The sequence below is a fragment of the Orbicella franksi genome, chromosome 1, assembly GCF_964199315.1.
Source record: "Orbicella franksi chromosome 1, jaOrbFran1.1, whole genome shotgun sequence".
NCBI lineage: Eukaryota > Metazoa > Cnidaria > Anthozoa > Scleractinia > Merulinidae > Orbicella > Orbicella franksi.
In genome coordinates, this window is record NC_138145.1 from 18,317,360 (window position 1) to 18,378,307 (window position 60,948).

The following is a 60,948-nucleotide window of genomic DNA, read 5'->3' on the forward strand; positions in this document are numbered from 1 at the left end:
TCATAGTAATCAAGGGCTTGCATGATTATCTTCAGGAAAAATGTTCAACATATTTTTGAAACATTTTCGTCCAAGGCAGTGACAAAACTCTCAAGTGTTTTACTGAAGGCCTAAAATTATGCAGACTACCAACCTAAGAAGATCCAAAACTGGTAGATTAACGATTTGCCTTGATCACCAATTTGCCACAAATTATGGTGACACAAATGATTCAGCTGTTACAGTAATTTGGACACAATGAGACACTATGTTACAATTTTTGTAATATATTGAGAATGGTCTAAATTGATAGATCTTGACTGGCAGTGGAGATACTACCTGTGCATTATGGGATGTTGAATCAGGACAGCTGCTGCAAAGTTTTCATGGTCATGCATCTGATGTGATGAGGTACTGACTAGCTACATGTATAATAATTATTTCATAATTAATTATTAATAATTATTAGTTTATGTGCTCATGTCCTCTTCTGGGATCAGTGCACTGTGCTCTTGTGGTTAATGATGCCTTGGATCTTGGAGTATGAGTTCTTTATTTAAACCCTGGCCTGGGTAATTGTATTATGCTGTGTTGTTGGAAGGCAAGTTAATCTCATTGTGCACTCTTCATTCAGAGGTATTAATAGCTACCAACTGACATATTGTTTGTCAGACAACCTGATAAAATGTTGGGGTCTTGTAATCAGATAACCAGTGTATTTATATGAACTAGCATCCTGTAAAAGGGAAACGTATGGTTACCTTAGCTTCCTTTCAGTCTTGAAAACCCTCTTGTACATTTATATGTTGTCACTGCAACTTACACTAAATAATACTGCTTTTGTCCTTTTTCCTGAACAGCGTTGATCTTGCACCATCTGAAGGAAGGAATATATTTGTGTCTGGGGTAAGTGTGATCAATCAGTCAGTTCTTTTAATTATGAAGCAGTAATAATAATGTTATCAAAAGCAAGTGGTCTTCACTAGCTTATTAAAGCACTGTCTAAACAGTATAAATATTTTTCAATTTCTTTTCTATCTAGTAAAAAAAATTTATATAAATGCAAATATTTATTATGTTTTTTAACATTGCCAGTCATTATCTAGCTTATGTTTGTCATTACTAACATGAATAACATTTAATTATGTTATTAATTATGTTATGTTATTATGTATGAATATAACTTATTTTGCCTTGTTAGGGATGCGATAAAACAGCCCTTGTATGGGATGTCAGGACTGGTCATGCAGTGAACTCTTTTCAGACACATGAGTCTGATATCAATGGAGTTAGGTATTCACCAGTGAAAGATAATTCAATGATTACCGGTATTATTTTCTCTGTAGGTAATGTTATAATTCCATTTCAGTGTTCACAAATTACAAATTTTTTCACAAATTGTTAGAACTCCCAACTTGGGAAAAATTAAGAGTCAAGCACCATAGAAAAAGAACCATTCAGTAGCATTTGTTTGTATAGTATTTTTTTGTATGACATAGCTTGTGAGCACGCTCTCATAGGCACTGCAGTCAGTAAGTGGTGAAGCCAAGGGAGACAAGCCAGCAGGCAACGTGAGCAGCCTGACACATAAAATTTCCCTCTGGCTTGCTTTGCTTCCCAGCTCATCTTTTGCTGCTTCACCACTTGTGCCACATCCAGCACTATGAGAGCTTGCTCACAGACTATGACAACAGTTTTAACTTTGACTTAGAAGAAAAGGGTTTTATAGATACAACTGTAGGTCAGAATTAATAGGCAACTTTATGTGGCAGGGCTAAAAAAAAATAACTTAAATTCCAGCTTGTCCTCCAGACAAGCACCCCTGGCATGTCTTAGTTTACTCTGGGCCTAGGCAGATGACTTGCCTGGGTCCTTGCCCATCGGGCAAGTTAGAATTAAAAGTCACTTGTCCTGTACGAAAATCTACTTGTCCCAGATGACCAGACAGCACCTTTTTTTGAGTCCTATGTGAGTGGCTTTTCTCATTTAAAATCAGCTTCCTCTATCTAAATTAATTAATATGCAGTCAATATTAACTAAAGATTATCCAATATGCAGTGGTCACTGTTGCATTCTTGTTAGGTTTTATCCAAGTGGAGAAGCATTTGGCACTGCCTCTGATGATGCTACTGTAAGTGATAGCAATACTGTTCAAATAAAATATTACACAACTGTAGACTTGAGGCAATGACTGATAGTCTCTTACTTTCAATGGGACACCATTGTTTAACCTTTCACCTGGTGATCTTAAGTCATGGAAAATTCATAGATTCATCAAAATATAAAATTTATAGTATCACCAAGCTTGATGTAGAGTTTGAGGTATCTGATGATTACCTTGCATTTTATTTCTGCAGTGTCGTCTGTATGATTTAAGAGCAGATCATGAACTAGCAGTATACTCTAAAGAACACATAATTTTTGGAGCAGCTTCTCTGGACTTTTCATTCAGTGGTGAGTAAGTTGCCTAGGAAGAAAATTTTCTTCAAAAGTGCTGACAAGTGTTGGCTTTTGATTCTTCAAAAATTCTTCTCTACCACCTTCAGCTAATCTAAACATTTCTATTCAGAGAATATCATGATCACTTCAACTCTCCAAGGTAGAAATATATTCCCCCTGTCAACTCATGTGGCTATTGAAAAATCTTCCAGGTTCCCGGCTGTGAGGATGTCTTATAGTATCTTTTAAGACCTACTAAAGATCCTTAAAGATAAGAATTTGTCAATAATCCTTACATGTAAAAGAATTAGATCATTGAAATTTCTCACAAAGATCCTCAAATGAAAAGTCTTGTAAAGATCTTTACAACAATCATACAGGATTGTAAAGGATCTTCACCATTAGGACGTGCAGAACATTAACACATCACCCTAACATTGAAACATCCATTTTTATTGTTTATTTTTGCTTGCCTATGTATTTTGACATCATTACTGATGAGAATCAAAGACTACTTCCTGTATCACTAAACATGGTAAACCTGTTTTTGTTTTTGTTTTTTGTTTTTTTCATCAGGGAGACTATTGTTTGCTGGCTACCACGACTACACCATGAATGTCTGGGATACACTGAAGGTGGGTCAATTAAAATTTCATGTTTGGTATTTTCATACTTGTTAATTTTAGTGTTGACAGTGTGTAAAGTAATAATTATTGCAAATGATTTAGGATCTAGTTGATGAAAGAAAATCTACTGATGTTGATTCACTTTTGGTTGATATACATGTAACTCAGTCCTCCCATTCAAACATTAAAGACAATGTGTGGCACATCAAGGAATTTACCTAGGGATAACTTATACTGCTTGGAGGAGAAAGGCAGACTGAACAGGTTTTAGCTATTATATAGCACAGGTTTATATTTCCAAATGTTATTGTTCACAGGCTGAGCAACTATCCGTGTACTATGCACATGATAACAGGATCAGCTGTCTGGAAGTATCCCCAGATGGGACAGCAGTTGGGACTGGAAGCTGGGACAATACACTGAGAGTAAGTCATTCAAAAAGCGTGGGCAACAAAAATATCAGACTGAAAACAGTGTGTATTTTATTGTGAATTCATTTGGCTATGTGCTGCATCTTTAGCTTAAAAGGATCAGAAATGATAATTTTAATAGACGGATTTGGCTAACATGTTTATATCCTTGTTGTCACCCAATTCAGATCATGTGATGATTCATTGGGGAGGTTACAATTGTTCTGTTTGTACGTACTCCCATGCGATCAGTTGCAGGTGACCGATTGCACAGTTGTAACCTCCCAAGTGAATCATCACATGATGTGAAAAGGATGTAAACACATTAATTGAATCCATCTATTGTGAAAATTTCAGGACGACTTTGGTAAAGATCAAATTGATTTTGAGCCAAAAAGAACTACTAACACTGTGTTGCAGTCTAGCTAGCCCAGTATATGAGGTAGTTAAAGGGAGGGTTTCACGGTTCAGCCCATATCTCTAAATCAAAATACTTTTGTTCGCTTCAAATCAATGTTAGCGCTTTAAACACCCCACTCGGGTGTAGTTCAGTAATCACATGCTAAATTGTATGGTTATTCCTGGCAGAATGACGGATGACCAAAATTTTCATTAGATTTCAGTGGATTTTACCAATGCTTTTGACCGCTGAATATAGTGTTGACCCATATGATTTATTCTATGGTAGATGATTTTACAGCTATTTGCATGCGACATTACGTAACTTGCTCACGATTGGTTCATAAACAATGAAAAACTGGGCCTGTGCCAAAAAGCATGCACAGAGGAATAAATAAATAATACAGACATGTACCACACCATGAAACTCTCCCTTCAAAGTTTTGCAAAAATGTTCCATCCTTCCACACCCTGCCCACTACAACAAAGAAGAACACAGCTGTGCAAGGACCCCTTTCAGTGCTTGATACCAGACTATTTGCAGTAGATTCCAGCATTATGTTACCAACAAGTATATGCATGTAAGAGATTCATGCTTTCAGTAACAATTTATTCAGTATGTGGTTCTTGTTGGTTTCAGGTTTGGGCTTAAATAGACACCTCTCTGGTTACAGATGTTTATTTTCCTGATGCAGTCCCTTGCTTACAAAGTTCTTCATCATTGCTTTCATTAAATTACTCAATTTCCTTTTTCTAAACAGAAAACATAAACCATTTTGTAACTAAGTGTGCAGTTTGTGGCATTTTTGCTTAATGTATCCGTTGAGTTTTGTGAATTGTTTTTATTTAATATCTAAATTATACATCAAATGTAATATTTTTTAAGTGTTATTTAAATTTTCAAAGAAATATGATCTTTACTATTTGAATTTATGAATCAAAATTTGATTTTGAGAATATTTCTAAATAAAATGACTTAATGCAAATGTAAATACCAGTGCAAAAAGTAGTGTGATTTTTGCCTAGATATATATTGAGATTTAGTTTATTGTATGGTGATTATTTTAATGAAAGGTAGAGTTTGAAAAGTGTAATTTCACAATGAAAAATAAATATTCACTTTTAAATCTTGTTATTACTCAGTCTGTTTTGAGCTTTCTGTTGTGCCCACTTCATATGAAAACTAGACACATTCAAATTCTTCTTCCTCCACCCAATCCACCCCCCTTCCCTTCCCTTCCTACCCCCAGTAGCCTGGCCTACCCCCTGGATCTACTTCTGGTTTGTAATGTGGGGCAGATTGTATAGTAAAGGGTGCTAATAACATGCATGGATTACATAAGGAATGCAAGAACCACACAGCTGAGTAGTAGGGACTGAAATAGCAGACAACAATGATTACATGGCTACCACCTATAAAGTGAATAAAACTACCTACTTTTTGCTGACCAGAAAATAATTTGCAAGGTTTACCATTGCCAGACTAACCATATCAGCAAATTAGCAAATTATTATTAGCTTCAATTTCATTGAGAAAAAAAAGCAGTTTTCATCGACATGAGACGGTCAACATCAACAGAATTAGAATTTTCCTGAATGGATACCTAATTTCCTGATTTTTCCTAGACCATGAAAAGTAAATTGTTTCCCCTAGCATTTTTCTGCCCTGTGGCAACCCTGGAGAAGGCACCCATTACAGCTTACCCTCAAAGGAAGCTGCAGCAATGCAAGACAAACAATGCTTAGTATTTTTTGGGTCAGATGTCCATATTCTGTGCCTTAAAATGATTTTTTTGGAAGTTCAGAGTTCAAAGAGAAAAGAACTAAAGTAATTATTACACAATGCAGCTTATCTCTGCATGCACAGTGCTTGATTCTCTTTCTCCCTGCACATATTGTGGAGCTATGATAAACTTTGCATGCATAACAGCACTAAGATGCTGGAGCATCAGTTCCTCTGCATGCATTACAGGGCAAAAAGGCTAGATTGTGGTCACAGCTTTCCCTCAAAAGAAACTACAAGGTTCCAAGTTAATGTGGCTAAACCATATTCTTTACCTTAAAAATTGAATTTTGGAAGTTGATAGTTCATAGAGAAAAGAACTGAGAGTAATGGTCATGCAATGTGGCTCATCTCAGCATGCACAGCGTTCGATTCTCTTTCCACATATTGCAGAGCTATGATGAACTCTACATGCATAACAGCACTTAGATGCTGGAGCAACAGTTCCTCTGCAGTTCCTCTGCTAAAATGCCAGATTAGATATCACTACATGCATGGGGACCTGTAATACTAAATTGTGTATCTTTCTGCACTAGTGATACTAAGGTATCAATTTGTGCAGAAATTGCAGACTCACATTGCTGGATGAATTATTTTCTGCATGGATGTTAAATTATCGATCTCTACACAGATTGTAGACCAACAGTAGTGTGTCATTTTTCTTTCTACATACAATATGGCCATTTTTAGCTTTGTGTGCGTGGCATAAACAATTCAGCATTATTTCATTGAAGAATTGATCATCTTTTTCTTAAAGATGGGAAAGCTTGTTGAACCAGTGTTCAACACTGGCAAAGAATTCCAAATTCTATCTTTCTACTGCCATTGTGGGCCTATGATACTCGATTTTCTTTCTGTACCCAATGTAGACCTACAATGACACCTTACAAATATCTCTGCATGCATTACAGAACTTTGTTGCTTACTAAATTAATCTCTTGTACCACATTATGGAACAACACTAAATCCAATAGAAAGCAAACTTTATTACAGACAACACACTAGTATGGCAAAAGCCCATTTATTATCTCATTCTCACAATATTAATTTGCTTGTAAATAATTTTAGTTGAACAGTACTGCACCTCCTTGCTTGCCCATGCGAGTGACAAAGGTGTCAGGCAAGTAGAAATAACTGATCTCTAACCCATTTGAAAAGGTTTTCATCCAAGTAATATTATTATTCAAATTACCCTGTGTTTTACTCTCAACTTGTTACCAAGAAACTTCCAAACACAGACTTCTATTTTACATGTTCTTACTTCTGAACGTATGGTTTAAGTCTACATTTCAAACTATATCACACCGCGGGGCTGTCAATAAGGGCCATAACCTGTAATGCTTGCTACGACTGAATATGTTTGATGGGCTCTTGATGTTACAAGTGAACATTCCTATAGTTGATACCATTCACTCTAAAGGTTTGTTACAGCTGTGAAGATCAAGGTTACAGGTTACTCAAAACTTTATGACAGCCCTACACACTCAGTTGTGTCGAGACCCCTGCTATCTGGAACTCAAGTTCTTTTCACTCGGACATTCTTTTTGGTCATTTACTATTGGCTTTTGAGCCCCCACCATCTCAAACTACTTTTTGTCCCAGGAGGGGGGGGGGGGGGGGGGACTCCCATATAAAAAAGGGGTGCTCATTGGAAATTTTGAAAAGAACCCCAAAGAGGTACCAAGATCCTGTTTTATGGGCACAGCTTGAAATTTTTTCATCCCTAAAAGGTGCCAATTCTAAAACAGCACGTTGTCTCGACTCTTATATTTTGTTTGGCTCAATACCCTAAAAGGTCTCGCAAAAGCTTCCGCTATGGACCTTTTAAGGCTAACTTTTCTAACCCGTAAAAGGTGCAACAAGCACCCCCATCCCTTTTGTATGGCAGTCCCACAGGCTTTTCATTCCATCTAGAGGCTATTTAAACTGCAGTCAGTACGAAACTACCTTGCATTTTTTAACACTCCTCACTAAAAGTATCAGCCTGCACAACATAAGTGTGTTCCACTTAACCTATAAATTGCCATTGACAATCTAATCCTACCCAGTTATTCCATAACCTTGTCTAAAAGTTGTTTAAGGGAAACTATAAAAGGTGTAAAGCCGTACGTAAAGCAAACTTTACAATGAAAAGCTTAAGTTTTTCAAGCTGGATTTAATTGGATTCTGGTGATTGAATAAAATTTGGTTTTGGGTATAATAATATAACATTGCAGTCATTGGAGTTACCTTTGGGGATGATATTGTGCATTGTTATTGTTATTGAGTTCCTTTTATTTATTTATTTTTCCATACTCTTGTGCAGTTTACAAATTAACTGTTTAGACAAACCCTTCAGCCAGGATCAGACTAACTGCAACTCTTTACAAATTAGTTGACCAAGACTAGCAGACCCATTATTTTTACTGGAGAACCACACAACCTTTAGGAGATCTACATTGTAATTTTAAGATACAAAAATAGAAATCTATTAATAATTCCATACTGATATTTTAAAACTTTGCGTGTACATGTAATATCAAAATAATTTCCATTGATGCTGATCAGACATTTTCAGTAGAAGTCTACTTATTACTGAATAACACAAGTTCTAGACTGAACACTTTGCCCGTCTCGCTCATCTGTTCTGTTTGGCTCTGGCCTGTTTCCAGCAGAAGCCTGTACTGATGCTAGGTATGCTTCTCTATGTGCTCTTGGCATCTCATCAGAATGATCACTCCTTGCAGGAGAAGCCACTCTATCATCAACTACCGGCTCATAGTGGTTCTCTACTTGTGTTGCTTTGAGTGGTTCTTTGAAAGATGTATTTCTTGGTTTTTGAGAATGCCGTGGTTTTCTATCTTTCCTTTCCCTATCCTTCACAACCTGTTCCTCTTCAGTAGAATCTGTGAATGTCAATTTTCTTCCACTTTTTTGACTTGAAGGCTTCTGTTCATGATGAACTTGAACTTCAGTGGTTACTGTACTCTGCCTGCGTTGTCTATCCCTTAATGTTTGTTCCTTCTGCTTTATCTCCTCCTCGCTAGATGATTCTGTCGAACCTGATTCCCCTGATTCTTCTGTAGATGTCTGGTCCCCATCAATTCCTCTTGCAATCAGCTGGTGGTGTTCCTGTCTGGAACGAGTCTTTCCTACTCGTTTGCTCTTTCTGACCCTCTCTTTTGTGACTGTAGCATCACTCTTAACACTGTTACCTCTTAAGGGTGGAAGCCTTCCATTTAATTTTTTGGTCAAAACCAACTGGCACTCTAAGGCATTGGCAAGTTTGCTGACAATTCTGTTGTTGTGTTCAACTTCCACTTCTCCTGTAGTTGACAGAACTGATAATGCTAACTTGTAATACTCAACAGCCTTGTCATAATCCTGTCCAAGAAAGCTCACTGCTGCTAAACCCTCATAAGCTTGCCACAAGCCTCTTTTGTCATTAGAGTCCTTTGCTGCTTGGATTGCATGTGTGAAACTCTCTCCAGCCTTGTTGAATTCTCCAAGCTGACTTTGAGCAAAACCCATATTACAGAAGGCCTGCCCTTGTGCTGCTCTGTTGGACAGTTCACCTACCACAAGAAAAATGAAAAGTAATGTTTTAAATTTATTTATAATTATCAATTTTAAAGTTTACAGTGAGAATGGCAGTTTGGATTCTCCACTTAAAGTTAAAAATTCAAAATGAGTAATTATAAGTCATACATAAGTCATACATACATTTACAATTTTGCTAAATGATATTTGTACCCTTAAATGACCGGTCTGAACCATTCCTGACTGGGAAAACATAAAAGTCATGTAATTTGTGGGTTTAAATTAAGAGACCGACTATAAAATATTATATTAAATTACACATTCAGAAATCCTAAACCATATAAAATGTCTTTTATACCATGTAGGGAGATTGCCTGCCTGTGGCACTCCATTGCTTTGTTGAATTGTTTAAGTTGATTGTACACAGCTCCTAGATTTTGTTGAAGTACAGCTTCCAGTTTCCTGTCAGGATTCTCTGTTCGCATGAGAGGAATTGCCAGTTCGAAACACTCTGCAGCATTCTCATACGACTTTAATCCATTGTAAAGTAGACCAATGTCATTGTAGACTTTACCTATAAAGGTAAAAAACATCACTTGAAAAGTTTGGACAGCAAAAAAAAAAAAAAAAATACAAAAAAAAGCATGAGACAAAACAATAATCACTATCAGTATAATCTCCTCAAGGTAAATAATAATGTTAACATTTTAAATTAGTATCAATTTAATTACAGAAAGGGAGAATGAAGCCTCCTCATCGCTTCTTTTGTCAGCTATGTATTCTTTAACCTGCAAGAATTATTGGGTGATAATGTGTTCTTTTCATCCACTGCTTATAATTTTAACTTAAATTCACATAATTACAAGTGGATTACCCTTTAAACTAGCCTGTAAATACAGACGTATTTCCGGCTGTCGCTTGTCTCCACCAAAAATAACGTCTGCGAACTCGAGCCAGGAAATGATTTCTGTGACGTAATGACTTTTGTTTCTCCTTGGTCAATCAGATTCCATGATAGAATGAAACTCGAGTGCTCCTCGCAGCAAATACCTCGCACAGTAGTTCTGGGGCTACTTGAGCTAAACTGTGATTGGCTTAAAATTCCTATGTCACAGAAATCGTTTCCTGGCTCGGGTTCACAGTCGTTATTTTCAGCGGAGACAAGAGACAGCCAGAAATACATCTGCGTTCGCAGGCTACCTTTAAACAAATTGCTTGTTAGCTACCTGTAGAAATATGCATGGTGCTATTGATTTCAGGTCAGTCCTTAATTTAAAAAAATTACATTTCCGTCTTTCTCACTAAGTTCGTACCAAGGAAAATTCTCCAGTATGCTAATGCATAAACATACTACAACAATTTATAAAGCCATACACTTGCCTACTGATTTCAGCTCAGTCCTTAATTTCAAAAAATATGGTATTGCAAATATCCTGGACTAAAACAGACTAAATGTAATACCTTACATTGAGCAGAACAGGACGCAAAACTAGGTGAAATAGCAACATATAGTGTTGTAGCAAAAACTGAATATTTTTTCTGTTGTCTGCAAGGTGGGGTTGCTACACAGTTGCCATAAACATAAAACAACCGTTGCATGACCACGTTATGTATTCTGAATCTGCCATCTCAGTTAGCAACATTTTGCACATAAATTTTTAAACAGATAAATGCTTGTTATTAAATTACAATAGCTTTAAAGTTGATTATTTATACATTTACTGCTTTGAAACTTGACAACACCATATCATGATGAAATTTATATAAGGATTCACTTAGTGTTGTCCAAACATTAGGTACATGTACATTTTTATTATGAGCAGAATATTTACAGTGGAATTTAAATAAACAAAATTTTTCCATATCCCCGGGTGCAAATTAAATAATAGTTTTAATCTGAGCACCTGCAGTTAGACAGACAAGTGCAGGTATGTTAAATAGATATTATAATTTTAATTACTACTACATTGTTAACAAAGATCTAACTTTCAGTTTTAATACCCCTGCAGATTTCTTTAAAACAAATTTGCAACACTACTGAAGTAAAAATTTAAAAAATAAACATCTACTTTGACAGTAAAAGAAATGTGATCTAAGCAGTCCAAAAAAGGCAAAAAAAAGCCTATACATGCAGTTCGGTTAATGGAAAAATGCAGGGTGCAGCTGGCATGTTTGAGGATAAGCAAATCTCTTCTTGAACTCATGTCAATGAAAATATAGAAAAATGTTTATCTACCAATTTATTATTATTAATTCGTTATGATCATCAGTTATAATACTCTCTTTAGTTATTCCCTAGAGTATGTTCTCTGAATTGCAAGCTAGAATAATAATCAATAATCACTTTACCAATAAATTTAATTTTAATCAATCTTGCTGGACCAAATTTCAAATCATTTTCTGCATTCTGAGATGTTTTTATTTTGAAGAGATTCCTACCCCAAAACTTTGCTATGCTGGGATTTTTAGTGCTTTTAATAAGAAATCTGGAGCTCTGGCCATTATTCTGTTGAGGATCACCACCTACAGATTGCTTTCATGTGACGTCATTACATTCCAAAATCCTAAACTAAAGAGCCACAAAAGTTTTTATCCTTATCAGAAATAAGGGGATCTAAATTTATCTCTGTTTACAACCTTTCAGCTCAGTAGTGTACTTGGTTTGGAAACCAGTGCATTTTGAATTTCAGAGTTATGGCTGTGCATGATACAAAGTTAAGATCACGTTTGTCTAAAAGCGTACACTTATCTTGTGATTTCTAGCCATTTTAGGAATTAAAGTACTAGGAAAGGTGTTTGTGTAAGTGTTTTTTGGTTCAGTTCACATAATCAGTCGACTAGAGAGCCAAAGTAAGTTCCAGATGTTTACACTATCTTCTAGCCGCCATAATGGTGGAGCAAGGAGCTCCACCAACATGGCAGCTCCATACTGGGCTCTGCAAATTTGTAAAGGAAATCATTTCTCTTTAATTATAACATGGCCAGAAAAAACCTATAGAGTGATCATGCATCCATAAATCAAAAGATTCACACCTGCTTCATAAATGATGTGTAAATTGCCACACTAACACACTAACATCACCTCATAACACAAAGTTCAAATTTGTGCAAAACATTGTTGCGTGACCAATCATCATTTGCAAGTTGTCCCTTGTAACACTGCTTTTAAATATAAGTAACAGCATAATAACTTAAGCTTGAATAACTATTATTCAAGCTTAAGTATCTTCATAACCTAGTTAGCTGTTAGTTAGTTTCTTCGAGATGAAAAGAACCCTGAAAAGGTTTATTGATTGTCTTTCATATACATTCAAAAGACCCCTTAAACTAAATCTTAGCTTATTGCAACAGCTCTGGCTACAGTGAGCATTGCAACAAACCTCTATTGCTAGTTTTGCTTTGGTATCCAAGGAGCGATGATGGAATTCTGAACACTTCAATAGGATGTTTGTTGATGCGTAATTAATTATAATCAGATTATAACTACACTCTTGATAACTACAGGACTATATAAACTACTTCACAAATTTATTGTAAGCAGACTGTAGAGTATTGTACTCACCTTTCAAAGCATTGTCTTCAACTTCTAGACAAAGTTCAATAACTTGAGTAAGAATTTTACCGCAACTCGCAATGTCACGCAGGTCAGCCAACAAGCTAGCAAGGTTGTTGAGGATTAGTAATTGAGTGTTTTTATCACCCATTTCTTGGAAAATTTGGGCGCATTGCTCGTAAATTTCTGCGGCTTTTTTCAATTCACCGATACTCGTCCAGTCTTTCCCTAGCCTTAGAAGTGTTTCCCCTCTCATCTCCTGGTTCTCCTGAGTTCTGTATTCCTCGGCTGCAGTCTCGTAGCATTCAACAGCCTTGTGTAGGTCTCCTAGAGCGTCATAAGCTGTTCCCAAATTGTATTGTAAATCAGCGTAATTTGTTCTGCCGTCTGATTCCTTGTCGGGTGGAAAAGCTTTTAGTAAGAATTCTACACCACGTTTAGGATCTCCTCGAGCAACATAACAAGCTCCCAGATTGAAATAGCACGCTCTCGCTGTAAAGCCTTCCTTCAGGTCCTCTGCAAGCTGAACGGCCTTTTCGAAAGAGCTGCAAGCATCATCAATGTTTCCGTTGGCAAGTTGTTCATGGCCAAGCCTTGTAGTTCCGTCTATTTGCTCTGAAGTTAATTTATTGTTCATCTTCGCACTAGCGTCTTAAAACTAAAATAGTTTCTCAGTCAACGAACACCTCTCAACGAGGACAACACATGGAGATAGGTTGATACTTGCTGGAGGAAAGGGACAGAAGTCACGCTAACTGCTCCGAACAACTGCTCCCAAATAACCTCAAAGATGTAAATGCTAGGAGTAAGAAAGCTTTAATCCTTACATAGCTCTACCGTAACCACCGTAGCCTTAGCCGGGCTATAAACTTTGCTTTATCTTTGTTTCGTCTGTTTCGTCTTTGATTGTCTCACCGTTGTGAAGGTGAAGTGACGTCACGTCGACAACTGTGGGCTCGTCTAGACACCCATGAAGTCATGCGCGTGGAAGTGCCTCGGTTTCGAACACGTCATCTCGTCTCTTTCTTTCTTTTCTTCCTTTCAAATCCGCGAGACGGTCGGACTGGTGTAGCAGAAATGAAACAAGTAGGTTTGGAGTTTGTTATGTAGCCGTTAACTGTGGGTTACACGATCCATCATAGTCTTATCAAGATAAAAGTTCTAATCAAAGATTCAAACAGCGCTTCGATTTTTCTGGTCCGATTGTATGTAGATGGTTTACTATCACGTGTTGCTTTGTTTATCAGTTAAAATCTGCAAGGGACACGCAAATTATCAATTTTCCTCTATTTGAATAAGCGTCCATTGAAATTGTGCATAGATTTATTTTGCCTTTTTTGTAATATATTTGTACGGCGAAAGTGTTCAATTATCTTGATTTCAATGTGTGTTTAAAGCAACTATTTAAAAACATTTTTAATTAGCAAAAACTGGAGTGAAGAGTGGAACCTTTATATGAGCTTGTATGTAATCACTCTTGCGATCTACGCTCAGGAACTATTTGTCTAACGTTTAAATCATGCTCAATACTTCCATTTCAGAGATATACAAATAGTAATAAAAGGCTCTGAACGTAAATAAAAAGCTAGTCAATTTAAATGGAACCATGTGTATTCTACAAAAAAGTCATGCTTTAAATCACCTATTTAAATAAATGTCAAGTGTCTTCCTTTTTTCCCAGCTCTTTTTGTGTCTCCTTGTTGGAGCTTGTGTGAGTTGTGCTCTTAGTGCTGAAGGAGAGACAAGTGCCAGACTGCTCATCTCAAAAAATATCCTAAACCAGTATGTTGTTGAAGGAAAGGAGTTAACAGTTCACTATAGCATCTACAATGTTGGAAGCGGGTAAGGTCACACATTCGCATTCACACATGGAAATTGCCCTTAAAATCTCATGGATTCAAAGGATACAACAAAACTCTGATGCAGGGTGGAAAGCTATACCAGAACACTTGCTTGGTGACCTCGGTGGCCTTGCCTTTTTATCTCACTGCCGTTAGGATATAAATTTAATTCAGTTACACAACCTACCTCCTTTTTATCGTTCTGTGCTGAAATACTGGCAAGACTACAGATCAGATTTCACTGATGACAATATACAGATTCAGAATGAAATAATTTGGAATAACAGTAACATATTAATAAACAAGAACACAATTTTCTTCAAACAGTGGTACCAAAATGGAATCATATGCTTGCAAGACCTGCTTGATGTTGATTGCACCTTTCTATCCCTCCAAAAATTCCAACAAAAATTGCGGCTACATGATCCCTTTACCACATATTATGAACTGATAAATTCTATCCCTGCTAGTTGGAGACGAAAACTCAAATTCACAGATTCCCCCAGCCTTAATCAGATCAGTTCATCAGATTCCCCGAACATGAACATCACTACTCGTTCTGCTTATGCGGCCATCCTTGATCATTTCTTTCAACCACCCGCATCTGAAACTAAAATCTTACATTATGGCTTTTCTAAAGAAAGTTTGACAAATGTCTATATGATGCCTTTCATCCTCTTTTTCTTTTAATCCATACAATGTAAATCAACACATATTATCAACGTAATTGTAACACACTTTTGTATCTTAGCTTTACACTTTGCTATTATATTGCTTTGCTGTAAAAAAAAAAAAAAAGATCACACATTCATGTCAACTTGAAAAAATGACTATTAAATCAGAACCAAAATGTTATTTCTCTTTAGAGTTTTAATATGTTGTGAAGCAATCAAGTATTGAGAATATATAGAATCATCTAGCCGAGATTGTGCACTGCCAAATTCTCACAACTACCATAGGTTTCCAGATATGTGTTTCATAGTTGTACATTGTGTGTTCCTGTACGTGGTCTTCTGTTGTTAGAATGAAAAATATATGTTGTTTGTACCATGCAAAGAGTACACTATCTCAACCTGCTTATTCCTGTTTCTATGGCATTAAGTATGTAGAAATATTGCTCCTCACCATAGATGGGATGCTAGTCGATTGTAGGTTATTCCACTCTTCTTGAGCATCTTACAGGGCTGTACAGCCAGTATGAGGCAAACCGAGGCACTTGCCTCACTCATTTTTGTTTTGTTTTGTTTTGTTTTGTTTTGTTTTGTTTTGTTTTGTTTTGTTTTGTTTTGTTTTTTTTTTTGGGGGGGGGGGGGTTTCTGTTGTTTCTTTTTTGAAGGGAAATGTAAAACACTGGAAAATACCTAGGAAGAGAATTTAACCGTGGGTATTGCCTCAGTCGTAATATTTTTCTGGCTACAGCCCTGTCTTGTCAGGTTCTTCATAACAACTTACCAATACCCATGAATCTACTCTCTTGGGTGGACAGAAGTACTGTAAGAGTGAAGTGTCTTACACACAACACAGTGACCACTCAATTTGGAGTCTATGGTGCTAACCATTGCATTTAGGCCACTTGTACTTTACACCACAATAGTGATCAGTAGTCAGAACAGAGAATATTGATGTCATAATTTTACTGGATTTAAAGTTGATTTCCAGTCTGTACTGTCCACTCTCAAGAGTTTGTTTACGTTTTTTGTTTTGTTTCATGTAAAATACGACAAAATGTTAACACTTTTGCAACTACTTACATGAAGTAAATTCAAAGTTTCATGTCAACCACCATTACGGATGCGAAGCTTGATGCTTCGTTCTTTCTCATATCACTTGATGAAACAACTTCACAGCTGTAAAAATCGATGAGGCTGTAGGAAAAAGAATTTGAAAGGCCTCAAAGATAAGGTTTGTGGTTCGTAATGAATAACATTGATACACATTCCATCGAGTGACACTTATAATGTTTATAAACATTAGGGTGCTGAGACTGTGCAGTATGGACTGAAAATCGTTTTTAAATGTGGCCCCAAAGTTATGGGTAGTGTGTGATATAGTTAATTACCTGGCCAATGGGGGTAGAGATACTGTAGGGAATGAAGTATAACAATAGAGCTTTATGTTTCTTTTCCTACAAGGCCAGCACACCAGACCATATCTAAGTGTAACATTTGCTAATTAATATATCATGGCCTTTGAATCTTCAGCCCTGCAACATCAGTGTCCCTGATAGACAATTCCTTTCCAGCAGATCATTTTAAGGTTCTTCATGGATTGTTGTCAGTCAAGTGGAAAACTATTGCTCCGTATCCTATAAATATAATAATTAACTTTATATAGGAATTGATATAAGTGATACTTTGAGATTCTCTCTAGCAGGTTTTTAGAATCTTTTACTTATATGTAGTGGAGACTAACAAGCAGCACAATTTATTCCAGGTTGTAAGCCAGTGATTCAAAATGCTCAATTGTTATAAAGTTGTTGACATGACAGATTTCTTCAACCATTCTATTCCATCAAAACTATCCTCAGTCCTCAGGATAAGTGATTCTTTTTATGGTATGTGGCAGCCTTCCTGTGGCCATCTTGATATTTTGTGGTGTGAAAACTTGGATTTTTAAACTCCTGAACTTTCAGACCAAAGGATGCTATTGAGCAGAAAAGCTGGCAAGAACATTTAGAAAAGTCAGGGGGCCTTAAAATGTCCAATTTAGAATTTGATGAATTTGGCGAAAAAGCCCTGTGTGGCTAGCGAACTTTATCCTTGTCAGGAAACTAGTAGATTGTAACCCTCTTTTCTACTGTTGGGCAGGTAAAAAGTTTTATTGGCTAGTTCACCCATTTCCAACTCCTTATACCAGAAAATAAACTTTTTTTGTACTTTGATGACATTAATATGTATTGTATTACATGACAAGCTTTTCCTTGATTGACTTTCAGTGGTACTAATGTATCACATAGTATAATTCTTGAACCTATGAGGTCTGGAGTGTTTAACTTCACAGCTGCTCAAGTCTCATATAAGGCTTCAGAAGATGCCACAGATCCTCAGGTAAACTAAGTTTACAGTAGTTACTATGACAGGTGAATTTCCCTTAGCATGCTTTTTACACCTTGAGTAAGAACTGAGAGTCCATGTTGTGTTGACAGTAAAGCTTGCAGTAAGACAAGTTGATGGCCTTTTTCTTTTTCTAAATGCTGTTAGGCTCTATATACTAATCCCACTTTCTCAAACAGGAAGAAAAAAGTATTTTATCTATTTCTTGGATATTGTTGTACTTGTAATGTTGTCTCTTTTGTTTTTTACCTTTCTAGATTGCATTTTCCACAAGCCCAGGGGAGGGAGGAGTTATGGCTCAGCAAGAATATGACCGTAAACACTCTCCACATTTAGTAAGTCTCCACATTAAGTTTTTGTAATAAAGAGTCTATAAAGAGTATATAAACAATTAAAGTTTTGCCCTCTATTTAACTATTGGTACCCCCTGGTAGCCAGTTCAAAGGTGTTACCTTGCAAAAGGCACTTTTTGAAAAAATTGTCCAACTTTTTCAAGTTGTTTATAATGCATATAAATCTTTTTTGGTGAGGGTGAGGGGGGAAGTGAAAATGACTAATTGGGGAAGTACATCCTAGTTAGAGCTTAACCAGAGCAAGCCGGAAACTTGATATTCTTTGCACACTGACTTAAAATATTGTGACATTGCCCCTTTAACATTCAAGTCGTTGATTGGGTGCTTCATGGTAAACCCTATTATGGTCAGCGTTTTAGTTTTTGGACATTTTGGTCCAACCTAAGTGTGTAAAGATGGGAGAGCTAATGATCAACTGGTTAGGAATATCAGCTCAAGATTGAAAGTTTTGAGAGTTCAAGCCTCATACCATGTCCCTAAAAACAATACTCTAATCTTGGACACATCTGGGCAGCCAGATGTGTTACAAAAGGGGATAGTCTAAATGCGAGAGAGGGGTTTGAGGGGGTGGGGGGAGGGTATGAGTAACTTGTTGTAGACTGGCACAGAGGCAGATATCATCCAGTGAAGGCAGAGTCATTTATTTCATTTCATTTTTCTGTTAAATATTATTCATTCCCTACATTAAAGGACCAATTTCATCCTGCATTCTTTGTGGCAGTTCACTTCTTGGTTTAACCACGAAACAATTCTCTTTACAGGTCGACTGGGGTCTGTTCAGCTTGATGTCTCTACCCACCATTCTGATACCGTTTCTTGTCTGGTTTCGAAGTCACTCAAAGTATGAAAATTTCAAGGCGAAGAAGAACTAGAGCCGAGTAGAATCGTACCTGTTAGAGCACTGGGGACGAGTTTCATCGACAGTTCCCGTGGAGCACATAGAGAATGTGAAAGAAAATGTGCCAATTCCTAAAATAATTTTAAAATAAAACGTTTTTTTACGTATTTGGTTTTGTTTGGTATGTATACGGACTTAAGGCCTTTCTATTCATCCCCACTTGCAAGATATCAACGAACTGTTTAAAAGTAGCTGTAAATAACTTTACTTTCCACAAAGCGTGCTATTCATCGGAACGGAAAAACTACATAAATTAAACACGGTGAGGGTTAAAGCTACAAGCTCGTGGGGCCGTGTAGAAAATAGAATTTAAAGAGATAAGTAGAAGATCAGTTGAGATATTCTGTAAAATTACAATACAAGTACAAATTACAATTCATAATCACGCCTGCTGATTGGGAACTGACCAATGAAACTATCAAAGCAGACAATCTCAAATCACAGGTCTGTAAACAGAGACTTTCTTTTCCCAATGTCAGTTGTGGTGTACGCTGGCGATTCCGGTGTTGCACTATGTAACAATTGTAACACCCTCGCACAGCACGCACAACCATGTAATCAGCATAAAGCACCACCACCGCACATTTGTATAAATTAGGCAGTCATTCAAATTAACCGAGCAGTTTTCATATTGCAAACTGAGCAAACAACACCGGTAGCAAAAACACCTTTTGTGTACTGGGTATTATCTTCCCCCTTCATGCTTAAATTAGGACTATGACTCCCACCCAATAAAGAACTCTAGTTGCTACGTTTAAACTGTGACGATACTTCCCTGTTTGAGGGTTTTATATATACATATTTAAACAACATTGTACTTTTCCGTGTTTATATAGCCTCATCTAAACACGAGGAGGGTTGGGACAATTTGGGACAGTTACGCAAACCCGAGACTTTCGAGAATTCTCCCAACTCCCCCCCCCTCCCCCCTCTCCCCTCCCCCCTCTCCCCTAGGCCTCCTGCAAGTGTTTAGATGAGAGTATGTAAACACAAAAAAATTATTCTATTGCTTTTATAGAATGTTTCAAAAGAATACGCGCAAATCTAAAATGTCTCACAACCGTGTTTACATACTCCCATCTAAACGCACCTAACGACCAATGAGCGCGCACGTAGTATCTCAGTTATTTTATAAAAGCGTTAATCATAAAAATTACAATTTCCTCGATTGTAATTGGTTTAAAAAAAACTCCTATTTTCCGTTAATTCACTTGCCAAGTTGTTATCGGACAGTTTGTTACTGGACCGTTGTTATTGGACAGTTTGTTATCGGACAGTTCAATAAGCCAATCACATTCAAAGTTGTATCAACCAATCACATTTAAAGTTGTAGTTACGTGCGTGCGTGCGCGCGCGCGCGCGCGCGCTTACTTTTGTGTTTTTGGCGCCTAATTGCCGGTAGGAGGCGCGGTGGCCTTAGAATGTTTACATCTCCTTTGTAGGTATTTTAATGCAAATTTTCCCTTTCTTTCACAACTTGGCTATTCTTCTTTTCTCGGAAATTGTAATTTTTATGATTAATTGGTAATAAGACTTCGTGTCGTCCAATTCGGTCTGTAATCATACTCGTGATAAACAAATCGGACTCCCGCTGCGCGGTCGTCCGAATTTGTTATCACTCTTATGATAACAGACCGAATTGGACTCCACTCTGTCCTATTACCATTACATGTCAGTATACAACCTCAGTATTACGGACGAGATCGCTCAGTTTGACAGATAACTAATCGTCATGTTAACGTATCTTTTATGAAACGCAAAGAACCTCTCGGGTGTTAAACTGTGTCCCAGTGCGAAGAATTTAGTTAACTTGCTATCTTCCCATACATGCTCCGCTTTCAATCTAAAATTGAATAAAATGATTACACCGCCCTTCCGCAGATTAGTAGGCACAATACCGAGTTTTTTAGCTAACACCCCCAGATAGGCGTCTTCTAACGGAAATGTCCGGGTATAGTTGGACGCGGCAAGAAATTCAAGAACAACGCTTTTAGACAAGATGTAGAATGGACCACTGCAGTACACGGGAAAGACAGCGGTCTCGTTGTAATCTTGATAACTGACGTACCACTTGTTCTGTTTCCTCCTGATTATTTTTCCGCGACGAATTAAGTTGCCAGCGTACAACCTTTCAGGCAAAGAAGCCAACCAAAGAAGAAACCAAACCATTCTGGGAACATCCAAATACACGTCGTCGTCTATTTCGACAACAAATTTAACGCTCATTGTCGATGCAAACTTCAAAGAAGTCAACGTCTTGTTAACTAACAGTGAGTATTTCTCCGTGTACTTCAGCCTTAAAATGTCTCCGTAGACTTCTGTCTCATTCGCCACAGCGGATTCGACTCTCGGATAGAAGTGGCCGTAAACAAAGGAATATTGAATAAGTAAGGCGTTGGAGGAATTCGTAGGATCCTTCATATCTCTGATGTTTGGACGACCCAGTGCTACCGAATTGTCTGCTAAGATAGAGAGCCACGTTTGTCGAATGGCTAATCTTTGAATCGTGTTAAACGGTGCGCTTATTATAAGAATTACAACAAACCTTTCCTCTTGTCCGAGTACGGATTCACCGAGTGGATTTTCCCATTCCCTGTATTCCTATTGAACCGGATCTCCTAAGGAGATCGGCGAACTCTTTCGCGCTGCCTCTTGCGCCAACTTGTCATTTGTGATCTCGCTAAATGACAGGCATTTTGGTAGAAAATTCAATTCTGAGCATTTCATATGTTCGGAAGTTATGATATAAAGTACAATAACACCTACGACCAAAGCAAAAGAAAAAACCAGTCTCTTTCGAGTCACAAGCCTCATCTGTGTCGGATTTCTCAAATCGAGTATAAGAGCACACACGGACCAGTTTAATTCAGAATAACAATTCCTTCTATTTGAATAACAAAAGAACAAACTTCGCCAAAATAGAGCTAATATACCCCGAGTAATATACCCCGTGTTAGAATTTACCAGGACCATTGTTTTACTTCCTAGAAACCTAGAGAACCAAAGGATATGCAAAATACATTCCAGCCTGGGATGTTTGGTTGGCACAGTAACTACTGCAGTTACTAAGCGAAAGTGTTGAATAAAAGATTGCATGGAATTAGAGCAGTTTTCAATCGAGTGTTGTAAAACCAAAACCACACCAATATACTTACCAATTAGACTACTCAGCCAGTCTCAAACCGTAGCAAAACCAAGACCAAAGTAATTGCCTGATTACTCTCAAACAGACTTGACGAGCGTTGTTTTGCCATCTCTGGTAAATAATTGCCCTTCCTAGCCCAATTTGTTAGATCCTAACAAATTACCCTATCAATCGTATTCCTCCCTCGTTGGTTGTTACTGTTTCCACGGCCAATCAATTTACCAATCAGTTAAAGGGGCTCAATCAAAGTATTTTGAGTTATTTTGGCCACATACAAAATTACCTTTAAATGGTAGGAAACCTGAAAATAACAGTTTATTAAGATAGAAAAACACCAAAGAGATACTACGATTATCAGTTGAGTAAGGCACGAGGGAAGTTTGGTTACGAAGTTTTGGCCTTAAAATTATGGTGTTGTCACGGGCAACTTACCTCGTTTCCGTTGGTAACAATATCAACAGCCGTGCGTCGCCTGTCGCGTCGCCTACAATTTCGCGCGCTTTGCTGCCGATGACGTCAAAAGCCGACAAGTTGCCAATGGATACAGAGCCAGTTGCTCGTGACAACAACACGATTTTTACGTTAAAACTTGGTGACCAAACTTTTGTCCCGCCTTACTCAATTGATAATCGTAGTAATGATAAACCATAAAGGAACAAGTATGGCTAAGCATGGAGAAGATTAATACGGATTACAAACGACGAATTTGAAAAATTGAGGCTAAACTTTTCAATATGCGCAAACCGTGACAGGGCTCCTTTAAGTATGAAAGGAAAAATAATACCCAGCACATAAAAGGTGTTTTTGCCAATCGCCAGCGTACACAAACACTGACATCGGGAGAAGAACATCTCTGTATACTGTTGCTTTAATCAGGTTGGTTTACAGACCTTGTCTGCTTTGATAGTTTTATTGGGCAGTTCCGATCAAAAACAAGTTTTGTGGACAGTGCAGTTTTTCATGTCTTCTCTCATTTTGGATTCCGGTTACGAGATTTACTTATTTTGATTTGAGGACGTACATTGACGACTTATTTTGTCTCTCTTCCGGGGTTGACGTATCTCCTTGACGTCGTTTTTTGGCTTCTCTGAGTGAATTTTTGTTTCTTATCAAATCCTCAGCAAGCACCAATGTTTCAACACGGTTTTTTGGGCAGTGGGGTGGAAATAAGCGTTGTTTTTTACTGAAGCAGAACCAGGTTTTTCTGTTTATTTCTGAAAAGACCGTTTTTTATTCCCATAATTGGCCAGTCAAGAAGAAACATGAACTTTAGTAAAGTTCAGAAAAAGGATGGAAAAAGTGCAAACTTGAGTTTATCTTGAAAGTACTTCTTGCTACTGGTAATGGGATGTGATTAATTAAAAAAGATTGATTGATCCTGGGAAGATCCAGACAAATGTAACCTGACTTGTGCCACTTAATGACAAAACCCTCTTTCGGGTATCTTGTATATTCACAGGATAAAAACGAGCCAAGGTATTTGTCATATTTTAAGTGGGGTATTTTTTTTTTTTCTGTTAACAGTGTTCGGACAATAAAATTTTAGGCCTACCTGGATTTAGGGCTAGCAGCCTTCCTGGAAATTAATTTCATGTAGCAAGACTTTCAATGTAAAGAGCATCCACCTCTCGTAACAAAATTTCTCATTGGTCGATAGGCGTGTTTAGATGAGAGTACGGTATGTAAACAAGGTTGTTGAATTAATTTTAGCAATATTTTATTAAGAACAATAGAGTACTTTTTCCCTGTTTACACAGCCTCATCTAAACATTTGGGGGTTAGCAGAATTCTCGAAAGTTATGCAAACTCCCGCCTACGTCTCGGGTTTGCATAACTGCCTCGAATTCTCCCAACCCGCCTCCTTTTAGTGCAGAGTGCACTATTGGGATGGTTATGGGAGCTGCCTGCCGCTAAGGCACTATGGCGCTATGGCCCTATGGCCCTATGGCCCTATGGCGTTATTGCCCTATGGCGCTAAGGTGTAAACTTTAATATTGGTTTAAGTAATTAATTTCAATTAATTAATTAGTCTAGAGGCAAAGAAGTGATGGGGGTGGGGTGGGAAAGGTACATGTGTATTCTACGCAAAACACCTTTCATCGCCGTCGGTTAGGTAGGAACATCGCGAAGCTATATATTTGTTTCAGGTAACCCCTTGCTCTCCTTGTGGTACCATTCTCTTTAGAACAAAACTAATTTGCTCTAAACGCATGCGTAGGTTAGTTGGAGTTCGTGGCTTCTATATTAGGTGGAGGATACATTGCATACGGAATCACGCACAAATGTTGAGTGGTTTTCCTTATGGTAGAACTCAACAGGTAAGACGCATGCGTTCTAGCATCGTTACTGTTATACACTATCTTTCCACGCGGTATTTTAAATGTCATGTCATGTGACCAAGGATGGCAGTTATTTTTCAGGTAGCGCCAATTGTCCCTTTTTATTGCAAAAGTGAAACGTTACTGTGGCTGCGTAGCTTTTAGAACTGAATTACACACAGGTCGGTTCAACAAATATCATCTGCTGTTTTCAATCTACAATAGTGTGCTTCGCAGAGTTCATTGCTTCTCCTTAGCGGCTTGTTTATTTCTTGCCTTAATTGTGTCTGTTAGAGAGACAAGAAAGTTCCCAAGTTAGTGGCTTTAATACTCCGCAAATTGTAAATTTGTGACAAAAGAAACCAGGAAAGTGCTCAAATATTGCTGCAGACTCCGCGGCACCTAATGAAAAGCGCAAATTGATTTAAAGCGCTGTTTATTTTCAATACTTTTCGTTGAAACGCTTCTCAGCCATCAATATCGTTGTGTGTTAATTTTGAATTGTTTTATTGTTAACAACAAAGGTGGCAACAGAAAAAGAAAGTGGTATTTCGTGACTATCTGATAATTAAATTAGTTCTTGTTCATCGGTAAAAATTTGCATTTTTAGTAAAACAACATCGTTTCTGTTCCGTTTCTTCGACAGTACATCAGATGTTTAAAGTTCTTTCATTTATCTCCAAAAAACAAGCACATCTTCCGTGTGTTGGAGAAAACAAGGGTTTCATGTTACATACCTTTGCGAGGAAAACAAAGTATCAAGTTACAAAGTTGGCGTGAAGAGCTAAATTGTCAAGTTTGCTGCTTAAACGTATTATTGAATTTAAAATGAACGAAAATCGACGTAAAACACCAGTAGTAATTAATTTGTACGTAATTTTTGGACCTTGAATGAAAATACAACCTTGAAACATACACACTGCAAAGGAGAAAAGCCCTAGCAGACTACCAAGGTAGACAAAAACCGGAAGTGAACCGAACAGGGGCGAGTAGTTATGGGACTACCATGCCAGAGCTATCAATTGCGCTCTGCACTATCCGAGATTGTCTCACTAGTTTAACTGAGGCAAACTAAACATGGAAAAAAGTCCTCTATTGCTCACACACTAGTTTTGGAAATAAAAGGAACTCATCAAAAGAAAACCCGTCAGACACAAGACTCCGTGACAGCCAGGCTGCCAGCATCCAAATTAAAATTGCACAAAGGTCGAACAAACTTCTGATTTTTTTTACAATCATTCCCGCCTTTGACACCAGTTACTGGTTTTACTTCGAGTTGTTTGCCTCGACTCTGATTAGTTCATGTTTCTAAAACTTCTCTCTACTGAGGCGTTTCTGAAACTGCTCTGCATATGAAATTTCTGCTTCATACTGAATCGAAATCACACGCATAAAAACCGACATGTAAATTGTAAGCCACCGTACGATGATGTGACACAAGAAAATTACATAGTTTGTCAAGAAATCTTTCACAAGTGCCATGATTCCAATAACTTATTTTATTCATATCTATTCTATAAGAATGTCCACTTCTAGAGTTTCAAAACTAAAACAACTGTACAGAAGGCAATCTAGGGAAGAAACAACATAATTTACGTTCACGCGGAACAGTTCAAGAGAAATCCAAAGAGCTACTCAAGATTTATCAAACAATTTGTACATGATATAATAACTTCAATATCCTGATATCTTCAGGTAATCAACTTCTTATATTATTATCATTATTCTCGTTGTATTATGAAAATTATACTTTTATACACAAGACACTGGACAACAGATGTCGGCCCATTAAAATGATTCGGTCAAAACTGTACAACTGAACAACTGAGCTACCTAACATTCAACAAGTGTGTACAAGAGTTTTACAAATTAAAATTGTCTTGCTTTGTAAATATTTTCTACAAGGCTCTTGGTGAAAATGCTCAAAGATTTTTTCGGACCAGTTTCGTTTCATTCGGTCTGAGATGTTCAAACATACATTACAGGCGGCGTCTGCAAACGCAACAATTTCACAAACCAAAGAACTGCCTTCGACGAGGGAGATGTTTCTATTTACACCTGCCTCGCAATTAGTTTTCGTTAGAGTACAATTCCTTTCATGGCAGGTGATCGCCTTTGTCGCCATAGCAACTGTATATGGGTCGTCACAAAGCTTCCTTCCTCTAGGTGGTGTTATTGAGAGGGGCGGGGAGGGGGCAACTTTACGTTATATCTCAGAGATTCCTCAAACGTCATCATTTTCACCAAGCGCCGCGCACTTTTTTTTTTTCCAAGATGTCACATTGACATAGAAATTAACCTCTTATCTCATTCTTTTTACACCAAGAGAGGAACTGTAAATAACTGACGCCTGATAATCTTATGTGAACATCCCTTTACCGTATTAGAACTTAAGTTGGGGAAGGGCAGACTAAATGGCCTGAAGAGGGATACAGTAGGTACTAAGAAATTGAACTATCTTTGAACACCTCGAGGCCAAATTATAAATAACAGGGCTTAAGGCAGTTAGAAATATGTTTGCAAAAATTCACAGGCTAAACAGCGGTGAAATAAGTGCGAAAGTTAGTTTTTCATACAATTTGCTCTCAATTTTTCTACCACGTTTGTTCCATAGCTAATAGATGATCATAAAAAAACAAAGATCTTGTTAAAGCCCTTTTAGGAAAAAAAATTGACCGACAAGAACTCGTTCCGCAACATAATGCTACGGCAGATTAAAGCGAGAGATTCACAGATTGAGCCAAAGGCCCTTTCAAGTGGTTATGTATTCTCGAGTAGGTCCGAAGCAACCTTTAAAAGAAAGACATGAAAAATTATAATACGAAAAGTTTCATCTCAGTGAACTAAACAAATATTTCCTGAGTTTCGTCCGACAGGCAGGCCATTTACAAATCCCCAGTCATTAGATTTAGAAAAAAGAATTTAATCCCCAGTAAATGAGTTTCACCAAAAGCCTTTCTATAAAACACATTGACAGCGAGAATAAATTAAGAATAATTTGTTTTGAGCTGTATGAGCACTACGCAACGAAGACGAAGGACTATTTTGAGAAAACAAGATAAAAAGGACAAGCCATGAATACCCTTTTCCCATAAAAACGACAACATTAAAGAATTTTTTTCCGTTTTTAACTAGAAAACATTCGTCTTGTTTTTATAGCTCAGTGCGCAAACTAAGTGCTCCGTTTTGACCACCAAACTAAGTGTAAGGAATAAACATAGCATTTCTGAATTACCGTCATTTACAAATTCAAATCAGTGCCAAGTCAAAGGAACAGGAACCTACTCCGGTATGTCGTCGTTAAATGTCCCAGAGTTTACGATTCTTGCCGGGAGGTAATCGTAAATAGTCTTCACATTTGGAAAGTCGTCAAGTCAGCTTGTCGGAATCAAGTTACGTCACGTTTCTAAGCTAAGGGCCGAAGAACGCGGGATCAGTCATTCAGTCAGCACTTGTTCCCCTGACTTTGAACAAGAATCAACACTAGATTCCAACCTCACTCGCCACTCGAACGTAAAGCGCCAGTAGCTCGTGGGTCTGAATCTTTTAACTAAGCTACTTCTTTTCAATAACTGCGAGTGTCGTCGAGGAATGTTGGGAACGCTCTCCACTATCTGCCACCGAATTCATGACATTTTACTTTGACTGAAAACTTAAATATCTGTTTGCCATACACTTTGGACGCTTGGGAGAGCTTCGCCTTGTTAGTTTTTCCAACCATGCACTAAACAATTTGAAACTTCATGAAATCAAACGTAACTTCCTCCAAAGAAAAACATTGTGAACAAGTGGCGCGACTTCGCAGTTAATGAAAAGAAGCGTCACACCTTAATCTACTTAATAGCGAGCTTGAAAGCAATCAGCCAATGAGCTCGCAATTCTAATCTCAATATTGCTCCCGAAGCCACAGACCTATAGAAGTGCAGCTTCGGGAACGCCATTGTCATTTATGTTTTGTTCTACCAAAACTAATACATCATTTCATAAGAACAGATTTAGGTATGGGTTGGTCAACGGAAATAAATATAATACTTTATAATTTTCTAGGGATTTTTCCTCGCTGGGAAAAAACGCTATGTACAATTTGTCTTTTTTTCTTATATATGTAGAAGGTACTCTTTTCTCTCTTGTAATTAAATAGTTATGTAAGGTGCCCCGACTATGGCCTACTTTAACTAACTTAAAGAAAGAAGAGCTTTTACAGTCAACACAAGGTCGCAGATGAAAAATACACTTGACTAAGAAAATCCAGTGTGACGCAAGTTACGCTCTTTGTATGAACCGTTCTTAAAGAAACCTTGCAAAATAAATGGAACGACGAAAAAGGTGCAAATTTAGCGGTGCGTTACAAAATCTTACAGCACCTCATGGTTAAACTAACTTGCGTTACCAGAGTCACGCAATGTGTTGGTCACGCACAAAGTCACTCGATACACAAAGAGGGTAAGGAGATGACTCGCAAAGAAACATACTGATTGCAGTGGCGTTAAAACATTCTATACTGCGTGCGAATGCTACAGTTTTGCAGATAATGCCGACACGTGTTGGACGGCGAAGCGTTTGATCGTATAAAACAAGTGTACAATATTTATAATACGCACATTAGGAGAACGAAGACATCAGGGAGAGCTTACTACCGTGACAACATACTATGATGAGGTGAGAGACGTGCTGGACGAAGAAGGAGGTTCGGACGAAGTGGTAGACGTGGACGCGGGATTTTTCGTTGAAGCGCTGGTAGTTGTGTTACCGGAAGTAGTGTTACCGGAAGTACTGGCGCCCCCGGAGGGAGAACGAGCTGCGGCATCCTGGGAATCAACAAAGGGACTACATGTCAGATTAGGAATGAACCAAGCGCCAATTCCTGCTGGCAGTCTTATCACAAGGCCCAGAGAGGATGGAAAAATTCTACTGTGCAGTATATTTACTTGGAGGATAAAGAGAAGAGTTGAGTTGAGACCGAAGCCAGGAGATTGCGTATACGTGACAGAGGAGTATACAACATTTGTGAAACCAAACCGAGAGTTACTCACAGTGGCTGAGGAAGAAAAGACGACAAGTCATCAACACTGGAAAGGAAACTCAATAGAGCAGAGACAGTAATCACTGGAGGGAAGAGGTGTACATAACGCTACTCCAAAACCCGCCAAAAAGTTACTACCATCTACGTACAACCAAAGTGCTTAACAACCACATTCTGAGGAAGAAGTGTGTCATCTTGAGTTATAACAAAAGGAACGCAATGCTAGTCAGAAACATAGACCCTTACCCAGTCTTCCGCTGCTTTTTTCCAGTATTCGTGATTATCTGTAAGATGTCTGATGGTCTCCGGTACAAAAGCGAAAGCTGTAAAAAAACAAGAGAATCGTATCAACCCTTTCGTTTCCAGAGATACAACACGTGTCAATTAAGGTGATTCTGCTAAAACTATCAACTACGGGACCTTGTGTGTTGAAAGCTACTGAGCAGTACCCCCCTGTGCTACTATTTACAAAATGCGCCAGAGCTGGTTTAAAAGTACATCCTGTAATTTGCTCTAACCAATCCGAGAAAACATCGTGTCTACTCAACCAATCAGAGCGCATCCTAAACAAAACGTAACTTAACTTACGCGCGTTTTCCCGCGCTTGGCGCTGAGGGAAACTTCTAGCTTTGAATTCGGATTGGTTCATTATGTTGCTTCTGATTGGCCAGAGGTAAATGCTTCAGTTTTGATTTTACAACAGTAATTACAAAACAAATAAACAAACAAAAAAACAAAACAAAACAAAACACTTACCATCCCAGGCGTCGTAAAGATCGCTTACAAAGTAATCTATGAACCAAACCTAAGAAAGATAACACACACGACAATTAATTCTTCGTAGCAACAAAATAATGACGCCAAGTCATAGAGGTATTTCCTAGTCAGCGGGGGGATGCCGACACGTGTTGACTTGATACCATTAGGTGGTTGAAGAATAGGGCAATTCTTTGATTTGTTTCAACTGATCATAAATTTTTCAACAAAATCTCATACCTGTGACCTTGGAACATTACACGTCTGTTTGTCAAACACAGGCATAACAACCGGTAGACCACGCCTCTTTTCCTCGTCCGTCTGTCAAAAGTAAACACTATTGTAACGCAAAAAGCAACATGAAGTGGAACAAACTACGCCATGATGACGTAACACTCGAGTACGTTTTGATTGGTTACTTAAAGAAGTCATGGGAGACCTAAACTACGTGTAAACTCTAGGAGTGTAATTAACAATTATTCCACAAGAGCTCGTTGGATAGGAGAATCGGAGATATTAGGTAGCCGACGAGGCGCGTAGCGCCGAGTTGACCATAATCATCTCATATCCAACAAGCGCGAGTGTCTGAATAACTGTTTTATTAAAAACGCCCCCAAAACTACGCGTACGCTTAACATATTTGTAGAGCATGGTATAATGGCTCATACACCATGATGGTTAAGCCAATGAAAACTCTTGAATAGTATTATCCAATGATCCAGTTTTCACTTAAGTAACATACCTGTGAAAAGTACTCGTCTGCTATCCTGTAGGCCCACTCCTTACACAGATACCGTGGCCGTGCGGGATTGGCGATATCTGCACATTTGATTAACATCCTTTTAATCAGCGTACGGTTTTCTGGTGTGTTAAGGGCTACAGCCGAAGACGCCGTGGAATCTGGTGTACCACGTCCACTATGCTGTTAAAATTAATATTAAAAGTATCACTACTGGGTGTTGGGACAAATATAAACTATACTTAGTGAATAATTATCTGTAGTTAACCCCTTGTCTTCCAGAGTTTAACCCACGTCACCTACACAGGTCCTAGTTTCACGTTTTCAGACAAAACCTCTGCGTGTCATGATTCATTTGTGAGCCGAAAAGCACTATTTAATGTCCACGAACTAAACCCTAGTGACTACTCACCTGAAAGCTATAAAACAGTATGTAACGGCGTTCAGATTTCTACAGTTTATATGCTTTACGTTTCTTACTTTCAGTTTCTTATTATTCCACAAAAAAGACCGCGCGTTCAATAATGGAAGAAAAATATCAGAAAATAAAGGACCGTGAACAATCTTATGAAAATTGAAAAATTCAAATAAAAGGCACTGAACAGTAAGTACTTTCAAGTGATATTGCTTGTTTTACATATTTTGCAAAATAGTACTTGAATATCGTGCCTTTTTAAATACTTTAAAAAGAACCCAAACATATAGAAGCAGTTGAAAACTCTTACCACTGAGTGGACCTCGTCCATACTTGAAGAGCGCCGTTTATTGATAGAGTTGACGAACTTTGAAAGATGCTCAAAGTGTCTCGTCATTTCTGTTGCCATCACCATGTCGATGATCGCTTGACGAATCGTACGAAACTCATCCCTGCCAAATAAATCAACGTATTTTAACGTTTGGTTCAGAAACGAGTGAAGCGAGGGCGAAGAACTGCTTTCACTACAATTTTGCCTTTATCAATCTCCTTAACAGAGAGATTAGTAGTCCAAACTCACTCCTACAATGAACTCATGTTCCTACCAATCAGTGCAAAGATGTTGCTTTCCCAACCAATCAGGTTGTGACTCGACTGGTAGACGCGCGCTTTTGCCGCGCTTTTGCCGCGCTTTTCCTCGCACTTTCTCCCGCAGTTGGCACTAAGTGTTTTGCAGTCCGTCCCAGTCCTTCCAAGTTTTAATAATACTGGTTCCTCCTTGGTTTGTTATCTACTCTTTGTTGTTTTTACCTTGTTGATATACTATTTTTGAGTTGGATTTTTAAAATTAATTTACAGGTAATTTTGTGTACCGTAAAAGATGACTCGTCATAAACTCACATATCAAGTCCTTTGAAGATGTTGGACCTTTCATCACGTGCGGTAAGTTTGAAGGCCAGTGCAGCGTGATGACTCTCCAGAACTGCAATGTCGTTGTAGAGAATGGCAAGCTCATTGCCTGCGTTACAAAGAAACGAGTTCGTGTACCCAGGATGGTCTACGTCGTGTACAACAGCTGCTATTAACGAGGCTATTTCATCCAGGGGCTCAAGGACAGCCTAAGCGATAAAGAAACACCAAAATACACTTGTTACAAAGCATCACGAGTAGCGTTCAACGTTAAACCGACTCGCAGATTTCCTCCTAAAACCTGCTCCTAACCGCCAGAAACGAAATCCTTGCCCAGTCTACCGCTGCACGTTAAAAATTAAAGTAAATGTTTGGGAAATGTAGAGAACCTTATGTCCAACAATGCACAGATGTGTGCTTCATAATTGATCAATAAAATCTTTTGCTGTTTATCTTCACTTTGATACTAAAAAAAATGTAGATTGTTAATCAACCTCATATTATTAGGCATCGAACTTCCTGCGTTTCCCTAATAATTTTTTTTAATTTACTGGAATTTTTACCGTGTTCGTCCCCCAGCCAAGATGGCGGCAGAAACCGTGGAATGGTCTATAAAATACGTCAGAAACTACGCGCGCGCTCACTGGTCGATGTAGGTGTGTTTGGATGAGAGTATGTAAACATGGTTGTGACGTTTTAGATTCGCGTATATTTTTGGGAAATATTTTATTAATGTAATAGAGTACTTTTTCCATGTCTACATAGTCTCATCTAAACACTTGGTAGGTTGGGAAAATTCTCCAAACTTATGCAAACCCGAGACGCACATAACTGTCTCGAATTCTCCGAGTCCCCCTTGTGTTTAGATGAGGCTATGTAAACATGGAAAAAGTACGCTGTTCTGTAGCTAATAATACACATGAAAAAATCACTCGATTCTGATTGGCTAACAGCAGTGCAGTTCAAGTGTAACATCAGTGCAAAAAGTTTAACACCAGTGCAAATTACACATCGAAATTCTGGATTATGATTGACTGAAAGACAATACGAACTTTTCTAAGAAAATGGTATCACGTAAAATGATGACGAAAATTTTGTGCTGAAACTTTGAAAAAATTTTTCTCAAATGAGAAAAAATGGCTTCAATAAAGATCTTCCGGCACTTCCTCCGCTCGAATTTTTTTATGTTTATATTATTAATAAGTAATCATACGGTTTTTCTCGTTCAATTTGGAGTTAATTTGCACTTGTGAGTTCTTCAAAAAGCTGAAATTACACTCGCCGAAGCGGCTCGTGCAATTTCAGCTTTTTGAAAAACTCACTCGTGCAAATTAATTCCACACTGAACTCGAAACCGTATGATAACCTATACAAAACCTACCTTGACTCTTTCTTTGGCCAAGAACACAGCTGTGGCGTGAAGCACATCTGCCGCGTGCGTGGAGTTGTGATAAGCGTTCTTTGAGTGATAATTTAATTCTATTAACTGAAACAAGACCAACATGAACAGACATTAGAAGACTGATTGAATTAAGTATGGGTATGTCCTGTTTCCGCACAGAGGAACTCCATGATAAAATCTATAGCTCTTGAGAATGCACTGTCATCAGAAAAGAAAACACTGCAAGTTAAAACCGAGTGAAGTCTAAAGAAAAATGAAAGATCGGGGCTCTCATTTGTAATGTTGTATACCGCTAAGGAAGCGTCAAACGGGGACAGCGAAAAAAGACCTCAACGTTTTCAGTAAGAGGGCAAGTGGTTTTCACAGGCGGGCAAAACATTTTGTACTGAGCTTGTTTATAAGAAAAACTTCTCTCTAGGTGGTCAAACAAGGCGGGCAAAAATCATCCTCACAGCCAGTCAGTTTGCCGGTGACTAACCCTTAATGAAACCCCTGGAAAGATGGAATAGTAACTTTTAAAAAAATCGTTCTTTACTGCGTTCTTTGTGAGAAAAAAAAAAACCATACAACCTGAACAAGCATAGATTAGCATGTCGGACGTGAAACTGTGAAGTGAAGAGTATAAGCCCAGGTTGTTACTATATATAACCATAGAACGACATGCAGACTTACTTGTAACCAGTTTTTAAGAACATCCTCTGAAATGTTGAGCGCTTCACAGGCCCTGAACCTGTTGAGTATCTTTGTTCCCAAAAAGTACAAGGGCCTAAAACGGTGTAAAGAAACAGAAGGTACTGTTACATTATGGGGGGCTGAAGTGGCTTATGTGTGAATTCCAGATCTACCCAGGTATACATAAGTTGCATCTGGTGTTAATCAAACGAAACCAAAATGACGTACACAAACTATGTGAATTACCGTAAGTAGATATCAGAAAACAAAATAATGACATTAGTCTGACCAGGAAGTAACTGTTCTCACTTTAAAGTGTGATGGGTGGCAATCAAGCCTCTAACCTGTTATAACCATGGTACAGGGTAAGAGGCCGTACAGTTGCCTTTTCTTATCCAGTCAGTCTACAGTGAAAGAGGCCGTAAGAGGCCGTACAGTTGCCTTTTCTTATCCAGTCAGTCTACAGTGAAACCCACCTGTGATTGGAGGCTTTTTCCAACTTGAGAATATCAAAGTCCCAGTCTGCCTCGTCAACCATAGCAGCGATAACTTCTGGGGGTGCCTCCTGCAGGTGTGAGATCGGAGTCCGTACATTGCTTTGGGTGGATTCCTTATGGCCTGTCAAGACAACAAAGATGCAGACTGCGTAAGATGTAGACAGATTACAACTGTAATATCTCCAGTACTTGAACCTCTCCCTGGCACCTCACTGCAAACGTTACCTTCAATGTTTTCTACGGCATTAAGGGGCTTGACGTACAATGCTTTAAGAGCTAACGGTGTTCCTCGAGAGGTAGTAGCCCAGTCCAGAAATGACCACACAAGCGGCCTTGTGCAGCAGAGGGTCAAGTGACCTTCCTTTCATTCTTTCTTTAAATTTCATGTTTTAAAGAACATTTCTTGGTTATTTAACCATGGTCTTTGAACACGCTCTTTTCTGGTACTCAATAATTTTCAGCTCATGTTATAAAATGTTTTTTGTCTGAAGTACATCATGCGATCACCAGCTGCAAAGGGTCTTATGCAATGTGTCATCCCGTTAGTACCTCAGGATCAAAATCAAAATTACTGAGTGCGTGAAATCTCTGACCAGGAAAAAATAACAATTTACATTTACGTTCTTTCAAAGTTCGTTACATTTTAAACAATCAATTCACGTCCTAACATCTAAAATGTAAATAAACAATGCTACGTATACTACACTATTCCTTAGATAAAAGATAAAGAATGTCCCAAGTGGCATTTAATTTCTTCCATTTTCTTTTTCCTGAGAATTTACTGCATTTTGGCATACTGGTCAAAACATCCTTTACAAAGATCTCAAATCCTTCATCTTTAGCATGAGTATACTTGAACCATGAACACTTGACATCTTTTCGTGCATTTTTGGGTGACTATAGAATGAGGATCTTCATATCAACAAATGTATTTACTGTTTTACACTGTGATAATTGCTTATCTTTTACCTTACATCAAGAGCCTTCATTCGTTAGTCACCAAAAAATGCACAAATAATATCAGGTGCTCATGGTTTGAGTGTGCTTACTACAACTATTTATTTTGTCCACACATTAATTTTATTAGTGACAGTAGGCAATCAGGGAAACACACCCCAGGAACAGTAGGGAAAGGGTTTACAATGTCAGCGCATGTTAATTTCCACTCAAAAATTCTGTTGAGAATCACGTGTCAGTAATTAAGCTTGTTTAAAGTGGAGGAAGCTATTAACATGATTAAATAACTCATTATTAAACCATTAAATTATTAAGAACAGTTATTATGAAAGTTAGAAAAGAGTGTAAGCATTAGCCTCGGACCTCGGCCAAATGTGTAGAATAAGTTCATACTTGGTTTAGGTACGTCACAGGATGGTCTCCTTCGGCCCTGAAAAAAAAACAAATAACAGTGGATCATTATTTAATTCAGTTGAAATTGGTACTGAATTACAAGATGGAACAGAATTCCCAAAACCAAAATCTGGCTTTCTTATTTCCTCTTGCCTGCTTTCCCAAACAGTTTTTTGTTGTTGTTTTCCTAAGTTTGAGATAATAGATAGATTCTAGTATACATAGTAATAATTAATTTCAAATTGCTTAGTTCCCTTGAAATCATGTTCCTGCAAGACATACCTAATCACAAGTAGTGGGACACCAGAATTACATCTTTCCCTACCCTCATAAATCATCTTAAACTCATCTCAAAGATCATTTACTGACGAGTTTTAAGGCAGTCCTTATGGGGGGGGGGGGGGGGAGGGGGGGAGGAGTGTGTGTGCAGTCGCTTATCATGCAAAAGGAAGATTTGATCATTACAATAAAGTACACTTACATTGCTCATGAGACCTCCCACAAGTTCATTATTCATTGGGTCTTCCTCTGTTGTGGTGAATGGTGAATATAATTCAGCTGTCCGTAATATTTCCTGAGAAAATAAAATCACTGGTTACTCTTCTGGCAAAAACACAAACTGCACTAGCTCCAGCAGTCAGGTGACTTCTCCCCCCGGCAGGGGGGGAGGAGGAGGAGGAAGCTTCTCTGGAAAGTTTTAGGGGAGGCTCTGCCCCAAGGTTCAACCCCATACCCTTTTGTACCATCTTGACAGAAAAGCTACCCTTTTCATACACCCTTTATTGAAAAAGCTACCTCTTTCACATACCTACTTTAGAATACTGCATCCCTGTTCTAAACCCTTGGAATGAAGTTAGGAACAATATTATGGGAGAACATTAAGCATTACCAGAAAAGATGTTAACCAAAAAATAAGAATTATTTGTTCAGTTCACGTTGTGGTAGGAGTCAAGATACTCGGATTTCCCTACCCTTACATATACCACAACTTGTGAAATCCCTACCCTTCGATATACCTGAAGCCTGATAAAGGTAACCCTTTTGGGCGGAGCCTCCATATAGGCCATTAGCGGGAGTTTCCCCCTCCCAGTTACATCCTTATATAACACTTAATTCCCTGAACCAACATTACAAGAAATGTATACAATAAGTAAGGAATATGATTCTTACTAGCACTCTATCTAATGCCTGCACTACAGACATCGGACTATTTTCTTGAGCTGCTGACAGCATGTTTATGACCTGAAAAACAAATAAAATCAGTTATTATCACATCCGTAGTGACTTTCACAGGCTAAAACCATGCCCAACTGATAAGAAACCTGTCAAGTAATGAGGATAGCATTGATCAATCAGCGACATAATCTACTCAAAAATTTGTTTTTTCCCACTTTACCCTACAGTACTCGACGTTTGACTCCAGCTGGGATATAAACATTGTTAGATGAGTACATCTAATGTTCTTATGGCCTTGGTTTCACAAACAAGACATATTTAAGGCCAGATAAATGCGATTGCTTTTCTACAGGTGAAGTTCTATTTACTTATTTGTTCTATAACAAAGCATGTAATCCTGATGTGATACCCTGCTTACTACAGACACCCTGTTAAATATATATAGACACTTCCTAAGATCCTGTGTCTAAATTAATTCAAAGGATTTGACTGTATAATCCGTTAAAACCATTCAAGCTTCAAGTCACTAATTTGTGATGTCGCAAGAATTAAATTGCTGATCAAAAATAAAACTGCTGGAAAAATGAGCAAAATGCCACTTACTTTTGTAATGGGTGCCTCTATTTTGGTTGTTGTTGTTGTAGATTGTCGTCTAGTAAGTATACCTCCTAAAGAGTACATTTGCATTTTGTTAGAAGTGGAGTTGAATTGGCTGACCTAAAAGCTATTAAGAATTTAACCTGAGCCCAGTGAAGTTTGCCTAAGACATCAGTACCTCAGCTACTTAAGAAGCAACATAGGTTAAGTCTGCGTGGATCCAGTGGCACATACAGCCAGAGCTTATCCCAGCATCTGTAGCACTAAATGGCTTGGAGTATTTCTATTCCCCCACCACAGGGAAGTTTGCCTAAGATGTCTGTACCTCACCCACTCACATGTAAGAGGCAACGTAGGTAAAGTCTGCATGGGTCCAGTGGCACATACAGCCAGAGCTTATCCCAACATTTGTAGCACTAAATGACTTGGAGTATTTCTATGCCCACACCACAGGGTCACTCACTCTCCCCCCCCCCCCCCCCCCAACCTGGGTGGACAGTAAAGTATCTTGCCCTAGAACACAATGTAATAACCCTGGCCAGGGAATTTTGAACCAAACATTTCATTTTCAGGATATACATCAGAATGTGTTAACACTTCAATGCCAACAAATGAGCAAGCAAAGGCAATAGTCTTTTTACCCAGGGTATGGAGAAACACAATTTTTAAGCCTAGCATTACCACATACCATTTATTTGAACTTGTTCTGTTACTCCACTGGCTGTGGTCGGCTGAAAGAAACAAATAGGCATATAAATCATGACCTAATTTACATCATACAACATTTGTACAAAACCAACTGCTTTATCTGGTGAAAACTGCGCATTCATATACATGCGAACATAACCAAATTTGAAAATTCATCTCCAGAATTACATCACATGGTCTGAAATGCAGTCTGAACACCAGCAAGGGTGATAGTGTATAATGGTTAATAATTAAGAGCAGCTTGCTCTAATGGTCACCTATACCTATGCAGGATAGGAAAATTCGATTTTCTGAAACTTTGTTAGGAAGAAGGTTTTTACTAACTTATTTCAAACCTCTACCTTTGAGGTTGTTTGGATTTTTATTTTCTAGTGGAGACGGCCTTACATATTTTGCCCTGAAAAGAGCAAAACTTGAGCCGAAAATTATACTTTTTGTAAGCGCTAACAAGCCAAAAAAATAATCGTGACTGGAAGAGCTAAAATCAGGGCTTGAAATTGCGACTCACTGGTTGCCAATGCAATCAAAAATTGAGCACTGGCGACTAAATTTTCAGAACTGGTCACCAGCTGGCGATTCGTGTTTTGTCCGATAACTAAAGAAAACCATGACACCACTTTTATTTTTAAATCTTTATATTAGGAAATCAATCGGATATGGTAGCTAGTATACAACTCACCTTTCTGTCCCCAGTAAAATAATTTCTGAATGTTACAAGATAATCGAAAAAATTGAATGTATTTTGACACGTCGATACTGCGTTCACACCGCATCATATTGTTTCAGTGGCTTCCTCCGAAACTGGGATCGCAGGCGCACTTCAACACCATGTGCTTTTCATTTGCCGCGAAAATGGCGGCAGATAACGATCAGTCGAAGGAATTACGTGAGTTTTTACGTGCGGGGAATGAAGATTCAGCCAGAAGGTTAATCCAAACTTTGAATCCTCTGAGGAAAGCAAGTCAAAAATAAAGAACGGCATTTCGAAGAAGTAGCAAAGGGAAAATACACAAGGACCCATGTTTGTCTCACAATGAAAACCACGGACTTAAAACGTTTTATGCTTCGCTTCATTTAAAATGACTATGGAGACAACCATCACCTTCGGACCAGAGACATATCACCTGAGAACAACGGTTGCTTTATAACTAAGTGTTACTTGTGTTGTTTCTAATTGTTTTCACTCTTCAGTTGTGACTTTTCTTGCATGCAAAGTAACATATAAAATCATGTACTTGGGTAAGTTATTTATAAAATAAGTTGGCAACCAAATTTTATGACCTGGCGACCAAAATTTTTCCGTTAGTTGCCAGCTGGCTCCTGAACGAAAAAGTTAATTTCAAGCCCTGAAAAGATCATCTTTTAGCAGTTATTTAACATTGTCAGATCAGCATGAAATTTAAACCTGGATTTTCAGCAAATTTTCAAAATTATACGCTTTCATGATGTTGCGTCACATCAAAATTTAGGTCAATTTCGTGGACCAGAAAGTCAATCTGGTACATGGATTTACCCGCCCAAACTAATTTTCTGGTTAAAAGTATGCCTTAAGAGCCCATTAACCAATTCATGCGCATGCTCACTCATGTTGCTAAGGAGCTGAAATTTCACTTCCGATCACTTATGTCAGCCTGAGCAAGGAAAATAATAACAACTCAAAAACTTGCAAATTCACTTACATTCTAGATACTTTTCTTTGTGTTTCACAAAATGCAATGTAAAAAAAGCAAAGACAAAATAAGAGAAAGACAGAAAAACAAGAGCAATAAAAAGAGAAAAACTAACTCTGTGTGGCTTTGTTTGATCTCACCAAAGTGCACTGCTAGTGTTTCTTAAAATGCTAAAGGAAACACAGTTTTTCATTACATCCTGGGAGCCTTTGCATTTTTTCTGTATTAGTCACATGACCATGGGCGTGCCCTGATGACATCACAACTAGTGTTACTGATCATGAAAAAGTTAAAACACATGAAATAACTATAATTAACTAAAAATGATGAGGTCAAATGAGACTCAATTTTCCTTAGCAACAGCTCAAAAAGATCAGTTAATGGGCCCTTAGCTAAGTTTTTTATCACAAATCTAGCATGGGTAAATAAAACCAAAAACTTGAGAGCGTCTCGAAGACTAGGCACTTAAGCTAATCACCTGACATTTTTACCTTTCACGCCACAATCACTATGTCCAGCATTGATCCAGAAATGTTTGCCTGTGGGTCTTATCTCCACTAAAATAATTTTTAGGTCTCTAAGATCAGTTACTGTAATTGAAAATACGTATCAGGCTGCAAACGAGCCTTTTCAGCAGATGTTTATTTTGAATAAAAAATCATACATTTAGCGGTCGGTGACTACAGACAACACACGCAACAAAATATCCGATAATAAATCAGCATTGAGAGTAATCTTTGAGAAAACTAGAGGAATACACAGTTGATGAAACACTTGGAGTGAATTCTTATCTTAATTTTGATAAAAAAAAATAGTTTGGAAAGGTAAATCCATGTACCAGATTGACTTTCTGGTTCACGAAATTGACCTAAATTTTGACGTGACACAACATCATCAAAGCATATAATTTTAAAAATTTGCTGAAAATTCAGGTTTAAATTTCATGCTGATCTGACAACGTTAAATAACTACTCAAAGATGATATTTTAGTACTATGGGTTAGCTTTTCCAGTAATGCTTATTATTTTGGCTTGTTAGCACTCACAAAAAGTGTGGGGTCAAGTGGTCCTCTTTTCAGGACAAAATACGTAAGACCATCTCCACAAGAAAATAAAAATCCAAACAACCTTTAAGGTACAGTTTTGAAATAAGTTAGTAAAAACCTTCTTCCTGACAAAGTTTCAGAAAATCCAATTTTTCTATCCTGCATAGGTATAGGTGACCGTTAGAGAAATCTGCTCTTAACACCTTAATTGTGGGGTAAGTAAAAAGCTGCTAAGCTATGCTTTATTCTTGGCTGACTGTAATTTCAAGGTAATTATATGAAACATTTATAATGGAAGTGATGTACAAAGTGGCTGGAAGAAATACAACCCTTACAAGTGCAGGTCTGATGTTAGTGTTCTACTGGTATGTGTTAGTGTTGGACCACTTAGCACACTGAAGTATGTAGGAAGTAATGACTAAAGACAACATTGTTATTCTACACTTTCCAATCACTTAGGTTTTATGCATTTAATTTAAGGGCCACATTGCATTGACCAGAATTGCCTAAAACTGCCTGACCTTGCCTCCTAAGCACAGATGAGAGTAATAAGTTACACTTACTGATTCCATGTGCATGTTAAGCTCCATGTTCATATTGACTTGATTAAGTGGGTTGTTTTGAGTAAGTTCTCTTTTGATTGTTACATGGTGTGCAACTTTCCTACAAGTCAAAAGAAATCAGTGGAAGAATGTTATTGATCAACAGTTAGGTTGACAGTCAGGACAGATCTCTGTAGTGTGCCAGGTCACTGCTTAAATAAGGACTACCGGTACCAGGAACTCTCAACTCTTGAACATACCACTCTTCCGCACTGTTAGTGGCCAAAAGACCTTTTAATATAGAGCGACCTCTCTGTGGAATGAGTTGCAGCCTGCACTCAAACTTAGCCCATCCATAACAGATTTCAAGCGCCTACTCAGGCGAAAGTTTCTTAATGACCGTTTTATTTAATTTTATTCAACCTTTGTCTTCTTTTGACATTATCATTGTCATGTGTTTAGCTTTCTGTGTTATTTAAATTTTATAACCCAACATTGACTCTAAAAAGCCCCGTGGTGATGAACCAATAAAGTATGTATGTATGTATGTATGTATGTATGTATGTATGTATGTATGTATGTGTGTATGTATGTATGAATGTAAATAACAGTGCAAATGTCGCACTTGAATCTTGGATAAAGCCATGACAAGATATTTTTTCATAGGTCAACGACTGTTAGCCAACAAGTCTACCAAGAGGCCATTTTCAATGTATTAAAATTCTACCTTGGCTCTCAGGCTTGGGGAAATAAAATAAAAGAAATAGCATTGAGGATGAGGGATGAATAATTGATTTCTTTTGTTTGTTTACCCAAGCCTCGCCAATAGCAAAGTTAGAATTTTAATATACTGAAAATGGCCTATGAGTCTGAAGGGAGCTTCCTCCATAAAGACTATTTATTATTAATATTAATATCAATATTAACATCATTAATATTAATATTATTATTATTTTTTGTTATTATTACTATTATTATTACTATTATTATTATTATTATTATTATTATTACTAAAAGTCATTCCAATTCTCAGGTTTTCTCAATTTATCCATTTCTGCAAACTACGTTTTGCCTCGTTTTCTTAACAATTTGAACACAATTGTTATTGCAAACAGTTTTGTATTACTATTATTATTATTATTATTATTATTATTATTATTATTATTATTATTATTATTATTATAATGACCAATCTATTGGTTGATAGTCAATTCCTCCTTTTATCAATAGTTAGCAAGTTTTCTGTAATAAATGTTAAGTTCTTATTTGATGATTTGATATTTTCATGAGAAAGGTGTTTAACTTGGTACCAGATTGAGTAAGCCCAGAGAATCAGTGCTGTTATGTAGATAACTGCATAAATTTTGTCCTTACCCTCCTTTTCCAATAACTGGAATAATGTGCACACTTTGTAAGAAGCTCTCCCCATTTTTCTTTTTTGCAAAAGCTTTGCCATCCCACGGCTGAAACAGACACAAAAACAAGATCTAGCTGTCAAAAGAAATTGTATCACCCTAATACACAAAAGATACTGGGAAAAAGTGTCTAATGTACCAATAGCTGCTGTCTGTAGTTTGAAAAAATGAGATCATAAATCATCTGTCCCACAGTGTGAAGTTTTCCCTCCAGCAATAGATGAAAAACAGTTTATTTTATGGTAATTGATTTCACTGAAGCAACTTTCTGCAGTAACTTCTTAAACACTTAGGATCACAACAGCTTACCTTCCCTTTCTTCAGTAGTGCTTGTATTGATTCATATGATTCCTATAACAGAAAAAATTATGCAATCAAGATATGTTGAGGTTTGTGATCAACCCTCAGTTAGAGCTCTGGGCCTGGCCATTTGAAAGTGGATTAATGGCAACCTTTAATAAAAAAAAAATTAGTCAATGAACATTACTGTTTCTACAAAAGACCTGATAGATGAATATTGATACCTTGTAGAGTTGTTTTAGAGTAAGTGTTGTAAAACCAAAACCAAAACCAAAAGGATCACTGACTGGCACAATGAACGTAGGAACATCTTAGGTTTGCATATTAACTGTCTTAAATTCTCTCAACCCCCCTCATGTTTAGTCAAGGCCACGTAAACATAGAAAAAGTCCTCAATTGCATCAAGTACTATTTCCTTTCTGCAAGGTGGTGTAGTTTTAGGCCTTCATTGGCCCACTTATAGCAGTCACAATGTTACTGTTGGAAAATGCATTGGAAAAAGAAATAGTTCACTAGGTGGATAACAAGTTTTAAGTTTCATTACTTACAGGTTTTTCATGTTCACTATTCATCCCTAAGGTCTGAGGATGTCCAACAACTTCTGACCTCCAGTAACCAGTCATTTTCTCAAATGCAGGGTTAACATACTGAAGTGCAACACAAAACCCATCTTAAAACTGATGTTTTGACTTTCTTTTATTTTAGTGCATGACCCCATAAGCTTATAGCTTTAATTTTTACTGTGGATAAATAAAGTCTTGATTTAGGTTAAACCAATACTTGTCATATATCTTCGAAACCAATATTTGCTCCAAAACACCATGACCATTCCCACTACCAGAGACAGTACTTAATCAATGTGTAAGTAGGAAATAATAATCTCCCAAGAAGGACTTCATACATTTGTATATGGCATATTATTGAACATATTAAGTTCAGTAAGGGTGGGGGGGAGGGTGACTTATAATACTCGTTAGTCCTCCCCTATCATTAATCATTGTTTTTCCCCTACGTTTTTTCCTATCGTGCTAAACTGTTATTCCCAGATTTCTACCTATTTGAAGATTTGTTTAATTATTTTTCCATAAAAGTGATTTGGGTGTGTCAGAGCTTCTTTAAATCAATGACATGAGTACAATTTCACATTTGATACACCAAGTAGGCTATTACTAGTATCAACCTCTGCTCAGCCTCATGACTGAGCTTTATACAACTAATGCAGTTTACATTGATCAGCAAATGACATCTAAATGAATGATTTTAAAATCATGATTGTTTGTTTGTACCTCTACCTGTAATTCAGACTTATCATGGTCCAGGCTGGTAATCTCCACAGCATCCTGACAGTTCTCAATTGCACTGAAAAGACAGCTAGTTGCCCGAAGTTTCAACATCGACTGGACTTCTCCATGTTCCAACATTAACAGCTCATTATGACAGGCCCCAACATTGGCGTTCTCCACAAAACGCTGGGGAAAAGTTAACAGTAAAGTTGTTAACGAAATTCCATAAATGTTCCAACTGCTTTGCTGTTTTTGTGAAGGGAGTGTGCAATCTTACCTTGTCAAATCCCGCCTTCAACAGAGGAAGCATCAAGGGTTCGTCACTACGTGGGCTAAAAAACACAAAAACAACCCAGAAAACACCATGTCAACTTGTCTACTTGACCTCCACATAAATATGATGAACATAACCAGCTTGAAGAGGTACCAATCTAGCTTTGCACTCATGACAATCTTGTATCTTTCTGTTTGCCCAAAACATCTACACTGTCGACATAGCTCCAGTGATTCCTATCTCTGACTGGCTTTACTTGTGCACAGAAATTCAAACCAGAACAACACTAAACAGATATCTGTACACCTATGTCACTAATAAAGAATTTTTTCAAGTAAAATCCCAAATGACCATTAAAGGCTTACTGAAAAAGTTGAGTAGAAAAAAAAGAAAGAATGTCTTTCAGTTACTCACATTTTTCATTTGTGTCTACAATCATTATTAGTAAGCTTGATCACTTAAATCTTGAGCTACCAATGTGGTGGGTACCCATAAAATTATGTCGGTGAAAACTGCCAAAAAATTCCTGATACATGCCTCAATTTATTTAAAATAATATTGAATGCACAATTTTGTCATAAATATTAAGTTGGTTAGGCAGCCTTCAACAAGATCAGGGAGCCAGTAATTTACTGGAAATGGAAATAAATACATGTAGTATTTCAACAAATATTATTTAACCATGCCTAACAACAAGAATTGTCATTCCACTAGTGTGACTACTTGCTTGAAAGCTGCTTAATCGTTAATTGAAAATTTTATAACCCATATCAGTGACTTGACAAAACCACAGAATGCAATAAAAGAGACTGACTTAATTGCTACCTTCAGAGGTAAAACTTTCCTTCGCAATCAAGAGAGATCTGGTACAAAATTGATTTAGCGTTATTTCTCTTTATGACTTCAGCTTAGACTTTTTTTAGTAATATAAAATAGATTTATTGGATACACAATGGTAGATTGTTTTCGCACATGTAGCTTGTTTGCAAAGGAGAGTCTGATTTGAAAGTCGCACATAAGTGAGCTCAACTATAAACCAGACCTGCGATCCGTCCAGATGCCACATGTGAAAATTTTGCGAAGACAGTGGGATTTCATTTTACTAGAAAGTGCAATAGAGGGTAGTTAGTGATTAGAGTTTTGTTTGTTAAAGTTTCTTTCAAGGCAACAGCTTTCCAAGAGTAATACTAACAAAATTTATGTTTTTTTAAGCTCTTTATACAGATGAGTAAAAGGAAACACCAGACATATTCACAATCTATAAAATTATTGTGGAAAAAAACACACAACCAAATGAACTCCAAGAAAAGTCATGAATGAAAATAAAATCTACATACATGTAAGACATTAATTTTAAGAACACTTATCTGAAGGGATAAGAGCTCACAACACATTATACTAGGAATATTAAGCAGCTTTCATTCAACCAGCCACACCAATAGGTCGGCATGCAAATGTGTCAATGACTAAACAAACACTCTACGTGAACTAATTGTGCATTGTTATAACTCCCATGGAATCATATAATTCAAGAGAGTACAGTAACTCCAGTCAGGTAAGAGTAAAAAACCTTGCTACAATGATAGCAATTGTTACAAGATTTCCATCAGAGTAAAATGTACAGATTGGTGCGTGATTAGGACAACAAAATCTTAAGCAATAATGAGATTATATAACAAAACTTGCGGAAAAAATGCTTCATGGGAAAATCTGGAACTGATTTTCTTTCATGAGCCAGATCAGACCATTCTGTTTTGCAAACTCCTGTTATTGTTTTAATCACAAACTGTACACTGTATGCTATTTGCAGTGAATTGTTTGCAGCTGCTTATTATACAACAAAAAATCCATACATAAGATCACAGGAAAAACGACAACATGAATATGAAACTATCTGGTGCATTGTGGCTTGACATAGGTTTGTTTGACATTTCTATATAACAGAACCCAATCAACTGCACTATCCAACTTCAGAAACACCCTATGAGAAAGCTCAGACTAAAAGCCATGTATTTATTACTTTATAACTTGATAGAGAACAGCACTAGCATGAGCTCTTGGCAAAATTTTGGCACAGTCAAAAGAAATGAAATTTTGACAATCCAAAATATATGAGTTTCCTTTCTTTTCTTACAGGGCACTATAAATGAAATAGAAAACATTTTCTCCACATTTCTATTGAGTTAAAGTTCTAAACACTTATGAAAGTTCGGTAGAACTTGAAAAAGTTGTAGTTCAAAAACACTACAAAAACGCCTCCAGCTCCTTTTCCCACAGCATTTCTCATTCTCCCAAGCTTCTGAACATGTTTCTATAACTCAATTGCAACAACTAGCTGTACAAGATATTTGTCGATGGATTTCTAAATCAATTGACAGTTTGGATAACTGTCAATAAACTTGTGTTCCTATTACTTTTTTTCTCTTCATGTGATGATGACTGGGCATTTTACAATAATAAAAAATACCCAAAACATTAATTTAATTCCAATTTTATTCAGTTTCTTACCTTCCTTTAACAACAGCAATTATTATAGAGTTCTCTCTGGGGCCCTTTGCTCTTATTATTCTAAAAACCAAGTGGAATAAATTGATTACTTTAATATGTTTATACCTTTCATCGTGGAAGACAGGGCGAGAGGGAGGAATCTGTTATGTGGCTGTTAAGTGCAGCACAGCAAATTACTACTAAACCTAAATCTGGCCAATTATTGCCTAAAACTTTGTATTGATGGGTTGCTACCAATCCCTAGAGATTCAAATGACAACTTTGACATTTGTGGCCATGAATACATAAGTAGCTAATTAGAAATTTTTTTGTTAAATTATGACACGGGCCATGGCAGTGATGAAAGCACACGAAAACCAAGAACAGATGCCAACACAACACAATTCTACAGACATCAGTGAGGTGTCTCACCATGGTTGATTCTTGCATAGATAAATGCTAAACAGAGCAGCAACCACTAGAATATTTATAGTAAAGTCTTATAATCTCTTGAACAGGGAAAGAATTGAACATTTACTATAATGTACAGGGCATTTCTACATATGAAATAAACGTCAACAGCTTCTCAACATTGTAAAACAAGGGTGGCACAAGAAAGCCTACTCAATGAAATACCAATGAGCAAAAATATGATAGGAATGAAAACCAATTAAACTATTTGGAAAACAAAGAAAGCAACCTAATATGATATTTAAAATATGTACATTCATTTAAGATGATGGTACCTGCAAAGTGCTTCTCCATCGATTACAGAATTTCCCCTCATGTCAATAAATATCACCTGAAGGCAACAGAAGTATGTTAACAACAATCTGTTATGTGAATCTTTCCTTACTTCCAGAAACTGCAAGCAAAAAACTTGACCACAAACCTGTAAGATCAATGGCATTATCAAAATGATTCAAAACTGCAATGCACATGAAAACTTACACAAAATAGATTGGAGAAGTACTGTAGTCATTGCTCTGAAATTTGACCTTGATGCCCTGTCCACCAACTCACCCCACCCTGCCTCCCATCCCCCCACCCCCCAAAAAAATAAACAAATAGTAAATGAAATAAACAACAGTGTGCAGACTTGTCCTATTGGAGAATTTTCCAGCTGCTTCACCATACAAGCATCGTGGTTCGTACAAATAACAAGGGCTCAAATGTTTCAACAAAATTAGCTGCTCAAGTTTCTATTCATAAGCAGATGCAACAGCAGGGTCCGAGATTAACTTTTTTAGGCAGGCGCCAACTGGCAACTGAAATTCTTTTTTCAGTCACCCGATGGAAAAATGTGGTCACCAAAAAGTGTCAATAAAATTTTTCCTTCACAGCGAAACACAAAAATGTGATGTTTTTCAAGATGTTTCTTCGTGTGAAAATATTCCCACTCCTGAACAATCGCAAGAGTCAGATTCCATGTGGAAAGGCATTAAAATATTGTGTAGCTTACAATTTAGTTGAAATGGAGTTTTTGTCAAATAGATAGCACTCTTAGTTTGGAGATTGAGCATAACATCATTTTCTTCTTACATGCCATCAGTACGAAGCCTTCCAGAAGCCATGCACGAAGCAAGTGGCCATGTTACTCGAAAGGGAAGCAAGTATTTCTGCCATGCGCCCGTGGTATGGCTGGCAGTTGAAACCACTGAAAACATGGCGGCACTAAATGTTGATTACAGTGCGTGGATTATAACTGTTTTGGGGGTCATCTAACAGTAATCTTACCTTCATTTTTGATCTAAATTATTTTCTACAGAAGTTAAAAATGTTGAAGAGACAAGGGGTAAGTTTCTTACTTGAAACCAAACACAAAATTTTTCAATTTGAAACGAAACCACTTCCTTGAATGCCGGTTCAAGATGCTAAAAGTTAGTTGCCTAATGGTGACTGGCCTCAAAATTCTGGTCACCAATGCTCAATTTTCAGTCACATTGGAGACCAGCTGGTTGCAACTTCGTACCCTGAACAGGCAAACAAAGCCATGCCCAGTAGCCCTGGGCTAGAAGATTTTGCCACTAGGCAAGTGGATTCTATCCTTCAATTGCGTGATGGGCAAGTGAAGTTGTTTTGGGGCAACAGTTGAAAAATTCAGATTACAGAAGAACTGAAAGAAATCAAATTATTGTTAATTTTCATTTTTAATCATTTAATTAATTGCACTAGTGATTTTTTTTCAGGCTGGTGGGCACGACTGTTGGGCTAGTACATTCCAGTTACAGCTTGCCCACTGGGCAAAAAGGAAACCTGATTTTCTTTGTAGCACTTCCGTGCAAATAGTCAGCATTTTACAGCTGACTCTTACTTATGGAAAGAAAAGTTAACCCATGCAATTAGTTTGTACATGTTTCATATGTAGTCTTGACACTACCAAGTACAGTAGTCAGAAACCTACTCCTACCATTTTGGGCATTTAAAAGCTAAAAATTAAAGATTAACATGCCCTTGTTTTAGGCCATCAGCATAAAGCTAATGAGAAGAAAACAAAGGGATTCTCAGATTTGATTTGAGTATCTAGACTAAACACCCCCACTCAACAATGTTTGACCACTACTCCAACATTTTTAGAAAAAAAATTAAATCTGGCATGTAAAGATAATGTTTTGTTAAGGGATGCAACAGTTGCTCAATCTTTCTTTTTCTGAGGGCCAGTCCAGGCAAGTGATTTGTCAAATCCTGCACCTATCTTTGCACATATAACAATGCTTATTCTTTTGCAAAACCTGTAAGATTTCTAACAGATAATGATATTTTTTTCATGAAATTCCCTTTCTCTAGAGAAAGTCACCAGTAACAAAAAGTAATACAGCATTCATCAACATTAATGCATGTAAAAACATTTTTGTATGCACCAGTATTTTAAGGTTATGAGCTAAATACCACGCCAAAGGAAACACCAACGAAAATGTAACCAACATATACTATGAAAACAGAGTAACTGTGACGCCATGCAGATAAACAATATTAATGTTGGTGGGAGGGAATAAAGGGTTCTTGAGATTCAGAGAATCAACATTTTGGTTGACAAAATAATTGACATGAAATTCAATCAGATGACAAAGATTTTGCCTCAAAATAAAGCACTTTTTGTACCTTACAAAAAAAAAAAAACTCCAAACTTTTCTCCTTCATTTTCCAGACTTTCCCTTTACATGTGTTATTTATATTTACTTTATCCACACCTAAAATCTAGTTTGTAGATATCCATATTTTTTCAAGAATTGCAGACTGCGAAGAAACCACAAACTTTAGTAACAATGATACTCAGATTTAAATAGCAGTGCTTCTCAATGATTGCTGCAGTCTTCACTATAGCAGTACTTAATGAGAATTTAGAGTCCCATCAATACAATAATTTACCCTCTGTTAATCGTTTACTTTCTCCTTATAGCCTTTCTGTCCACGGAAGAATGCACAATATTGATCCCTCTTAGTTACTCTCCAAAGCCTACAAGAGGCGGGTACTCTTTCATTTTATGGGTGGGGGTTGTGTCACCTGGACTCTTCAACTGGATTTTCTAGACTAAATGTACAAGCCAAAGTTTCCTAGCCTATCCGAAGCTTGCTGCTTTCCTCATGTCACAGTTAGTTGCTTTAAATGTTACCATCATGATTTATATTTCTATCTATAAAAGGTCCTTTCAATTCAAAGTGTCAATTCCTAGTCTAGAATAAATTTGATAATAGCAATCATTTTCTCAGAAAATGAATCATTAATGTAGACCAAACCAGTCTGAAATTTTAACCCAATCTCAGACTTAAGTGATTCAAAATCATACCTTACACACTGGCACATACTCAGAGTTGTCGCAAAGTATGGGTAGATGGCAAAATTTACTGACTAAGAAAGTGGTCATCGCTGGCTGGATTTTGGCCAGCCAGGCAAGGCTGGGGAACAAATGGTTTTTAGGTTATGCACGTACAATCATTCAATATCAAACCATATATTTGTCAAAATGAAAAGGTTTGAATAAATTCCTGACTACCTTGAGTATCAGTGCCACTATAACAAGTAAGATAATTGAAACAAAATCTTGTTTTGAGCACTTGTTTTGCAGGTCCTCTTTCCGTGTTCTGCACCCACCATCTTGTAAACGGTAGCCCCACATTCAAGGTATTGCAAAAGATTGGGAACAAAATTTTGTTAACAGGTCTCTAAGCCCTAAATAAGTACCTTCTTTAGGCCAGCTCAAAGAAAATCTCAGTGCGCATGCTATTTTCCTAGCTACAACCCTGCATACTCATACTACGATTATCAGTTGAGTAAGGCAGGACGAAAGTTTGGTCACCAAGTTTTAACGTAAAATCGTGTTGTTGTCACGGGCAACTTACCTCGTTTCTGTTGGTAACAATATCAACAGCCGTTGGTCGCCTGTCGCGTCGCCTACAATTTCGCGCGCTTTCCTATCAATTGACGTCAAAGGCCGACAAGTTGCCAATGGATACGGAGCCAGTTGCTCGTGACAACAACACGATTTTTACGTTAAAACTTGGTGACCAAACTTTTGTCCGCCTTACTCAACTGATAATCGTAGTAACTCAAGTCTTACCTCTGGCTGTACATTGATGTACTGTTCCATGGCTTCCTCAGATGTCTTACATATTTGACAAAGATATCCACCTCTTTCTGCTGCATGAAGAAAGCTATCAGTTTGTGCATCTTCCTTTGAAAACACCAGCATGATCTATCAAAGCAAGAAACAAAATTTAATTACTTTGGACATGTAAATGTTTGTGTCTTACTGTTCTTAAGGCCGCCTTAGTTGTCTCAATCACAAACATTTTTCTTTAATAGAGCACTTTACAACATGGAGGAAGAGGATGCAATTTTGTGTCACCCCAGTTCTAACTTCAAATGCCATTTCTAGTTCAATAATCCTTTGAATCCTTGCAGTGAACAATGTGAGAAAAACAAAAACAGACATCATATAACATCTGAACATACTTAACAACGCAAGTTTACTTTCCTACCAGTTTACCAGTTCATACCAGTTTACTTTCCTGAAATTGTTTACGTCACTGGGTGAGAGGGGAGGGTCTGTACACCATAACATCACACCCTTATTTTTATGTCAAAAACATGTACGAGAATTAAATTTGAACTGGGATGGACAACTCATGATGACTCAGTTGCTCATCTTGTGACTTTGTTTCTCAATTTTGAAAACTTCAAAGCTCTTGTTCTACACTTGTCTTTGAAGTTAACTTGCGACAAGCTTATGAGACCAGGCTGACACAAAGATTTACCACAACATGTTTAAAAGTGGTTGGGCAATGTTCTTTTACTGAGATCTGAGAATTGGTCAAAACTTTCACTATCAACAGAGAATGGAGGAGTTTTTTAACTGATAACTGAGACCTGCAAAACTGACTTAAAAGCTCAGAGAATGAAGAGCTAGATGAGAGGCTGTTGAAGATTTAACTGATGATTGAGACTCCAGTAACCCTATCCAGATCCTCAAGTTAAGAGCTAGTGAGTTATAAAGACAAGAAACCAATTGAAAGAAACTACATGTAACATAACAAGAGATCCAAGATATTAGAGAGTTTAAAACTTTAAGACAATAAAAAAGTCTGCTGGCACAGATATATTCAACAGATAACTTTTAAAAGCCAGAAGAACACTCTAACTTACATGGACAATAAATGCAGCAATTCTTCACAAGAACTATGGTAACAATTTCATCAACAATCATCAATCGAGCTATTCAAATTCCCACCAGTAAAATTTCTGGGAAATAAAATGTCCAACGCTGGCCTGAATTTCCACAGTGAGAACTTAACACTGCCATTTTCATTTCACTCCCAGAATTGTAGTATAGCCATGATTTTTTTTTAACTTCAATGAACAGAAAAAAACTGGAAAAGTCCAAATAATCCTACCAAAGAAACCCCACTTTTATATATATATAACTCCCTGGAACCAGCTAATACCTCTAACGTTTTTTTTTTTTTTTCGGATAAAGCAGTTAACAACACAAGTCTTCTCAAAGAGAAAATAAAGAAGACAAGAGCACTGTGACTTTGCATAAATTGGAATTGAGTTGACTGTTTGGCCAAAAGCTTGTTGTCCATCCAAGGTGGCTTGAATGCAAGATTGTAACTTGTATAAATATATTATGTTCATAAAGTCAGTTATGTGTATTTATTTGTAAATGTTTTATAAGTAAATTATTGTAGTTACATGTACAGTATACCCTAAAATTGCCACAACCAAATACTCTTTGCCAGCACCACCATTATTCCACTGTCACCGCTCACTGCAATAATATTTTAACGCAGCACACTGGTTGCAGATTTCTCTTTCTGATGTCAGTTTCAAACATCGTGAAATAAACATCATAAAGTGAATCTGTGTAGCATCACCAGCAAGTCTAAAAGGATTTTTAAAATTTATTCCTAGCTGCCTTTTATATGAAACAACTTTTTTATCTAGTACAAGACGCCATAAATCGTACTTCATGATCATACAAGGTCATGCTGTAAACTTCTGTATCTTCTGAAAGGAGAAATACAAATACTCTAGGAAGAACTTCGACTCAAACGTAACGATAACTCGCGCTTCGGTTGTTTACAAAAGGTCTGAGTTTTTTTTCTTGGTAGCAAATGTTGTTATCTATGCTTGGCTCGAAACTGCCATGGGAAACTTGTAGGCGACCACAACAAAAACCTGTCGACTCGAGGTCATAAAATAGATTAAACTTTAAAAACATAAATTCAACCAAAACGCCGACTTTTCAAGCGCGTTACGGCAAAAACTGCCGGCAAAATGAAATGAAAAATTTCGGGTCCTTCGGCGGCCGATTCGACATTAAAATTCTCACGAACTTGGACGTAATCAATTTTCTGACAAGGTTTGATCCCAGTAGTTTATATAGAGAGAACGTTTTGCAATGACAGGATGAAAAAACTTCCTGGTATCACAAGCGGCGATAACCTCTAAAAGCCAAGCAAAAACATTAAGTAAAGGAAGGCCGTGGACCTTTCACACGACGAGATCTTTTGTAAACAAAAAACAGACCAATCTTTTTACGCGCTCGACGTGGAAAAAAACACCGGGGAAATAAAGGTGAGGATTTCTCCCTCTTACCCGTAAAGATAACACAAGGGCTGCCATTCTGTGAAAAATATCAAAATTTAAAGCTCTTGCGTTTGAAATGCGAATAGCTGGCAGCTGAGCAGAGAAAAAATGCACTGAATGTTGTTGACGCGAAGCGCTAGCCAGGCTTCGTTTCGAATAAAACAAAGTATACGTGTTAGAAGCTATACCGAAATATTAAAACATCTAATTTCCAGGTTCAAGCTTGAGGAGTTTGATCCGCTTAAGAAGCTGAAAAAGAGCCAAACACGAACAAAGTTGCCGGAACAAAGATAACTGGTAGCCACTATATTACATGATCTCTAACTGTCTCTCGCCCACAAGTCAAAGCCAGCTTTGTGTGTTTTTACTAAGAAAAAGACGAACACAAACCCTACCTGCATCTGTGCCTGATATAACTTCATAGGTCCAAGTAAAATTTCTTTTCTCTCATTCTGTAAAGAGATATCCAGACAGAAAAATATCAGCTCATTGCGAGGGCGAGACTGTACAAATTTGGTAGAAAATTTCCACAGAACACCTTTTAATCTAAAACAAGTCGGCCACAATCGCAAACGGGAAAATAACAGCCTTTTACCTTGGGGCTCTCCATACTCCTCGGGTCGTAAGTTTGTGTTTCTGCTTCAATTGAACTGCCTCTGTGTGAATTTTGCCCCTTTTTGTTACTTCCACGATTGCGAGAAGACGACGACGTAGAAATATGCGAACCAGAGTCGGAACTAGTGCGAATATGGCCGACAATTTCACTTGGTGAAGATGCTCTTGGTCTGGGGCTTGATCCTTCGCGAATTTCGTCTCTACAATAAAATACTCCAGATTGTGAGACGTGTATGCTAGGAGCACAGCCCATTTATAGGGCTTAGAAGGAGTAACATTCACAGTCAACTTGTCCGCAGTTTGCAACTGAACTTCCACAGGCACTCAGTAAACGCAAGATATTAGAATTATTCGCCTGCCTTCCCACATGCAATTCAAGGTCCCCGAACCAAAATCGTCGATTGCCGAACAAGCATATGTGGCGGCGTAGAAAATATAGTTAGCCTGCAAAGTTCACACAATCCATGGCCGGTGTTGGATCTTCCGAATCAACCCTTCACGGAGCTGATTTCTCTAACACTCGGCACAATCGCGTTCGATTTTTGAAAGCTTCAACCTTGTTCGCCGCTGTTGCTGTTATGGGAACAAACTTTGCTGGGCCGCTCGTCATGTACAGAGGTCCAATCCTCGACCATTTACTTCGCCATGTGACCTCATTAACCAATTGATTGGGTTCGATCGGAATTCTTCGGTAGCTTTCGGTAACACATCGGCTTCCGATCAAACAGCTGCACCGTCCCTGGCGATCCCAACCGACCTTCGAGTTGTAACTTTGCGTTTTGTTTACTCGCTGGGCGGACGACGTAAATAAATGATATTGCCAAAAAAAAAGTTGTAGAAAAATACGGGTAAGCGCAAAGACAGTCTCCGAACAATAGTACTAAAAGAAACAATTTGAAGGACTGGCGGAATTCAAAATAAATATCTTGTTTTTTCTCTCGCCTAGGTACTACGAAACTAGCAAGGAAATAACCAATGTACACAAAGAGAACTCGTGAATGCTGACGTCATCCGCTCACAGATGGCTTACACTGTAAAAAGGCCAAATAACAATAATTCCCCAGCAATTTTTTTTTCGCGATATTCCTGGGGACAATTAAAACTATGCCTCTTGATTAATGAAAGAACATTGGCTGCTAAAAATGTTACGTTTGCGCGTAAAACTTGCTTTGAACACATGAAAAAAAATTCTTTGCTTATCATCATAATATCCATCGATTAATTATTTCTTCCTCCCCAAACGCTCAGTCTCTTGTACACCCATTTTGTTTTTCACGTTTCTAGGATATTTTTGTTTAACAATTTAACTCTGAGGAGGGGTCCACCCCTATTACTCCTCACAGGAGAGGGCACCGTCTTACTGTTTTTGAATGTCAGTGGCGGTGTACTGGTGACGAATATAAAGAAACTACTTATCGACGAGGACATGTCATATTCAGTAACAACATCGTTGTGAATTAACTAATGTAATACGACCACCGTTAAGCCAGATAATGAATTTGTATAATATCCTGTAGCTGACGTATATTTAGCTACACATGTAAAGCATGTTATTGCCCTTAGCGGCGGAGAGAAGCCAACATGCTAAGGAAACAGCCGCAAAGAAAAAAGGGTGAAATGGCAAAGTTTAACTTTAATTTATATTTCAAGATTTGCCTTCTAGCCATCATCGGAAATGAAACTAACTTGAAAACACAGACTTCGAAGTTTCATGCAGAAACACCTGAACATGGATGATCACCACCGGGCTTTCGTATCCGGTCAGTTCCCCATAACAGGAAGACCTGGAATATTTGCTTGTCTTCTCACAAGTTTGAGACGAAATCTAGTCTAAAGCGCCCACGAATTTTCAGTTAGCGGGTGCAATTTGATGCTGACCAAGTGCTAACAGGTTGGAGGAAGGGTCCAATGTTCCGGTAACTTAGGCGGTTAACAAAAATTAAATTCTTTATGAATATAAAGCTTAACCTTTAAGTGACTGTCTAAGCTTTTGGCTTCAAACTTACGGAAAATATGAGACGTTGAAGTACGTAGTTTGGAAACGTTGCGAGGAAACTGCGCGCGCAGCGCGTTTGACCGCTGTAGAGGTGCAGTGAGTATTCAGGCTCATTTCCTTGCAGGCGCAGCTTAACCGGAATTGCTCTTTTATAACGTAACAGAATTCTAGTTTACCAGGGTTACATGGTAGTAAATCAGTCTCTACCCCACCCGTTACGGTAAATTCTAAACTAGTTCGAGTTCTAAGCTAGCACGAACTAGCGACCAGTTGTGAAAAGCTGTATTAAAATCCCTAAACTCTACTTGGATTCAGTTACTTTTAGATGAAAGAAAACAAACTTGGATATGAACTAAGAATATCTAACTCCCTACTTTATTAGTTACATTTAATTAATCATTCTCGTCTCTAGATCGGACGGCAAACCTTAGCCAGGTTTCTGGGATAACAAAGAAGAGGTGACGAGAACTGGGAGTGCTTCCGTTCCATTTGTGTTGAAAAAGCGCTGAGACTTTGGTCCCATTTTCTATCTAAAAGGTGGCCCATTTGCTTTACTTTTCTTTTCTTGTGCTACAAAAGAGATAATCATACCAAATATTGCAAGTTTGTCTGAAATGCCCTAAATTGGGAGAAGAAGCCCATAATATCGTTTCATGCAATTTCCGAATGTAGGCGCGCGCGTCGGCGCTCTAAGCTTGTCTCGCGACGTCATAAATGGGATGATTACGAACTCGTGACGAAAACAGCAAATTATATTTAAAAGCCTACTGCTACTTATAATTTTACTCAAACGGTTAAGACATGGAAGAATCAAGGAAAGAAGTCGGGATGAGGGAAGACGATCACAAACAATGGAGCGAAGCTTCAAATCCTGAGACGAGAGAAGAAAGATCCATTTTCAATCCTCCTCAGCCCCCGACAAGCTTTCATCCCGCTCTGTCATCTCACCTTCCAACAGTTGGGCTGCAGAATTCCAGTGCGTTACCTCAGATGCCTATGTATCCATCACGATTTTACTATCAGTATTATGCTCCCCCACCATATTCTAGACCAATGTTTGATCCATGTGCTTCGTATTCTGCATCATTCTATCAAAGTGAAGGTAATAATAACTCATTTATCGGTAAGTTGATTGTCACGCCATAACCAGATAACCTGTTTGATAAAGTACTTTTGTTTTGTACGTGTAAGCATGGTTTTGTACGCCAAAGACGGAACTGAACGCCTGAAACATTGTATCTCATTCAAAGAAAAAGGAATAGATGCAAAAGATTTTAAACTGCGAAGCCTGTTATTAACTATAAAAGGAAAACTCTGTGTGGAAAAACAGGTTCGGAGTTATTCTGCAAGACATTGTAAACGAAATAACGGAAACACTTCATTTGCTTGCTCTTGTCTATACTATTAATGACACATTTTGTTTTGTTTAGAACACCTTTAATTCGTAATTTTCATAACTTTCTTTTCAGAGCTAATTGAAGAGTTAACAATCAGATAAAACTTAATAAAGAGTAATTCAGAGCGCGCCTCATTTACAGACAGTTGAAAAGCAGTTTATTTTATTCTATTTAGATTTTCGTCCAAAAGAGAAGCGCCGCCGCTGTAGAACCGTTTTCACTCAAGAACAACTCTTCCTTCTCGAGGCAGGATTCTCGGAGCAGAAATATCCTGACGGTAAATTTCGCCAAGAGATGGCGGAAAAAACCGGTCTCCCTGAGGACAGAGTGCAGGTTTGGTTTCAAAACAGGCGGGCCAAAGAAAAGAGGCTTATGGAGGAGAAACTGTTCCGAGAAACGACTAGGCCGGAGAACGTGACTACAGTTGAAGATGTACATAGCCAAGCTGTGGGAGCTATTGACGAGAACAGAACATTACACAGTGCAAGTCTCGAAACCCAGCAAGAGGAAGTCATACAAGAACTGGACATAGTAACAACTGAAGTGCAAGAAAGTGGTGTAGTGAACAACTCAGTTGGAGGTAAAGATTGGTAACTTTCCATACTAGAAAAGAACTGTCGTTTGCTTTTCACGCCCCACTCAGCCTAAAACTTTCTAAAAGATCACCTTTAGAAAAACCTTTAAAAGATTAACTAAACTTGTTTGATAATCAAAATGAGGATCATCTGTCAATGATTATGTTACCTACCTCAATATTAAAACTCTGCGGGTGATATGGGGGGGGGGGGGGGGTGGGAGACTTTAACCCCGGGCGCCACATCCTCTCACCTAATTTGATTTACTAATTAAAGCGGGGAAGTTCAGAAAACGCCCACGAAAAACAACGAAGAAATCATAAGGTGACTAATGCCAAAATCAAATATTTCTTATAATCAAAATTGATTCTTCTGAGGAACTCAAACTGAGTTTTAGAAAGTTTCATGATCTGTGAAATGTGAATCAAAAAAAAAACAACAAAAACAAACAAAACAAAAGCAGCAACAACAACAGTTATACTTAATGCAATACTAACTGTAAAAGGGACATTTCTTCTCTTTAGTAAAAGTTAATTTATCCTGAATTCTTAATTGAAGGTGAAATTACAACCCAGGACCTCCCTGCGTCACACCTGCCAGACATCAACATCTCCACCTACTTGACTCCAGGTCCCCTTCATAGTCCCACTGTTTCTCGGGTTGAATTAGCAGATGCAAGAACAGATGACGAGACAGATGAGAACCGCGTTCTCGTCTCCTTGGAGACGCCGATGAGTTCCTCATCCCCACTTACATTCGAAGGCCTACCACGGCATTTATTTGTCAGCAGCGATATTTCAACCTTCCGTCAGAGTAATAGCGAGGATGACAGCAAAATGTACCATGGTGATTCTAAGTCTTTCATGGATGTGTACCTTTCCGAAGTAATTCAGGCCCATGGAGAAGAGGTCGTTATAAGCACGGAGGAGATGGACCCAGTTGAATGCAGCTCCAAAGAAGAAGAGATTAATGCGTGAAGCTTTGTGTTTAGACTTTCTTTTTGAAATAATCATCTATGATTACAGTAATTTTAAAAGCTGCAAAGCACAGCAGCTAAGGAGAACATATAGGAAGAGATTGATCTTTTTTCTCTGTAGTAAGTTATTGTAAATGAAATAATGTCGGAATTCAGTTTCTTCATTTTAGTCATAGATCTAACTATCAGACAGTGGCGACAATGCTTGAAGTCAAATCCTTACATTCTTAGCAAAGTAATGTTATTATATATCGGTGTTACAAAAATCGTTAAGCAGAAATAAAGCAGTGATGCTCGATACCTAAATGTGGTGAGCAATTTCACGAAAAAAGATACTATTCCCTTTCTTCTTCGCATGTACATCAATTAATGCTTGCAAAAAAAATACGTAACCGTCGCTCGACTCGCGATATCAACTTGTTGAGTTCACTACAGAGAGGGTTTTGCATCGCGTATTTACCCAAAGTGAAGCTGTTTGCTTCAAGTTGTCCACTATGAAGTGAAGATATTGGATTCGAGTTTATTATCTTAGTTTGTGCCCCCCCCCCCCCCTAACAACCCCTTTTCTCTAGCCTAGGTCACACAGACACCACCGATACTAGTAGACTATGTGGAAGATTTTGAGACAGGTCCGACTGTACCGCGCACTGACCATTTTGTAGCTTAAAAATTTAAGGGTCGAGGGCAATAATCACACCCCTGTTATGCATTGCAACAAAGAGG

The 60,948-nt window shown here is 37.8% G+C and overlaps 6 protein-coding genes across 11 annotated transcripts in view; 3 read left to right on the plus strand and 3 right to left on the minus strand.

Annotated features, from left to right (window-relative positions):
* Nucleotides 1–4,988, plus strand: part of LOC145494634 (guanine nucleotide-binding protein subunit beta-5-like) — an 8,175-nt gene extending 3,187 nt beyond the window's left edge. Inside the window, exons 6-13 of the mRNA XM_081474174.1 lie at nt 293–390; nt 840–885; nt 1,181–1,272; nt 2,062–2,110; nt 2,337–2,433; nt 2,995–3,053; nt 3,362–3,469; nt 4,494–4,988. Of these exons, the coding sequence (XP_081330300.1) occupies nt 293–390; nt 840–885; nt 1,181–1,272; nt 2,062–2,110; nt 2,337–2,433; nt 2,995–3,053; nt 3,362–3,469; nt 4,494–4,505 (561 nt within the window). The 3' untranslated portion in view covers nt 4,506–4,988. The remainder of the gene's footprint in view (nt 1–292; nt 391–839; nt 886–1,180; nt 1,273–2,061; nt 2,111–2,336; nt 2,434–2,994; nt 3,054–3,361; nt 3,470–4,493) is intronic.
* Nucleotides 4,989–6,602: 1,614 nt separating this feature from the next.
* LOC145494626 (uncharacterized) lies at nt 6,603–13,631 on the minus strand. The gene is made up of 3 exons (XM_081474162.1): nt 12,718–13,631; nt 9,514–9,729; nt 6,603–9,190 (listed from the first exon to the last, which is right to left on the minus strand). The coding sequence occupies exons 1-3, from the start codon at nt 13,343–13,345 to the stop codon at nt 8,208–8,210; spliced, it is 1,827 nt and encodes a 608-aa protein (XP_081330288.1). The 5' UTR covers nt 13,346–13,631; the 3' UTR covers nt 6,603–8,207.
* Nucleotides 13,632–13,720: 89 nt separating this feature from the next.
* On the plus strand, nt 13,721–18,960 carry LOC145494645 (translocon-associated protein subunit beta-like). Its single transcript, XM_081474183.1, has 6 exons — nt 13,721–13,794; nt 14,390–14,550; nt 16,751–16,849; nt 17,485–17,596; nt 17,860–17,937; nt 18,717–18,960. The coding sequence occupies exons 1-6, from the start codon at nt 13,786–13,788 to the stop codon at nt 18,825–18,827; spliced, it is 570 nt and encodes a 189-aa protein (XP_081330309.1). The 5' UTR covers nt 13,721–13,785; the 3' UTR covers nt 18,828–18,960.
* An 840-nt stretch (nt 18,961–19,800) lies between these two features.
* On the minus strand, nt 19,801–21,826 carry LOC145483419 (beta-1,3-galactosyltransferase 1-like). The gene is made up of 2 exons (XM_081461958.1): nt 21,818–21,826; nt 19,801–21,454 (listed from the first exon to the last, which is right to left on the minus strand). The coding sequence occupies exons 1-2, from the start codon at nt 21,824–21,826 to the stop codon at nt 20,561–20,563; spliced, it is 903 nt and encodes a 300-aa protein (XP_081318084.1). The 3' UTR covers nt 19,801–20,560.
* Nucleotides 21,827–25,795: 3,969 nt separating this feature from the next.
* Nucleotides 25,796–56,031, minus strand: LOC145494917 (high affinity cAMP-specific and IBMX-insensitive 3',5'-cyclic phosphodiesterase 8A-like). Of its 6 annotated transcripts, none has more exons than XM_081474498.1 (27): nt 55,262–56,030; nt 55,062–55,118; nt 52,136–52,270; nt 48,323–48,378; nt 47,598–47,657; nt 46,132–46,191; nt 45,093–45,147; nt 44,819–45,001; nt 44,081–44,179; nt 43,542–43,583; nt 43,192–43,280; nt 41,839–41,938; nt 38,541–38,583; nt 37,859–37,923; nt 37,250–37,321; nt 36,561–36,653; nt 36,080–36,116; nt 34,709–34,850; nt 34,233–34,326; nt 33,540–33,644; nt 32,150–32,367; nt 31,560–31,701; nt 30,838–31,017; nt 30,336–30,416; nt 30,096–30,144; nt 29,586–29,662; nt 25,796–29,124 (listed from the first exon to the last, which is right to left on the minus strand). In XM_081474498.1, exons 1-27 carry the CDS (start codon nt 55,532–55,534, stop codon nt 28,966–28,968), a joined length of 2,766 nt encoding a protein of 921 aa, XP_081330624.1. In that variant the 5' UTR covers nt 55,535–56,030; the 3' UTR covers nt 25,796–28,965. The 6 variants fall into 6 exon arrangements, with proteins under 6 accessions (XP_081330624.1, XP_081330608.1, XP_081330615.1 ...); XM_081474482.1 differs by having other exon boundaries at nt 36,050–36,116; XM_081474489.1 differs by having other exon boundaries at nt 36,050–36,116; nt 44,825–45,001; nt 55,262–56,029.
* A 1,713-nt stretch (nt 56,032–57,744) lies between these two features.
* On the plus strand, nt 57,745–60,323 carry LOC145483573 (uncharacterized). Its single transcript, XM_081462111.1, has 3 exons — nt 57,745–58,379; nt 58,850–59,254; nt 59,808–60,323. Exons 1-3 carry the CDS (start codon nt 58,079–58,081, stop codon nt 60,224–60,226), a joined length of 1,125 nt encoding a protein of 374 aa, XP_081318237.1. The 5' UTR covers nt 57,745–58,078; the 3' UTR covers nt 60,227–60,323.
* The last annotated feature ends 625 nt before the right edge of the window (nt 60,324–60,948 follow it).

Bases quoted from the DNA above. Each gene is read 5' to 3' on its own strand.
- LOC145494626 (XM_081474162.1), bottom strand. From the start codon at position 13,345: ATGAACAATAAATTAACTTCAGAGCAAATAGACGGAACTACAAGGCTT. The intron at 9,730-12,717 runs GTGAGTACAATA...TTACCTTTATAG, and splicing joins TGAAGACAATGCTTTGAAAG to GTAAAGTCTACAATGACATT. The intron at 9,191-9,513 runs GTATAAAAGACA...TTCTTGTGGTAG, and splicing joins GCAGGCAATCTCCCTACATG to GTGAACTGTCCAACAGAGCA.
- LOC145494917 (XM_081474482.1), bottom strand. From the start codon at position 55,534: ATGGGCTGTGCTCCTAGCATACACGTCTCACAATCTGGAGTATTTTAT. The intron at 38,584-41,838 runs GTAAGTGTAACT...TGTTTCTTTCAG, and splicing joins TTAACATGCACATGGAATCA to CCGACCACAGCCAGTGGAGT. The intron at 37,924-38,540 runs GTATGTGGTAAT...TGTACTCTTTAG, and splicing joins AGAACAAGTTCAAATAAATG to GAGGTATACTTACTAGACGA.
- LOC145494645 (XM_081474183.1), top strand. The intron at 14,551-16,750 runs GTAAGGTCACAC...TTGAATCTTCAG, and splicing joins ATCTACAATGTTGGAAGCGG to CCCTGCAACATCAGTGTCCC. The intron at 16,850-17,484 runs GTATCCTATAAA...ATTGACTTTCAG, and splicing joins AAGTGGAAAACTATTGCTCC to TGGTACTAATGTATCACATA.
- LOC145483573 (XM_081462111.1), top strand. From the start codon at position 58,079: ATGGAAGAATCAAGGAAAGAAGTCGGGATGAGGGAAGACGATCACAAA. The intron at 58,380-58,849 runs GTAATAATAACT...TATTCTATTTAG, and splicing joins ATCATTCTATCAAAGTGAAG to ATTTTCGTCCAAAAGAGAAG. The intron at 59,255-59,807 runs GTAAAGATTGGT...TCTTAATTGAAG, and splicing joins AGTGAACAACTCAGTTGGAG to GTGAAATTACAACCCAGGAC.